General features: G+C 48.5%; 2 protein-coding genes, 1 non-coding gene and 2 pseudogenes across 3 annotated transcripts; 1 reads left to right on the forward strand and 4 right to left on the reverse strand.

The window, feature by feature from the left end:
• The first annotated feature begins 3,306 nt into the window (after positions 1–3,306).
• TRNAE-UUC (transfer RNA glutamic acid (anticodon UUC)) lies at positions 3,307–3,378 on the forward strand. Its single transcript has one exon. It is a non-coding gene; the product is annotated as a tRNA-Glu (tRNA).
• Positions 3,379–7,532: 4,154 nt separating this feature from the next.
• LOC141986526 (protein mono-ADP-ribosyltransferase TIPARP-like) lies at positions 7,533–10,968 on the reverse strand. Its single transcript, XM_074951134.1, has 6 exons — positions 10,936–10,968; positions 10,438–10,838; positions 9,750–9,924; positions 9,080–9,267; positions 8,729–8,998; positions 7,533–7,977 (listed from the first exon to the last, which is right to left on the reverse strand). Exons 1-6 carry the CDS (start codon positions 10,966–10,968, stop codon positions 7,533–7,535), a joined length of 1,512 nt encoding a protein of 503 aa, XP_074807235.1.
• A 2,947-nt stretch (positions 10,969–13,915) lies between these two features.
• On the reverse strand, positions 13,916–21,293 carry LOC141986581 (TRPM8 channel-associated factor homolog; annotated as a pseudogene).
• A 677-nt stretch (positions 21,294–21,970) lies between these two features.
• Positions 21,971–23,646, reverse strand: LOC141986634 (TRPM8 channel-associated factor 2-like; annotated as a pseudogene).
• A 9,735-nt stretch (positions 23,647–33,381) lies between these two features.
• On the reverse strand, positions 33,382–52,966 carry LOC141975207 (TRPM8 channel-associated factor 2-like). The gene is made up of 8 exons (XM_074935475.1): positions 52,852–52,966; positions 48,060–48,693; positions 43,616–44,607; positions 42,564–42,658; positions 41,391–41,604; positions 40,125–40,364; positions 36,413–36,750; positions 33,382–34,721 (listed from the first exon to the last, which is right to left on the reverse strand). Exons 2-8 carry the CDS (start codon positions 48,674–48,676, stop codon positions 34,467–34,469), a joined length of 2,751 nt encoding a protein of 916 aa, XP_074791576.1. The 5' UTR covers positions 48,677–48,693; positions 52,852–52,966; the 3' UTR covers positions 33,382–34,466.
• Between the last annotated feature and the right edge of the window lie 1,280 nt (positions 52,967–54,246).

Below are 54,246 nucleotides of genomic sequence, written 5' to 3' on the forward strand. Positions count from 1 at the left end.
GAATTCCAGCCGCGCCCCCTCCCCAGCGCAGTCCTGTCAAGAAGGGGGTAGTTCAAAGGTGGCTGTGATGAATCCCAGGTATTCACAGACCAGATTTTCTGGCATTTTTAATCTTTCCAGCGCTTGATCTGGCAACCTGAATCTCTGACTGGTAAGGCGGGTTTTTTGATGTACTAACAGCTTCCCTTGGAATGGTCTCAGGTGTGATGCGATTAGCTCCGCGCTCATCTGATGGCCCGGCTGAGATCAGCAAAGCCTGGAACAGAAGTTGAACGGGTGATTCATTTCGCGGCTGATGTGATTGTCCTTCCCTCCAGGACTAAGGGCCGGCGGAAGGGAAGGCCGGCTGCGGGGAGAAGGGGAAAACAAAGGAGGAGGTCAGTGCATCGATTGCACGTGTGACGCACGAACGTGGTGGGATGTGCGGAGGTGAACGCCGCCGGCACAAGAATGGGGAGCAGCCTTAGTGCCGTGTAGCCTGGGGGGTCTCAGGCGGGAGCTGCCCTCCCTGGGCCTCGCCCTTCACGGCACATGCAGCCTTTGCGACCGGGCCCATTTTCCAGGAGCTATGTCATTACTCTTCGCATGTCCCGCCGTGTTTCCGAGCCTTCGCAGCCAGCCTCCTCAGGGGCCGAGCGCGGGAGAGGGCGACGCCGCCCCGCTAGCGAGCCGGGGTGACAGCGCGGGGAGGGCTCAGACCGCAGCCTGGCCCGCAGGGACACCGGGGCGGGGGCCCTGCCGGGCCGGGGGGCCCGGTGCGCAGCGCGGGGGGGCAGAGGCTCCGCCGCCTGGCGAGACCCACCAGGTCCTGGCCCGGAGCCGCGGTGCCCGGGCGACGCGGGCCAAGCTGCGCTCTGGGGACCTCCCCGTGGCCTGGCCCAGGGACCCTCCCGCGCGCAGCCCCGGCCGCGGTGCTGAGGGGCGCCGGCAGGCTCGGGCGCATCCCAGGAGCGGGCGACGTAGCCCAACGCCCGCCCGCCGGCTCCGTGCGCGCCCGGGGGAGGCCGGACCCGCCGCGTGTGCTCGGGTCACCAGCGCGGGCTCCCGTAACCTGGGGGACCCGGGTCTCTGCCCGGTGCCCTGGGGAGGGGGTTCCCGGCCTCATCCTCCCGGGGGGCTGCTATCCCCACTCCAGCACGTGGGGCTTTCTCAGCGCAGGGTCGGTGCAGCAGCCGCGGCAGGCTCCATTCTTGCTCCAGGCCATGTTGTGTCTGGCGTTGCTGGGAAGATGGCGCCAGGACCGCGAGTTGCAGCTGAGCATTTTGACCTTCCCTTTTGGGAGGCTGGCTGTTGGAGACCCCAGGGCATGGCCACGAGTTAAGTCCAGGGGATGGAAGGCCATAAGGGTCGAGGAAGTCTCCCTGCTGTAGACCTAAGGGCTTCTTTTCAACCCCCCTTAACAGAAGTCAGGCCTGGCTGGTTTGAGTAAGCTCTTTTGCTCTTAAAATAATGTTGCAGCCGCAGAGAATGCCTCATAGTGTAAGGTTTGCTGACGCCAAGTTAAAGATAACAGGAGGGACAGCTACAAGGCCAGGCAGGATGTGCTGGTTGTTTAAGTTGCTAGGAATGCTTGTTAGAGGTTGTGGGAAATAAACATTGTTGTAACCCATATAAGGAAGGCAGAGCATTTGTGCAAAGCTTTGATTGGCTGATGTGTAGTGCAGTAGCATTAAGGAATATAAAAGTGTGTGTAATGACCTGCTCTGATGTGCAGGATTTGAGATTTTATTCTCCCTGTACCTTGTTTGCAGCTGCAAATAAACTTTTTTGCTTCTCCACCCCATTGTGTTTATTGGGTGACGCACACCGGGCAACAAACCCCAGCTGTTGTTTGCCTCTAGCACTGGGTGCCAGCAACAAGGTGGACCCCGACTACAGTACGATCGCTGTGCTGGCCCAGGCCCTGGCCCTCACTGAGAAGCGGGTGAAATCAGCCTCTCCTGCTGGGGCGTCTCCCTCCTCTGTCTCCGCCTTCCAAAGTCAGGACAAACTGATGCCGTAGCGGTTCCTTTGAGGAAGATCAGGGGGAGGGAAATGGGGACCAGAGGGGTCATTACCCAGGCTTGCAAATGTGGTAGGTGTCGGGTCACCATTCTCTCAACCCAGAAAGGGACTTGCCTTAGGGAGATTTCTGGCCAGCGGGGGTGTGGGGAACCTCTCCATCATTCTCTTCGTCTTGTACTTTACTCTTTTGCGTACTTGCCTCCTAGTCTAAAACACACCATACAATATGACACTGTCCCTGTGGAGAAGAGGAGGGAGTGCAGTGGGCAGAGGGGATTGGCTCCCACTTCCATCAGCATCTCCTTCATCCCTTTCCTTCTGCCCTTCCAGGTGACCATGTGGTTCCACAATCAGCCAGAGCAGCACAGGAAGTGCTGATGGAGACGGAGCCTCTGGGGGGTGCTTCTATATGGGGCAGCTGAGTCTGAGGGCTCTAGACCTACAAACTCCCCAGCACAGGCTTGCATGCCCACACCTGAAAGCACAGGGGCCTGATCACTTCACAGTACCGGGCTGTGAGAGTGAAACATTTCTTCTTGTCACTAGGGCCTGAATGCCAATGTCCACAAGTGTCTGATGGACAGTCTAGCCTCTGCCCATAACCCCTATGGAGGGAGATCTCTGGAGCAAGGGAGCTGGGCAGTGAGACAGCAAATAGGGGGATCTGACTTTGTGTTAGCCTATTAGTGGATATTGGCAGAGGGATAAATGGTGAAAGGGTACAAGGGGTGAGAGGGAACATTTAATACAGCTGTCCCCAGGCAGTTGTTGGTGCTCTTAGAAAGCTGTGGCCAATCTATTCCATGTTAATGCTGGGTTTTGAAATGAGCTGAATGAACCTGGGACAATGCCTGGCATTCACTAAATATCTATTAGTTAGATATGGGCATGTGTGTCTGAGATTGTTAGAGATCAGGCATTGCTTCAGCATCCGGCAAGGTGGTGCTGGGCTGCTGGACACTGCACTGATCACCAGTAGGTCAGTTCCAGGGTACTTTGTACAAGAATAAACCCAATGCTTTGCCCAAATGCCTCCTCACAGGTATTTCCGTTTTGTCCCCCTGCAGTTCCATTCCTCCCTTCCTATGGCCCTTCACCAGAGTGACACTGGGGCAGAGTGACTGCCATGTCCTGCCCCAGAAGTGGCTGCATTTCAGCAGGTGCCACATTCATCACTGGGGCCTCTTCCTTGTGGGATGAGGCTCAGATCTGCCCAGCTTCTGATTCAGTCTCTTCTTGTCTCACCAGGTGTGATGAAGTTCTAAATGCAAAGCATGATCTGGGTTTATTTTTTTAAATGCCTCCCATATGGTCTAGCGGTTAGGATTCCTGGTTTTCACCCAGGCGGCCTGGGTTCAACTCCCAGTATGGGAAGTTTCACTTTTGATTTAGTTGGGGATTGGTCCTGCTTTGAGCAGGGGGTTGGACTAGATGACCGCCTGAGGTCCCTTCCAACCCTGAGATTCTATGATCTCATCCCCTGCCCCACCAGCACTGCACTTCCAGGAATGATCAAGGGATGCAACAGCCTTCCCAGAGAGCAGCAAGCACCAGGAATACCTGGGTGGTGGGCAATGACCATCCTCATCCAGAGGTTCAGCAACCAGCTTCCTACACTGACCATCCCCACGGGCAGCCCCTGCGATAACACTCAGAGGGCTCTCAGCAACCTATGAGCTATTGCCAGAATGAGATGCAGGGGAGCCGTCACTGCCACTGGATCCTGGTCTGATCACAACTGAGCTCTAAAACTGCTACTGTGACTATTCGATCTCATGACTTTTACCCTCCTGTTACTCTCTTTTTCTTCACAGCCCTGCCTAAGGGCCATAGGTTCTCTCGAGGTTTGGGGTCACAGCCCCTGTCAGTGAGGTAGACACAGAAAAGACACAGACATTTTAAAAAAATCCTGCCTCGGCCAGAGAAAAAATAACACAGACCCAGGGCAGCTTCCACTGGGTTACCATATTTGAGAGGGGGTCTTATGCTGTATCCCTATGGCATAAGACTGTAAACTCTCTGAGGCTGGGACTGTCTCCTTTTCAGAGCTTGTTCAGAGCTCAGCACCATACGGCCTTAGGCATCCACCATAATATGACTGTTTAATAATCAGCAAACAGTTTGAACTGCAACACACAGCAGCTGGCAGCCTGGTTCTATCAGAGTTACTGCTTTAGTGAAGTCACTACTACGCCAACAGGAGAGCATGAATTGTGCTGTGGGCTGAACTTTGTGGGGCCTATGTAGTGGAAGAACCATATTAGAGTCCCAGAGGGAAGGAATTCCCTGTCTATGTCAGTGAGACCAGTTGCACTGGGTGTCAAGCTGCCTGCAGTGGCTCAAAAGCATGAGTACCAATGTCAGGGCAGACTGTTAGGAAGCAGGGCACAAACCCCAAACTGACTGTGAGTTTATACTTAGATTTCCCCAACCAATTATTAAGTGTAAACTCCTCAGGCACTATAACAGCCTAATCATGGAGTCACAGACAGTCCCCTTCAGTACTCCAATGTATTTCGGCACCCTTGTGAGCGTACTTTTGTAGTAGATCATTCCTTACACCAAGAACCACAGCAATATTCAGGCCACTCCCAGTCCCAAAGGACTAGTCATTTACCCCAGGTCAATTAGATCTCACACCGAAGACAGCACTTGTAACCAATCTGATAATAAACTGTCTCAAGATTCATTAAATAGGAACAGGAAATAAGAGAGTTATTTACAAGGTTAAAGCAGGTAAACAAAGAAACACAAATTCATTCTAATCTTGAGTTTCAAAAGGTAATAGGGCCCTAGAGCCCAGGCTTCCGCCCAAGCCTGGAAGTGTACACATCATGAAACAGCCCCACAGCCCAAGCCCCATGAGCCCGAGTCAGGTAGCATGGGCCAGCCACGAGTATCTAGGTGCTGTGTAGACAGACCCTTAGAATCAAAGACAGTTTCCCTGTCTATTAAGTTAACATGAACTACAATCACTGTAGGAAATCTCTACACACCCAGCACATTCAGTGTCTGAGCTGCACCCCTAACGTGGCAGTGCTCAGTGAGTGTCACTCCACAGGACTGGGCTGAGAGCCAATCCCGAGGAGATCCTGCATCTACAACAACAGGGATGGCTGCAGCACTCAGCATGGAGTTAAAACTCCATGAGGGAACACATGGCTCATTGGCCAATCCAACTTTTAGATCCACTGGGATTTGTAGGAAACAATATTCAAAAAAGATCGAGATCTAGATAGAAAATCCCCATTGTGACGGTAAGGAAATAACCCAACAGGAAAAGTCTCCCACTCCAATATTAGTCTCAGTTGTACCTGGTCAGGCCCCAAGAAAGGTGGGGTGTCAGGTGGTGTCATTGTCTTGTAGAAGCAGCATGTCTTTGGTGACACATCAGACTGACAATTGGCCTGCCTTGCCTTCAGGTACGCCTGCCTCAGCTCCTTGATCTTAGCACGGCACCACTCTGTGTTCCTTTCTTGCCCCTTCTCCTCCAGGCCATGAGAAATCTGTCTAGAGGAATCAAAGTTCCTACAGCTGGAGCGGAGCTGCGACTGCACAACCTTCTCTCCCCACAGAGCCAGCAGATCCAACACCTCCGGTGTACACCAAGCACGAGAGCGTTTGCTGCAGGGAGCCGGCATGGTCAGCTGGGAAGAGAGCTGCGATGTGAGCTGTTCACGAGGAGCAAACAGGAAGTGGAATTTCAAAAATTCCCAAGTCTTTAAAGGGGGGAGAGGCATATGCCTGTGTAACTGGCTGCAGGGCAGCGGAGTTCAAAATGGTGACCAAAGTGGTCAAGATGGGCATTGTGAGACACCTCCTAGCACCCTCTTGTGGCAACATAAGAAACACAGGGTCCGTTGCTCTAACTACATCACAAAAAGCTCTATGCCACTCGTCGAGGTGGTTTTATGATATCGGCGGAGCAGGAGAGCTAGATCAGCGGGAGAAGCATTTCAGCATGTACCTCCACTGTTTTGTTGATGAAAGCTGACTTTTCTCGACAAAACTATATAGTATCCTAAGTGTGTTAGCTTTGAGGTACCTGACTTGACAGTTTAAGAGGATGCTGACTTTCCAAAAGTGCTGAACCACTGCTCTGTGAAAATCAGGCCTTTTTGAAAAAACGTGTCACCTGCAGAGCACCTCAGGTCAGTCCCTTTTTGAAAATGTAGGCCCCAAATCCATGTTTTGGCACTTAATCATGATAGGAGAATTTTTAGAGGTACCGAGTACCCACAACTTACCTTGAACTCCCAGTCACTTGGTCCTGCTCAGCGTGTGTTGAGGTGGAGGTGGGGGACACTGGGCTGGACTAGATGACTTCTGGAGGTTCCTTCCAGCCATATATTTCTATAATTCTACATAGCGTAACTTCCTAGACTACATGAATTGTGATTGCTGGGGTATTAAATCAAATTAAGTAACAGGTCTAATGAACCAAGTGTTAGATAATGTAGCTCACACTGATATCATGCAGTAAACAACATTCTTAGCTCTTTAATTTTAAAGACAAGAAAATAATGTAAAGTATAAGGCAAGTGATCGCAAATTATGAAGGCAAGGAAACTTGGCAAAGAAAGTAATTATGTTAATAGTACAGTGTGAATTAAACAGTTATTGCTTACATGAATAAATGAGCAATCCACAGGTTCGCAGGCATTAGGACATATTAACTCACTAACAACTGGCCATTTCCTAGGTCCCAAAAACTGAGGATCACAGGAGGTTTCCTGCAGGGGCAGGTGACATGTTATCATTGGGAGCAAGGCCTGAGCAGCCAGAAACTTTCCCTGATCCTTGACATTGGGGGGTTTCATGCAACAGACTAAACACAGCAGATGCTTACAGCCACTCTGCCTCTGTATAACGAACCTATATGTTAAATAATTACAAACACATGAGAGCACTCTGACCCATGGTGAATATTCTAACAATACTTCTAAATTAGTCTTACACCAGAAAACTTAGCAAACACTACAGCAAGCCACTGTGCAAACAACTTTTGACAAACCGATTACCCGCAGGCTGAAGGCCCCTTTAGAAGGTGGAAGAGAAGGTGAGTCATGAACAAAGTGGTGACTTTTTGTGAATCACATACTGCAGTCTACAAAAGCAGTGAGAGGTCACGGAGGGTGATGGCTCGTATGGTGTAATAGAGCAGCTTCCAGGCCAGAGCTTGGAGCAGTGTCTGATGGCACAGCCTCCAGGGATGTTTGCATATGGACAGATAGTGAAGGTGACAGGGGTGAAGTTGAACACAGGGTGGGTAAATCTGCTGGAGATTGAATAGGATGGGATGGGACAGAGCTCTTTTGAAACTAGATGGCCTTGTTTTCCACATACACTGGGAGGGTCATAGCTGCTGCTCAGAGTGGATGTAGAGTGGGTTTTACAGAGCAGGTTGCATAGGAAGGCTGTAGGTGACAACAAAAAGTGACCCCTGTCCCCATAGGGGGAAGTGGAGCCTGATCAGAAAAGCTGCGTCAGCAATCTTTCCTAATGAGCAGTTCCTCCCCCTTGCACTATCAACCATCCACTGCTACAGGGTCAGAGAGCATCTTGTAGCTGATCAGGAAGTAGGGGTAGCACTGGCAGTTGTCAGAGATCACATACACTTGGGTATTGCTTCTGCTGTTGACCCAGGAGTTGAAGAGCTGCCCACCAGGCACGACGGGCAGGGGGTGGCGGAAAAGTTTATGCCCAACAGCAGTCTTGCCCACCAGCACCTTGGCCAGGAACATGTAGCGTAGCCCGGCCTTGGTCGCCTGGCCGTGGCGGTGTGAATAGATGGCACTTTTGGAGAAATAGCAGCCCCTGCCGTAGATTGGGGCATGCAGCCTTGAGAAGCTGGGGTCAAAGTTGTTCTGGCAGATGGGCTCCAGGAAGTCAGCAGCACTCCCATAGAAGAGGTGCTTCTCCAGCTGGTGTTTCTCCTGCAGTGAACATGCATGGGACATGATGGCCTTCTTCCTGAAGGAGACACAAAGGGAAAAAAAGCAGGCTTAGATCCTGCCCAGAGGGGATGTTTGGGGAAACTTAGAGGCCTAACTCCCCCCAACTCCCTCCATCTCCACTTACTCAATAGATAAAGGCCAAAGGCTTGAATGGGAAAGACTTAGAGGGTCAGTCTTCCCCAGCCCTCAAGGATCCATCCAACAATGACACTAGCGCATCCAATGTCACTTGAGCACATTAGGATCTGCCCACCACTGCACAAATATTCACATTCAAGTGCACTATCTGTGCACCAGTGCACATGCATGGACCCTGCAAACAACCCAGTGCACTAGGATCCATGCACCCATTCCCGAGGATGCATCCAAATATGCAAACTCCAGTGCAGCTGAATCTACCTACACTCCTGCACAAGGAATTGCCAAATGAGAAGCAATCATGCTCACCTGGGGTGTGCTAAAATCCCCACCTGAGGAAACAAGCACTAATATTCACACCCTTGCACACTATCTCCTTCAGTCATACTCCTATGAGTGCACACCTTAGCGCACTAGCTCCAGGGCTCATGCTCCTAGGCTTCCAGCGCTATGGGTTCTGCACCCTAAAGCACTGACATTAGGTTTTACACTTCCTGCCGTGAGCATGGTGAGCCCCACAAGAATAGGCACTAGCTCCAGCATTCCCCCTCTGGCATGCGGGCTAGGATTCTCACGCACACATATGTACACATACAGGCACAATCTCCCCACAACATTTCTCTTTATACCTGGTATATTTTTCCCAGAGATCATCGTTCCGGATTCGGTAAATCCCCAGCACCAGTGTCTTTTCCTCTGAGACAGACTGATGGAAGAGAGCACAAACTCTGTGGTATGCAACCTCTGTTGGTAGCACCTCCATCTTCAGGAAAGCCTGGCCATCTGGTGGCTTCGGGACCCAGGCAACAGGATAGGATCCACAGTAGCCGTCCTTTGGATTCTCCCCGAGGATGTCAGAAGTGGAAGGAACTGTTCCCCAGGGTCTTCTAGGGAGTGTCCTAGGGAGATAGACAAGAATTAATCTCCTCTGAATGCTGTTATATTCCTTTAGGACCATGGTTGCCAGGGGAGTCACTTACATCAGATGTGGCACCATACTGAGGAGGGGGCGGTAGGCAGGTCGGCGCTGGACCAGGCGGACGTATCCCTTATCCCGGTTCCTTTGCACACGGCGCTTCAGATCCACAATGAAGAAGTGGCCCTGGCGTTCGAAGGTGTAGCTGTCCTTGTCTTGCTCATAGGCAGCAAGGAGACCCTGGGAGATGGGCTGAGGGGGAAAGGAAGAGAAGGTGTACAGGGAGAGTGCTCCAAAAAGGAAAGCCAAGGACCCACACACACTGCTCCTTAGGCTGCCACCTTCATCAATAATTCTTTAGCTATCTGGGGAAGCCAGAGGCAAAGATCTGCCAGCATCCAGCCTGTCTTCATCGTGACTAACTATGACCTGGTTTTAAACCTTTCCTTTCCCTACAGCATCCTTTAGCCTTTTCAGCCTGGTTTTCCCTCAGGCCATAGCAGAGAAACTCCTTTCTCTTCCTGCCGACGAAAGCTCCTTCCCCATCCTCAGTATCTCCCCTCCACAAACCTTCTCTCCTCTGTCTGTGCCCCTCAGTGTGTCTCCCCCTTTGCTGTTGTTTCTGGTTTAACTACAGTATGTAATTCCCTTGCATACCTCAGTGAGGCATTGTTGGGGAAACGCACTGTATGATATACATGACGCAGGTTGGATTGCCGTTCCCTTTTCCTCACCTCCTCATACTTCTTCCAATTGTCATTGCTCTTCCAATAGGCCGCCCACTCTGTGGGGAAGTGGGGATTCTCCTTTGGATCAGAGGTGTTGGAAAGTCGCCGCACTTTGTCATAGGGTCCGACGAAGCAAACCAGCTTCATGGAGTGCAGAAAAATGCTCCCAACAGCACCGCCTCTGTGAGCGGGAAAAGGATACAGTAAACAATAATTCCTCCATTACCTCCTGCTAGGAGAGGCCAGGACTGGAGGAGCTAGCAGCTTCCCCTGCACCCCGTGCTCCTGCCCAGTTCCCTACAGCACCTCCTGCTGGGTGAGGCCAGGACAGCAGTAGGGTGGGAGCTCCTGGCAGCCAGCACTGTGGCCTACACCATAGCTCTCAATTTGGGATCCACACCTCTAGTGCAAATTACCCCTTCTGTAACCTTAGTTCCTTGAGTCTATTTCTGATGTAAAATAATTTTCAACAAGAAAAGTGAGGGGAGTCCCACACATGTGGGACATAAGGGACGTGGGGAGTGGAATGAATGAAAGTGGGGAAACGTGCAAGGTATTCCCTATGCTGCATCCCAGATTGGGGCAGGGACTTGAGACACCATGAGCTCCCTTTACTCAATACCACTCCCACTGTTTCCTTCAGCTCTTCCTGCTGGTCGATTCCAGGACTGGAGTTTGGCTTCCCATCACTTACTTGTCCACAAACTTAATCTGCTCTTTTCCAGTGTCGCAGTAAAGTTTCTCTAGGTGCCGCTGAGCTGACTCGCTAACACTCTGCCAGGCTTTGCTGTCCCTCCGCCTAATCTGCCAATGGTAGGGATAGTGGGTGTGGTGGAGGGGGCAGCTGTCCCCCTGGGTGCAGCCCCCCAGCAGGAAGCGGTCACAAATCTTAATTTCATCTCTTGGATGATTGTGAAATCTGACCCCATTGTCACCACCCAGATACTCGGAGGCCTCCTCGGGGCTCTGGGAGCTCTCTCCCTTGGCCGTGCGCATGCGTTTTTGGGGTGGGCTGTTGGGAATGGTACTTTCACTGGCTGAAGAAGCAGATGTCTGAGGGGAGCCAGAGCGCTCTTCATGGAAGGAATCCAACTCCTGGGAGAAAGAGTAATTTTGAAATGTAACACTGAGGCACAGAGTAGCTCAATGCAGGGCCTCTAGCTTGAACCCCCCACTCCTACTCTGCATGCACCGATGCCACAATGGGGCCTCTCCTCTGATACATCGCAATAAACCACACACAGTGCTCCCCAGGGAACCCAACTCCTGTTCACACCTCTAACTCACACACAGTGCTCTACAGTGGAACCTTATCCCGATATACATAAAGGTAACTTGGCCCTAAATCCACAGGATGGGTCACCCCTATCTGGGACTTTAACCTCCCTCTCAGCACAAATGTAGCTCCCTCCCGTGGGACCCCAACCCTGCCCCCCGGAGATCTTTTCCTCTCCTGGGGGAACTGATTCCCAGCATGGCACAGCCTCTGCCAGCCCCTGTTCCCCACAGAGATTCCCATTGGCAAACACCTGCTGGGGCTGACTGGGGGAGGCACTTCTTGTCCTCAGTTGGCCTGGTAGCCCTGTGGAATTATTCTGCCCCATCCCTCTCCCTGTGGCTCAGGCTGTAGCCACCCCTCCCAAACGCCTGGCCTGCGTCTTGCTGCGTCTCTTTGAATATGGGGATTCCGCACTGTGCAGGAACAAGGGGTTTAGAACATTGGAACATGCTCTGCTCTGATTGGTGGGAATGGGGAGGGGTCCTCTGCTCTGATTGGTGGTTTACGATTAGTGTTTAATAGGTGTAAAAAAGGATAGGAGCAAAACTTGATCCCACTTTTCTTGTGACTGGGCAGGAGGGTAAAGTCCAGCTCTACCTTAGGTATATTAAAATGAAGAGTAGAGTCTAAAGAGGCATTACATGCCTCTCTCTGTTACATATCAAAAGGTTTAATGCAGTCCCATGTGTATATTAATGAAGGGAGGAGCATGAGCAAGCATCTCTCTTCCCCTCTGCTGAGTATTCAGTGGGCTAGTATAATCTACATGTCCCAACTACTGCCATAGCCACCAAATATTAAGGAGTCTGGTAAAATACTTTTTCCCATTGGGACATATTGTCTGGGGATTGTATAGTACTCCAGACCCCTGAAGAATAACTAGGATGGGTAAAGCTAGAACGCAAAAGGGAAGAGACCCGGGGTGGAAATGGGATTTGAGGATGAAACAGTAAGTAGTTTCAGCCCTAAAAGGTAGGTTTTTGTAGAGCTAGATTGTATTTCGATATAAAAATGGATGTAGGGAATTGTAAAAGGGAGGAAGGAGAAGAGCTTTACAAAAACCAATATGAACAAAATTAAAACACAAGTAATGAGAAGAGAGAATACTTTCTTTTACTTTAAATGTGTGGTTAACGCCAGATGACCAGACAGTGAAACTGACCCAGAGCAGAAATGAAATTGACCTCATGTAGGGTCATTCTCCAAGATGAGTGAGGGGCAAAGGGTAAATAAACAGCATAAAGAGGGACGAGAGAAATACATTAATTTTTCTTACATTTCTTTCAGCGTTAATAGCCTAAGGGGGTAGTTATAATATAAGGAACACATTATTTTTATCCTGATACCATCCCTTTAAACAATGCATTGACTGTTAGAGCCTTATTTAACTGCTTCCTGTTTGCTTTTTTAGGCCTCAGCTCTGTTGTATAAAGTTCTAATAAAATATTCTGTAACCCTCTGCTAATTTGTGTCTCTCTGTCACCTTGATGGACCAGCAAAATGGGGAGAAGTTGTTTAACTGGTTCTTTTCTTCAAACCAGAGGATTCTGATAACAGTGATGTTACAATTCAGGGTAGTGACCTCATGTGAAATTTGTGATGGCATTGGTGCTATAAGGCAACTCAAATTCTTACTCACAGTTTCCCCAGTGCTTGGCGTTTCCAGAAAATTTTGCTGCAATTATCATTTTTATCATGGAAATGTGAAGAAACAAATCAAAGTTGCTCTGAGTTTATTGAGCGTTTTGTACTTTCAAATCAGTGCATTTAAAAGAGGGGTTCATCCAAGGAGGCATGGAGAGCGCTCTGTGAAAACTGAGTCTGTAGATGCCAATTACCGGTTAGGCAGGCACCAGTTTGAGGTCGGGATATCTGCAGTGGGTACCATGGTGTTTGGCAACACATAATATGCTGCAGGGCTCTGTGATCAAGGTGGCAAGTGTACTCAAGCTCACTGAGGGATTTGAAAAGCAATGATTCCCAAACCGTGCTGGACACTTAGATGGTATGAACAGGCTCATTCTGTACGCATGCCACCAGCACAATGAGTTAGTTAAGAGAAATTCTGCTGCTCCATTGTGGTGCAAGCTGTGGTGGACCATTGCAGACAGTTCTTGGATGTCTGTAAGGATTGAGCCGGTAAAGGGTATGATGTCAGAACTTTTTAAGTCTGATGTTTTTTTAGGCATGGACATAATGGCACATTCTTCTCTCCTCACAACATTGACATCCACAGTGTACCCACCCCTACCGGTATTTTGGGGACCCTGTATGCTCTCTGCTTTCTTGGCAACAAAGCCATACATAGACTCAACAAAGCCAGATGAACAGAGGTTTCACCACAGCGTTAACACATGCTGGATAGTGATGGAGCGTAGCTTTGACCAGCTTAAAATGAACTGGAGAGTCAGAGATTTAAAGGCCAGAAGGGACCATTCCATCCCCTAGTGGGACCTCCTTATGCCCACCTACACATGTTGATATTGGTGTTACAATAACTGCATGCTGCAGTCTCTACAATATCTGTGAAGGTGAGGCAATACAATTGACCACATATGGGTTGAGGTGGCTGCATTCCTTGCTGCAAATGTTCAGCAGCTAGACAGACAGACTAGGGCACCTGACACTGCAAGTTCTGCATTCCAAGCACTCATGGGAGAGTCTTTATGAACAACCCTTTCTGATGGGCTCTCTTCCCCACAACCCTGACTCCTGGAGAAGAACAGCCAGTCAAAGCTGCTGAAGAAGGCAAGCAGAGCTCTCCCCCTCACCACTCAGGAGCCAGAGGAGTTTTCAGGATGGGAGGGAGCAGCTGTCACCATCCTCACAGGAGGGGGGAGGGGCAGAACTAGCTGACCAGAGCGATTCACCGCTGGGCTGGGGGAGCACAGAATTAATTGATTAGAATGTTGGCTTTTTTGGGAAGCTGGAAGCTCTGAACCATCAGGCAGCCAGAGAGCTCCTGCAGCAAGGCCAGAATCACCTTCCTGTATGAATCTGGGGGAGTTGGCAGCACCACACCTGTCACACACACAGAGGAGGGGAATGCAAAAATCAAAAGACCAACATTATAATATCCTTTTTTTTTTTCAAAAATCCCATCGTTTTGGGGGCCAGGCATGATTTTTTGCCTTGTGGGGTTGGCAATGCTGGCATCTGGTCACCCTCTTTCCTCTCACTGCCTGTGACATGTGCCCAGCACCGTTTTTTAAATCAAACAGATTTTTTTAGTTTAACAAACTGTCATTTCTATAAGAGGAGAGAAACCTGTTTCAAAATAACAAAAAGCAAGCATGTTTGGCCTACCCATTTTACCAGGAAAGTCTCGATTTCATCTTTGAATTTCCATCCTGTTGATAAATTGTATAGTCAATTGCTTGATCACACTTTGATTCATTATGAAATATATTCAAGTCCCCTACTGACCAATATCAGTCAGGTTTATTGCTCTAAGCCAAAAATAATATAGTGCAGGGAAAAGGTTCAGTAAGAAAGCAGGCTCCAGGAAGCTGTCTTGTGCGGCATTGTTACGCTCACAGTCTGCTCCCCAAGTTGCACATTTCAGCTAGGGGTACTTATATGATGATTTTACAAGTTACAGAACTTTTTGCCTGTCACTAAAATCCAACCCATCAGTTTGTCCCACTTCCTTCGCTTGTTCTGTTCCTTTTCTCATCTTTCTTTTGGGTACTAGCGCTGCAGGTACCAGTCCGTGAAGATACCGTCCCCAGCAGCTTGTACCAAGACAGAGAACAAATGTATCTTGATGTTGACAAGTTTCCTAGCAGCGTATGCCAAATGCTGAGTTGTGCTATTGCAGGGAATTGTGGGATGTAGCTCAGCATGAGTGAACAGAACTCTGGGAAAAACAAAGGCAATTCAGCTCTTAGAACTTGCAGGCATTTGTTGAATGTGGTATTTTCTAACATAACATAAATGTGTTGGCCACCAATCCTTATTCTTAGGACTATTTTAGCCATAATTTCACCCTTACAGTTATATTGATGCCTATTTGTATTATTCCTGACATCCTCCTGGTTTTGTATTTATCATCATTTTCCTCCGTGTCTCCATTCTTCATCCGATCATTTTCAGTAACAAACTCTATTTTTTCCAACCACAAATTAAATGCAGACCCCATAGTCCTTTAGAGTAAAGGCCAGAGAGGAAGAGAAGAGGGGAAATTGTTGTGGTGTTTGGTTCCCTAAGCTTTAAAAGGGGGAATGTCTTTCCCTCTTCCATGGCTAAAGAGAAGGAATTGATGCAGGGCTACAGTTCAAGGGGGTGGGGGGGAGGACAAGCTAAGCAGAGGGTGCCTATATCCCCTGTGTGGTGCAGAGCCATCACTCAGATTCATTTTAACTCTCTACCATTCAGATGCCAATTAAAACAATTTCAGAATCTTGGATCAGTCATAAAGTGGAATTATAGAATCATAGACTTGTAGCAATGTTGGGCTGGAAGGAACCTTGAGAGGTCAACTATTACATCCCCCTGCACTGTGCTTATCTTCTTTTCCTTTACGTTTGTAACTGATCACTTACTGGGAAAGATACTGCTCCATTGGATTCTCTGGCCATTTTGGAAATGATATGGCCAGCTGCTGGGAAAGCTCTTCCTTAATAGGCCACCCCCAGGCCTTAAAAAAAGGAGCCAACTTTTTCTGCACCTGCTGAGAAAACTTTGCTGCCCACAGATTCACTTTGAGTCATTGTCTGCTGGGACGTGGCACAATGTTTGGTACTCAGAAAAGATTTGAATGAAGGATTCCCATCCAAAGGCCTTTTCCAGCTGAAGGTCAGAAGAGAAACAAAACAAAAACATAATTTAAAATACAATTCCCTTCCCTAGTATTTTAGAAAAAATTTCCTGAACAATGAGTAGGTCTTTCGCTGCTGGGTGGAGCAGGCCCTGATCTTCACTTGGAATATTTTTCTTTTCTTTTCTACAAATGTGGCTGTCTGAAAAAGTCTAAGTACATGTACAAAAATAAAAATAACTCTTTAGCACTATTAAACTAGTTCGCAAACACTTCTCTAAAGAGCTCTTTCTATTTGCTGTTTTAATTCTATATATTCATATGAAAACACACACAAAGACAGCTTGTTTATATAACATCTTTCATCTGGAAGGATCTCACAGCACTTTACAAAATACCTACCCATCCCTCTTTGCACACACATCCATCCCTCTATGCACACACACACAGAGTCATGGAGGAATCCCTTCTCCTGTCACTGAAATGCAGGCATCTGGAACACATCTGTTTGTACAGCATCACTCCAGTTCATACTTTAGGCCAGAAAAAGATGCAGAAGACTGTTTACACTGCAGGGTGAATGACAGCAGAACAAAAAGTTGGCAAGGATAATCAGAGCTAACATACTCTTGCAAAGACAGCCATGGTAGGCTTAGGGCATGATTTTAAAACCTTCTGACTTTGTGGGTTACTGTTAATGTTTACACATCTGTTGGGTAGTCACAACGCTGATTGGTTTTGCATGTAAATTTGATACTTCGCACTCACAAGAAAGAATGGGCACAAATGTATGTAATATTGCAGCAGTAAAATTGGAGGTCAGGTTTAATTAATTACCCAGGGTCCCAGCTTTGTATTGCCTGCACCGAAGACTATGGTGCTATGGCTTCACTGCTACCGGTACCCACGCTAAATAAATTAAAGCTAGCTCAGGTATGTCTTTGTGTGCTGCAATCACACAACCTGATGCGATGTAGACATGCACACTGTATTAGCTGACAAGCTGTGCTAACTCAGGCTGTATGGGTATGTCTACCCAGCAACTAGACTATCGTGGCTGACCCATGCCAGCCGACCTGGGCTCACGGGATTAGGGCTGCAGGGCTGTTTCACTGCTGTGTAGATGTCTGGGCTTGGGTTGGCGCTTGGACTCTAGGACCCTGCAGGGTGGGAAGGTGCCAAAGCTCCGGGCTGGAGCCACAGGCATCTACTGTTCTGTAAACATGCCCTATACCTCCTGACAGGCCAGCCAAATCAAGCGAAAAGCACCACCACACTCGAGGAAAGGGGTTGTGTGTGTGGCTGCATGGAAGGGATGCAAGTTAGGGGCAACACTTGGGTTATCACTCGAGATAATTCTGCAGTGAAGACAAGCCCTCAGTATATCTGACCCCTGTCTACCTTTGAGTTAAAGCTGTTTGCTTTCCAAACAAGAACATCTTTTCAGGTTTTGTTCATACGGGAGAACAGGGATCAAGTAGCTTGTTTGAGCGCAGCGCTGCAAATAATAAGAGACAGTGGTCATCTTTCCTCGGGCAACATCTCTTCCGCCTGCAGAGATTGTAGAGATATGGAGATCAGCCTAGTTGAGAGTAGCTTAGCTTCAAACCCACTGAAACCAGTTAGCGATGACTGCCATCTTTCATAAAGAAACAAACTGTGAGATTGTAGCAGCTGCTCTTGTGATCTGATTAAAACAGATCCCCTAAAACAGGTACAACTATGAGAATTGGCAAGTTTTGCTCTCAGAGGGCTTCTACTACCTATTACCAACACTTCAGTTAGAGCACAGAGCCATTAGGACCTACTTTCTAACAGGTGTTTCATTAGTGAACTGTCATAAAGCTGCATTTGCTTTCTAAACAACTGAAAGCAGCATTTTGCTGATACACAACACACCACTTTCCATCCTGCTTTAAGAGCTTTTGTGCATGCATATCTCCAGAGCCACATTATCTACCAAACTACCTAAAGCTTGATTGAATGCCCTAATTTAACATAAGGTCCCAGTGGACCAGCTCTATTCTTTCCGTCCCCATTCACCATGGTTCACTCCCACAGCAGTAGGTGCAATGATGCATAGGTTACCTGTTATCCTACATCTGCCTGCCAGTCTCTCTCTCTAAAAAAACTACTGTATTCTTCCCCTGAGCTGGCTGCATTTCAGTATCAGGTGATGTGACATGTATAGAGGAAAATCTGAGTCACACAAGTAATCCTTACTCACATGGCTAGTCCTCTGAAGTCAATGGAATGATGCATATAAATAAGGATTTGCAAGATCTGGTTGTAACTTTAATGCACTAGGGTCCCTTTAGAAATATTGATCCTAGAGAAAGGTAAAATGTTATGATTATTATTCTTGCCAGTAGCTATTTGAACATCTGCCACGATCCTCTCTGGCCTGGGAAAAGTTGCTGGTTTGACTGCCAGTTTGGCCACAGCTGTCAAGATCTGCTCCCAGAGGAAAAGCAGAGTCTCTTGGTTCTCTATATTGCGGGTGTCATCAGCAGGCACTGTCAGGATGATGTTCCAACTAGCCAGTTCAGCCCAGGGAGCAGGGTAGTGACGGGCGGTGTCCTGCCAGGCAGATATGCTGGTTTCCCCTAATTCAGCATTTAAAGCCAAATGTCATTGGTTGAAAAGATTTTTTATACATAAATAAAAGAAGGATGGCTCCACCAAAACCCACCCAATAGAATCATCCTAACTTCATAGTCCCTCTGGATAGGGTTGTTTCTATCACACCAACTGGTAGACTTCATGGAGATGTATTACAAAACGTGCTGGGGACTGATTAGCTCCAGTGACACCCTCGTGTATGACACCCACTGTTTGGCTGAAGAGTGGAAATATTTTTAATACCAAGCCACTTCAAATGAGGCTAGGAAGCTCAGATACGCAGATGGTGATGAATGTCACAGAGGTGGGGGGTAGACAGATTGATAAAATAGAACTCCAGGCTAGGAACAGAACACTTTCTGCAATGAGTTTATGGGTAATTCCCCTGGTGCAACATTTATCCCTAGGACTATGCTGTCTCCAGCTGCAGACAATATAACATGTGACCATGGAAAATGCAGGAAAATGTGGCCAAGTCAGCAGCATGGAAATATGTCTTTATTCTTTGGTCTTCAGTTAGGGATAGTGTCCACTTATCAAGCCTGAAAAAAGGAGCCCGCATAGCCCCTTCTGTGGTGACAGATATTTGGCCCAGTGTTCATTTCTCTGTCACTAGGACGTAGATGAGGCCACCCCAGAGACTAGGGACTTCCATCTTTGCAGTTTCAATGTTAAACTTCTGTATGACCACAGGAGGGCGCTTCAGCTCCTCTGCATCCCTGAGGTCATCAGAGTGACAGCCAATCTGCACCTGGAGGAATTAGGGTTCAGCTAAAGGCACCAGAGAGGCAACAGATTGGAATGGTTCATCCCTGAACCAGGGGTGTAGACAGGGGTGGGTCTGGGTGGGTCACAGCCCATGCCACTTAGCATCCAGGCCCACACAAATCACGCCCTGACCCCGCTCCCCAGCAGGTGCACCGGTGGGGCAGAGCAGGGCAAGACCCCGCTCACGGATCCTGCTCTCCAGCAGGAGTGGGGGCGGGAGGGAGCGGGGCATCTCCACACCCCGACCGCATTTCTCCAGCAGGAGGGGGTCCTGCAGGCAGAAGGAGTGGGGAGGAACCCCCACTTGTCCTGGCCCAGGACCCCACAAAACTGTAATCTCCTCTGTGAGTGGAGGCGGCCCCCCTGTCATTGCCTGCCCACCCAAAAGCCGGGGCCCACCCAGTTTTCCTATCCTAGATATGCCACTGCCCTGAACTTAATATATTTACCCAGCTCCCATAAGCAACACACTCTTCTTTCCATTGGCTAGTGCCAGTATTACACAGCACAGGACCCGGTCACGCCTTGGGGTAGGCGAGGACCCTTCACGTTGACTCAGATGAGAGCAGCATGGAGGCGTTTGAAGGCAGAATTGAGCCCCAAGTGTCTAAACCGAACATTCCAGCTAGGTTGCCACAGAGGAAGCAGAATCCTCCTACCCTGTGCTGATTAACAGGAGGCTTTTCCCTTTGGGGGTGCTTCCAATGTGACTAGGCTTTTGTCTACAGTGGTCATTTGCCCCACCTGTGCCCCCTCACCGGCATCACTGCACTGATGCAAACACTTCATGTGGATAGGCAAAGCCACTATTTGGACCAGTGGAGCTTACCCCTGCTGGAAACAGGGGTAAACTGCACCAGGGCAAATGACTGCAAAATCTGCGCAGATTACCCTATCTACACTAGGAGTATGCAACCTCGAGGACTGGCCATTGATGGCTGAAATTGGGGCAAACCCCCAAGGCCTAAGAGAACACGGGATCAAATATTATGCGATCCATGATCTTTTTTTCTTCAGAACCACAGTATTCCCACCTTGTGACTATGCTGTCACCTGTGTGCAAGGAATGTGATTGTGATTGTCAGAGTGGAGTGGGAAGGCTCCTTGTACATCCACTCAGGGACAGGCACAATCTGTTCCATAGTTCCTCCTATTGTTGTCCCCTTAAAGGAATGGAATTGCCTGCCACAGTATAGGATTATGTGGGTTTTATACCTTTCCCTTTACCATGGGCCACCTTCGGTATGGGCCACTATCGGAGAGCGTTAGACTAGGTGGAACATGGATTGAGTCTGGTGCAGTTACTCTTATGTCCTAATAACAAAGTCCAATAAATCCTGAAGGAAAACAAGTTATTAGAATTAGGAGGCCTGGAGATAAGGGAGGATGGAAGCAAAAGACAGAGATAGACATTTTCAAATGTGAAGGGGAGGCTATAGATTTATGACTGGCAGTGGTGGCTACATCTCTTCCATTCATAGAGGCACAGGAGTTTCTGCAGAGAAAGCAGCCTCAAGAGGAGGAAAGACTTGGTCAGAAGTGAAGTGCCAGATCTATGTGGCCTGGTGGGAGTACTCTAGAGCAGATGAAGGAGCTCATAGATGATGTGCTGGGTTTGCATATTTTGGTGGAGTAACTTTTGAGAGGAAGAAGCACGGCAGCGTGGCCTCAGGCAATGGAAAGAGGCACCTTCCAGGATTTTGATGGCATAAACATGAGAAGCAATTGCTCATGTATCTGGTGTCAGTACAGCAAAAGACAAAGTGCAAGTGTAACGCCAACAGACCCCAGTCGTCGGTGAGCAGGATCAAACCTGGGATCTCTGGAGTTTAGTGCATGGGCCTTTACCGCATGAGCTAAAAGCCAGCTGCCTGGTAGCTAAGGCTGTGGAGCAGACTCATTTTCTCTCTCTAAGTGGTCTCAGTGCCACTAGATGGGACAGAACACCACACCCAGGAGGTCTGTGGGTTACACAAGGAAATGAGAATGGTTTGTCTGATTGTAATTCAGAGCAATGGAAAGTACTCACCATCAGATTAGCCCTGATGGCAGTGGAGGGGAATAGCAGAGTGGCTGTTTTTCCTGGAGGAATATAGAGTCCAGTGCTTCTCCACGCTGCCATGCCTGTAAGAAATCACAGCAGCTGACATGACAGAAACACAGGTAGATCATATGATAGGGGTCATGACCTTCAGAGTTAAGGATGAATAACAGTTTCCATCCAGATTTACGGATTTTGCATGCGCTTATTTTTCTGAAGCTTTTACTTTGGGTGGGTGAAACTTTCCAAGCGTGGTCTATGGCTGAAGTTGAATTTTTCTGATATGTTTGAGCAAAATCCCTTTTGCCTCTTTTGAGTTATGAGAGAATGAAAACTGTACACGGGCTCTTCAAATTACACCCTCAACACCCGTGCGACCCTGTTGCTTTCAGGGTTTGCACAGGTGTAACTAATGGCATAATTTGCAGACCAGGTGGCTCTGCAGTTAGAACTGAAATAACAAATCTGTCTGTGATGCAGAAGGCAGAAAAGAGTCCAGGCCTAAATCTTCAAAAGTGACCAGTGATTTGGGATGCCTCAGTGCCCAACCTGAGACACCTCAACCGGGCCTTATGTCCCTAGATCAGGTGCTGAGCATGCCAGCCAAAGCACCCAACTCCATCCAGAGGCACTGCAGAGGCAATCTGATGAAATACAAAGAAAGAAAGATGTGTCCTACCTTCATTTCTTCCATCTATCTGAACAGTCACAGGATAGGCCAGGGGAGTTTCTAAAGGATTTTGACTCAGGGGAGGTGCTTATTTTTGGAATTCAGGGAAGATATTGTACAGCTCTGCAGCTAAGTGGATTAAAACTGCTTCCTCAGACTTGCCTTTGATGGGGTTTTCTGCACTGACATGGGGGACTCCACCAGCCAGGACCAGCTCAGCTGGCTCCTTCTGAATGGAGAATAAAGGTGGAGAGTCCTGAGCTGGGATCTTTATGAATGCTGTCGAATCCTCCCCCAGCTTCTTGATCCATGAGGAAGATGGGGTTTTAGAGCCTCTGTTTTTCTTAAGGTATTGCTGAAATTGAAAGAGTGCCCAGCGAAAGTGGTAATGGGAGGAAGCATCTTCAAAGCATATAGCCGGGTATTTCAATACCGCAAGGATTTTCTCCAGGATTGCAATTCCAAACTTGTTCAATATTTGGTTGCTGGGATACTCAGCAATGGCATGATGGCCAGTATTGCCTGTAGCCCATGACCAGGCCTGTCCCCGATCAGCAGTCTACCTCCTTCTGCAACAAACTCCTGCATCTTTTCTGCCCCTCTGTCACTATTGGCTGTGCAGCAATACACACACAGGTTGTCCTCCAGGTCTGCTAGCTCACACAAGATCTTCTCCTGACTTAGCAGAGGGCAAAGGTTTTGCATGTTGTTTCCAAGGCCAACTTTCCCTCCCTTTCCTGCTTCCAGCCAGTGAATAGCGTTGAGGATAAAAGTTTTCATTGCTGGTGCATAGAGCTGTTTTTCGTGACTGGCTACCACAGCACGACCCCTTCCATAGTGAGCAGCTGCAAGAAATGACTGGTGGGAGTCATCTAATCTGACAGGAAATGCTAAAGATCCATGGCTCAGCAGGTGAGAGGGGACATTGCTTTCTTCCACCTTTAATTCAGTCATTCCTTTCAGAAGACCCTCTAAATAATTTTTACTATTTAATCCATGCCTGGAAAAACCAGAGACATCCTTGTCATCGAGAGTGATTTATAATCAAATAATAATACCTAGCTAGTATCTTGCCCTTTCCATCAGTAGATCTCAAAGCACTTCACAAAGAAACTCAATGTCATTATCCTCATTTTACAGATGGGGAAACTGAGGTGCAGAGAGGGGAAGTGACTTCCCGAAGGTCACCCAGCAGCAGAGCTGGGAATAGAATCAAGGTCTTCTGAGCCTTAGTCCAGGGATCTATCCACTAGGCAACACTGCCTCTCCTCTGCCTCTTCCTAAAGGATGGAAGTAATACTCAGTCATGTATTTCTTTGTCCGATGTATAATTAACTTCTATGATTCACTGTTTCAGGGTATAACTGAGACAAATACCTTGCTCTCTTTTTAAAACATTTGAATATTACCCTAGCTAGCATTAATATTAGGAACAGCATCTGCAGTGATATTAGCAATGTTAAAATGATGAGGGCTATCAACTCCCATGGTGCATAGCATAAACTGACCACTAGCTGGTATCAGGAAGGAAATTCTCACATACACAGGCAAGGATATCACTGCACAACTGCGTGACTTATTTCCTATTCCATCATACTCTGAAGCATGTGCTTTAATCCACAGTCTGTCTGGCTATCCAGCTTATTTATACATCTAGATTTTTATAAAGTCTCCCATCACCATGGTATCTGAGTAGCTTCCATAAAAAGGCAGCCTCATTAGAGGCCAAGCACCGAATGAGCATGGATACCCTGTTAACCCCATAGATGATCCCTTCAGCTGTGATGTGGAGCACACTGGTGAAAGGTGCTGTTTGAGAGACCCTTGTACTGCTGCTGTGTGGGCTCCCCAACAAGCACCACTCCTCGGCTGTACAGTCACTTGAAGCGTGGTTTTGCCCTGAAAAGTGACTGCAAAAATAGCACCTTTTTACTCAGCAAATCTGCTCCTGGAGCATAACCAGAGGCCAATCTGCTTATTGTAATGACACCGCTCTTAACTCCTGTTCACCCTGCTGAGCCAACACAGCTCCACGAGAGGGAGCAGGAGTCTCTTCTTCCTTGTGACTCATGCGCAGAGTCACTAGCTGCTGTAAGCTCCAACAGCAGGGTCAAATTCCACCCTCATGTACACGTGTGTCCTCCGTACTGACTACAGCTGGGCTCCACAGGGTCACTGAAGGTAGAATTTACCTGTGGACTCTTGATTACTGCTGATGATGGGTGAGAAGGAAAAAGCCCAGCTTGACTCTCAGATCCCAGGCTGAGTGTGTGAGGCAGTTGTTTTACCTGTAAAGTGATCAAGCACCTTTGCTCTGGATTCATGAAAGGTCAATAAAGATGGGGCTCAGTGGTTTGCACATTAGCCTCCTAAACCCAGGGTTGTGAGTTCAATCCTTGAGGGGGCCATTTAGGGAGCTAGGCCAAAAATGGGGGATTGGTCCTGCATTGAGCAGGGGGTTGGACTAGATGACCTCCTGAGGTCCCTTCCAACCAGTGGTGAGCTGGAACTGGTTGTTAAATTTAGAAGCCTTTTTAGATCTGGTTGTCCCTCGTGGGACAACCGGTTCTAAAAGGGCTTCTAAATTTAACAACCCGCCAAAAGTGGCGCATTAGGCGCCGACTCCGTGGTTGCTCCGGGGCTGGAGCACCCACAGGGAAAATTTCGTGGGTGCAGAGCATCCACTGGCAGCTCCCCTCGTCCCCGTCCCAAGCTCACCTCCGCTCCGCCTCTGCCCTTGAGTTACCCTCCGCCCCGCTCTGCTTCTCCGCCCCCGGTTTCCCGCGAATCAGCTGTTCGCGCAGGAAGCCTGGGAGGGCTGAGAAGCAAGCAGCAGCTTCGCGCTCAGGCCCAAGGAGGTGGAGAGGAGGTGAGCTGGGACAGGGGGGCACGAAAAGGGCCGCCCGTGCCGCAGCAGGTAACCCGGCGGGGGGGGAGGGGCCACAGGGGAACTGCTCCCCGCCCCAGCTCACCTCCACCTCCCTGGGCCTGAGCAGGAAGCCGCCGCTTGCTTCTCAGCCCGCCCTGGCTTCCCGCACGAACAGCTGATTCGGGGGGAGCCGGGGGGGCGGAGAAGCAGAGCAGGGCGGGGCGTTCAGGGGAGGAGGCGGAGGCAGAGCGGAGGTGAGCTGAGGCCGGGCGCGGGGCGGGGAGCTGATGGTGGGTGCTCTGCACCCACCAAATTTTCCCCGCGGGTGCTCCAGCCCTGGAGCACCCACGGAGTCAGTGCCTAAGGCACCACTTTTGATGTGATCAGTGGGGGGAATGGCCGCTGCCCCTGATCCCCCCCTAGCTACGCTACCGCCCCCCAGGAGCCAGGGGGACCTGCCAGATGCTTCCTGGGAGCCGCCCCAGGTAAGCACCTCGGGGACTCCCCACCTCGCCCCCCGACAGGTCCCTCTGGCTCTTAGGGGCGGGGTGGAGTGGGCACCCACTACGGTGGCCCACGAGACCCTCCTGCCTGGTTCCGGGAGCAGTCAGGGGACAGGGGACGGGGGTGGATGGGGCAGGGGTCCTGGGGGGGGCCACAACCCCCTCGTAGGGTGAGGAAAGAACCAGTTGTTAAGATTTTGGCAGCTCATCACTGCTTCCAACCCTGATATTCTATGTGGTGGAGTTTCTACCTATTATCTTATGTGATGGGGCACGGCATGAGGAAGAGAAGGGGGACAAGGAAGTGCATGTAGCTGAAAGGAATCCATGTCCCAAGCAGGCCCATAGCCAGCCATGCAAACGTGTGTGTGTGTGTGTGGTTCAATCCTGCCTGCCGACGAGCGGGATATGTTGGCGTTACAACTGGAAAGTCTCTGAAGCTCAGGACACGCTTCCTCAGCTAGGGGAAGTAGGTAACCCACACACCTCCTGGGTATGGTGTTCTGTCCCATCTAGTAGCACCGAGACCACTGAGAGAGATTAATGAGTTTGCTTTACAGCCTTAGCTAACAACCAGTTGGCTTGAGGCTCATGCACTAAACTTCAGAGGTCCCAGGGTGAATCCCACCTGCTGACAAGTGGGGTCTGTCAGAGTTACATGTGTGTGCACATGTGCAATCATGTATGTGCCTAGAGAGTGGATCTGTGATGTCAGGGAGCACAAGGGTTGTCCCCAACTTCCATGTTACAAAGTATCGGGAAGGGGAGGGAATAGATAGGGCCATTCTGTTCCCCTTGGCTTGGGGAGGGAACTCTGTTGGCAGGATCTCCCTTTTCTCCTGGGGGGGCTGGATGCAGGAGGCTCTACTGCTGAATGCCCAAAGGGCAGGATCTGAAAACAAAAGATACATTTGCATAGTCAGCAGAATGATTTAGGGTCAGAGTCTGCCTCCCTTATGTTGAGTAGTACCTTAGTATGTAGGCAGGCAGATACCACCTGAAAAAAACCCACTATTACTTTTAATCAAAGCATCTGAAAGGCAGGGCTAGAGGACTCAGGAGACTGGCACTCCATATTGGGCATTAGGTCACCTCTCACTTTAGTATCTGAGAAATTAATGTGTTTTAAAGAAACACACGGGTGCTCAGTGATGGTTATTTCTCTTTTTAAATAGCGAGAAGGTGCAAGATGCTGCAGTGAGGGAGACAAATAAATACCTACAGAGCTAGATTTTGATAGGAAGTTTTTCCTCTCTAGGCCATGAGTTCAAATCCAGCTCACCTTGGCAGCAAGGGAAAGGTATTTCCATCTGATGTTTGTTCATTGTGACCTTTGTGAAATGAAGAGTTGATCTAAATCCATTTCATAGTGGGACAAGGGTGCATATCACCAAAACAGACATCACAGGTGGCCTCTTGTGGGCAGTCTCAGCAGAGACTGAATGTGCCATGGAGTCTGACCTCCCAGCTCACTCATAGAGTTGGTCCCTTGAGAACATGGGCTTGAAGCTCAGTACTAAAAGCAGGTGGTAGATTGTAGCTGCGCTAATGGACAGGGCTCTGGCCTTGGGAGATGTGGGCTCTGTTGGTGAGCACTGAATTATTTGTTACTATTAATAAAATGATCAAGATGACCTCAATTGCATTGCATAATGCACGCCCTGCGCAGAAGGGCAAACCAAAGAAAAGACGAACCATAACAAAGAAGACCAGTAAATCCCTCATTAATGCTGCATACAAATCTGCATGTGTTTGCTTGCTTGGGTCAGACTGCAGGAGCTGCTGCTCTTTGCTTCCCTAAACGTAGAACAGTCAGAAAATGAAACCATGAAGGACAGAGCAGATAAACATCCCACGCTGCACTGTTAAGCACTATCACAAGTTCTGATTCTGTAATGTAACCAGATGTGGGGTAGACAGTGTGTTTGTTATGGCAGCTGAGCAATCTCTCAATATAACAAGCAATAAGAAAACCAAAGGTGCTTAAAGTTAATGGGTGCAGAAAAGGCCATGTACGCAAAAAGATAATTGTATGTGCACAGGGACACCAGTATGTGCATGCCTCTGTTGGAATTTGGCCTGAAATACAGAAAGACCATTAAACGCTGCAAGCTCTCATATTCATCAGAAAGGTGGTGTCTCCCAGCAATCAGAATAATAAATTTCTTCAATAGTCGGAATGTTTCTGAATGTTCATTGGGAAAATATGGATGACAAGTGGAGCAATAGTCAAAGAAACTCAAAACCTCCAAATCTAAGATTTCACATGGCATTTTAATTTAATGAAACTGGTTCAGCTGAATAAGAAACCTTCTGAGTTTTTTGGGGAAGCAATGGTTTGGTCAAAACAGGACAGATTGGAGTGAAAATGGTTCCATCTTCCCTTAAAAGTGGTCTTTGTTTTGATCAGAAATGTCCAGATTTACAAATTTAAAATTCATAGCTTGATTTAGACAAAGGCCTATCTTTTCACATCAAATCACAAAATTAAAAAATTTCATATGCTTTCAAGTAAAAAAACCTACAAGTTCACAACATTTTTGTGAAAAAGTGTGGGGGATAAAAAATTATTTTCAGAGTCCTGAGTATTTAGAGAGCACATTGCATTTACCATCACAGTATTAAAGGCTAGAATTCTCCCACTGCCAGATTATCTCTTAAGGCAACTATACCTGAACCTAGGACCCCAACATGTCCTGAAGCCCAGACCATCACTGAACCCAATCACTGGCAACGGCCACATTGTCTCTGCCCCAGTCTCAGTGGCCTCCCCCTCCCAACCTCCCCATCCAACAGCAGCAGATGTACTAGGACATCGGTTACTTTTCATACTACAAGGGCATATGAGTTTTGTGCAGACTATATCATGCTTACAGAGCATTAATGTCATGCCCAGGTGCCAGGAGTCCAGCTCAATGGTTAGAACCAGGCTGAGGTAGCCAGAAACAAGAACCAACACTGAGGCCCAGAGTCAGAAACCAGGAGTAAGGCAGGAGCAGGACAGGAACAAAGCCAGAACTGAAGCAGGGCAGGGACAAGCACAGTCACAGCTGCAGGCTAAAGCACTGAGCAGCCAATAACCTGCTGTTGCTGAACTTGAAAGCTGGCCTCCTGGCTACCACAACCCAGCTGAGCTCATGAATCTGCCCAGAGGCTGGGTTGGCTAGTCCTCAGGCTCAGCTAAAGATGTTCAATCCTGACAGAAAGAGAAGAGAGGGACTGATGGGGAAAGGAAGTGGACTTGACTTTAGCAGACTCTATACCCTCACCAGGTGTCCATGTAATACACCACTCTGACTGACAGAGAGATCTGAAGCCCAGAACTATAGTTCTAAACGTACAAGCATTTACTGCTTGAGTTAAAAAAAACAAGCCCCCCTCATGGGCAGCTGCTGCAGGTAGCACTATGTGGGAACCAGAATTCCCATCCCATGGAAAATTTCACAGCTGCAAACACTCTCCAGTAGTTAGGCACCTAAGCCAGATGAGCCCTTTCTCAAGAAAATCCAAAAAGGGAGCATCCCCTGTAAACCAATAGTCCACTGGTTAGAGAGCTCACGTGGGCAATGGGGCACCTGGGCTTAAGTCCCTATATTGAATCAGGAAGAGTGAGGATTTGAACATGGATCTCTAAAATCCTAAATGAGTGTGCTAACCCATCAGGCTATGGGAGTACAGGGGGGCAGCTCTTCCGCTGGCAGTCTTTGGGGGTGGGGATTAGGCATGCTCTGAGCCAGAAGTGAAAGTAAGCCGATACGGCAGGGCCGCTGAGGGGGGAAAAAAGGGGCAGCTTCCCCAAGGCCCTAAGGCAACACCTTCTGTTTGACACCATCTAATCATTCAGCAATTCTCCATGGGCCAGTTCTCAGCATTAGCCTTTGAATGACTGCACTTTAACAGTTGTTGTAGCCGTGTTGATCTCAGGAGATGAGAGAGACAAGGTGGGTGAGGTAATATCTTTTACTGGACCAACTTTTGTTGGTGACAGAGACAAGCTTTTGAGCTTACACAGAGCTCTTCTTCAGGTGGGGATGTAGGCACAGTGCTGGGGTCAGAGTGCCATACCAGAGCTGCAAAAGTAAACAGACACTCAGTGCCTACTTGTCTGCTGGCTGTCAGTATCCAGGTGGTGAGCCACAGCAGCAGAGCATTTAAGGTACTCAGGGTTACAAAGCAGGAGGTGCCACAACCCCTCGCTGGTCTGGATTGCACCTCAAAATGTGACATTGGCGTAGTCTAACCAGGACTGACACACAGCCTGCTATTTTAACTGAGGTTTATACCTCAAGCTCTGGTAAAACACCTGTCAGGGATTTACAAGTGTGGAGGCTGGGAACAGTCCAAAGAAAGGTTACGGTTTTATTTTCTGTTTGTTTATTTTGGGAAGGAGATAGAGTAAAGGAAAGTGTACGGATGAGTAAACAGCAGAAGGAGCGAATGAAGGAGAGGGCTGGACACTTCAGGGCAGGTGGCTTTGGGGAAATTTGGGAGTGTGCTGGGAGTCACCTTTGCATGTAGTAACCAAGGCTGGCGGAAACCAGAGTGGGGGCTGCTGTGTTGTAGGAACAGCACACTGAACCAGGGCTGCACAGCATAAAGACACAAAGGATTCTGCATGCTTGTCTTCTGGTTGTTGCCCTCCAGGCTGTGAGCCACAGGTCATAGCCATCCCAGTCCAGCTGTACTAATCAAGGGCAGAAAAAGGAAGCAATTAACTTGCTGCTGAGGCTGGTATTAAAAAACTGTGTAAATCAATGGGTTCTTATATGACTACTCACACTGTGGACTTTTAAATGTCCTCTCAGATTGGGACAAAGTAGGCTCTGGTCAAAAAGTGTGGGTGGGGATTCCTGGTGCTCACTGAGGCACATCACGTTAAAACACTGGAGGGGAGAGAACAGTAACTACAGATTATGGCCCCAGTCCAGCAAAGCACAAACCTAACTTCAAGCACATGACCTCAAATCCCACTGAGGTCTCTTTGTGTTATTTTCCTGTCCTCACTGGGGTTTGCAATTAGCCCACTGTTTACTCCACACTCCAGATAACTAATGAAGGCTAGACCTAATAATATACCCTATGGTTCTCTGCTACACACTATTCCAAACTCAGGGCCTGATCCAAAGCCCAGTGAAGTCAACGGGAGTCCTTCTATTGACTTCAGGAGGAATTCAGTCAGGCCCACAATAGTTTGTCATTTATCATTACCCTTTCCTTGTTTAGGGTTCAATCCTTGAGCTGGGCTTAAATCCACACACACCAATATTTATATCCAAGACAATTTGGATTCCTTTAGAGAATGAGATTTCATGAGACACCATCAAAAGCTTTCCTAAAATCCATACTCAGGACATCTAGCACATTCCCTTCCTCCACTCACTTTGTAATCCTGTCACAAAATGCAAAAACTAGTTTTTCGGGCAAGATCTGTTCATTGTAAATCCATGCTCCCTCCTGAGGCTTAATAACAAGGCATTGAGGGTTATATTCACAAAGGGAACTTAGGTGTTGCAACACCTAATTCCTAGGCAACATGTCACCCAGTGGAATTCACAGCCCAAATGTGGAGTTAGGCACCTAAGAAACTTTGTGAATCTGCTCTTGAGGCTCCCCATGCATTGTATGGAGAGAGAGAGGCACCTAAGAAAGGGATTCACAGAGGCAGCAAGCTACATTAGCCAATAGGAAATGCTGAGGCCTAAGCTCCACCCCTCAAAGGTAGTTAGATTCACAGCCATGAACCCTCTCCTGGAGTTAAGTGCCTAAACCAGGTCAACCCAGTCTTGCCAAAAAGAGAGAGAGAGAGAAACAGCCCAGGTCAAATCTTTTTGGAGGCTGGAGAGCTGGGTATGAGCCCATGCACCAAACTAGGCAGCATGGGGATTTGAACATGGGGATCGCATATCCCAGGCAAATGCCCACCACCGGGGACACACTCTCTCCTGCTTTGTGAAGCCCACCCAGGCTTAAGCTTGAACAAGGGCACTGAGCAACTTGGTAGCATCAGGAGGAATCAATTTTGTATGTACTGTCAGAAACATAGGTACCAACAGAGTTAGGTAGCTGCTAAGCAGGGGCTTTGAGGATCTCACCTAACGGGGAACTTAGGTGCCCAAGTCTCTTTGTGGATCTAGCCCTGAGTGCCCTTGCAAATTTCCTTTAATTGTTTTGTTTTTAATTGCTTGTCATTCATATTTTTAAAAATACAGTAGTTTAGAAAATGTACTCTTGCCATCAATATTATGTTGTCATATGTGCGCGTGGTGCAGGGGAGATGTGTACATAAAAACATACAAAAATGCTAAAAAAACGTTACTGAGGTGGCAAAGTCAAGCACTCCAAAGATAGGAAAAGCCAGATTTATTGGTGCATCTGTCCTGTCCTGAATGAGGTCAGAGTCCTGTGGAAAAAATTGTATGTGATCATGTAATTAAAGACAGTGTCACAATGCATGTGAACAAGAGGGCTGAAATTAAGGTTGACATTCCCTGTAATAAATGATATACCTTTGATTAAGAAATCCTAGATTTAGAAGCTAAATAATGCCTGACAATGCCCCTTTATCACTGTGGATAAATCAGTAAAAAAAAAAAAAAAAAAAAAAACCAGACCCATAATACAGATTTTATTTTACTTGTGTTCTCTAACATTTAATACTCTCCAGTTCCCATAAAACTATCTTCTTTCTGTTTACCTTGAATGCAATAAAAACAATATAAAGAAGTAACATACACAGAGAGCAGTGACTCTGACTATCTGATTGAATGGGGAGAGACTGAGTTTAATAAAACAACAAAGAGGAAATAAAAGGGGAAAACTCCTGAAAAGTTAAATACAAATTGCTGATGTTAACTACAGTAAGCAGAAGGAAAGGGGATGAGAATTAATTCTATGAAACTGTGACAAGAAGAGAGAAGAGTGCAAGGGAATAAGAAAGAGGTGCCATGCTTCATGACTGGCTGCCTCTGAATTGTTTCAGCTCTGCGGATCCCATTCAAGTCTATTTCACAGGCTCTATTGGAGTCTTTCCATTGACTTTGGTAGGCCCTGAGTTACTGCTGTTCTAAACACCAATGTCTTGGTTCAAACACGCAGCAGTGAACGGCTCAGAGGGCAACCTTGAAAAGAATCTCTTTGGGTCTAATTAAAAGGCTGGTCATTGAAAGTGATGCTGTAACTTGTAAACAGTAAATGCCGGAGGGCCTTATTTAAAGTTGCTGGTGATAAGATTTTACAAGAGGCGCACCTATGAGGAAATCACACCGCTTCCCCCTCACCCACGCCTGTTTCCATCCAGAGAGACTACAAAGAGGAGGAGAATCTCTCCTGACTTCTGCCCTGGAGAAAAACTGACTGTGACCCTAAATTAATATCCAGTAGCATTCTTTGTTTCTCAAAATACCATGCAAAGAAATTGCATTTCCTCAAGGAAATAATTTATTCACTCTCTAGCAGAGGAGAGTTTCATTTAAGTAATAATATATTCAATCATTATTCCATCCACACTGGTGTGCCAGCTCTTGCTCTGCTTGATTCTAGCATACCAGAACAGCATTGTTCCCTTTCATTGTCCAGTGCCTGACCTCCTCCTTATCCAAATCAGGCCTCTGTCCTCTCTAGTCCAGCCGTCTGCTACACAGGATTAAATCACTGATTCATCTAGCTTGTTATCCCATTTCCTGCACTCCAGAAAGGACCACAGGACCATCTAGTATCCCATTTCATTAAATATCCTAACTACGGCCACAGCCACTTCCACAACGCACCTGTTCAGTCATCTAATTACAACACTTTCATTCCTTTACGCTTTGCTGCCACTGGGTGGCCATTTCATCCCTATTGTGTATTATTTATTGCTCATTATTTATATTACCAGAGCATGTAGGCCCCCTAGTCCATAGCTCTAGTTAAGGACCAAAACCTCATTGTGCTAGGAGCTATACAAACACAGAAGAAAAAAAGATAGCCTTAGAGTGTAAGCTCTTTGGGCCAGGGACTATGTCTACACTACCGTGGTAAGTCAACCTACGCTACGCAACTCCAGCTATGTGAATGACGTAGCTGGAGTCGACGTACCTTAGGTCGAGTTACCGCAGGGTCTACACCGTGGGCGGCGGGGGAGGGGGTGGGGGGGGTGGTTGATGGGAGAAAATCTCCTGTCGACTTACCTAACTCTTCTTGTCAGGGGTAAAGTACAGGGGTCAACTGGAGAGAGGTCTACAGTCAATTTGGCGGGTCTTTACTAGACCCGCTAAATCGACTGCCTGTGGATCGATCTCAGAGCGTCGATTCCCACTGTAGTATAGACCTGCCCCAAGTATGAGACAAGAGACAACAGATGGGCACAGACAAGCCGATGGGAGAGTACAAGGCAATAGTGAAACAGCATTGGTCAGTATGATAGTGTGTGATCTCAGCACACCACAACAGCCTACTACATTGGCAAGTTTTGTTAGGTATCATGGCAAAAGAGAGGTTTAAGGAGGGTTTTGAAGGAGGAGGAGGAGGTAGCTCTGTGGATGTTTATGGAGAGTTCCTCCCAAGCATGAGGGGCAGCATGGGAAAAAGCACAAAGGTGCTTGTTTGAAAATTTAACAAGGGGATGAGGGAGGCTGGAAACATGGGCCAATCAAAGATGGGAGTCAACATTTCGATAGCGAATGAGAGATGATAGGTAGGGTGGGGCTAGGCCAGGAAGGGCCTTGAAAATAAAGACCAGAGGCTTCTGTTTGATGTGATAGGAGCCAAGAGAGGGATGCAAAGAGAAGATGACATGGTCAAACTGACAGGCTAGGGATGAAATTCCCCCCTAGGCAGAGGGTCAGCACAAGCCCTATGCACTAAGTAAGTTCTCAAGGTTTACATGAAATTTGGATCTCACATAGACCTTTGCTGACCCTCTGCACGGGGGAAGGGAGGGGATTTCACGCAGAGAGCAACAAGCTATGGAATTCAGGGCAAAGATAGGGAAATAGTAAGTCCATATCCCACTGTTCAGTGAAGAATAGAGGTGGTGGATATAAAATCAGAATCAGTGTGTTGGCATGATCATAGAAATGTCAGGCTGGAAGGGACCTCGAGATATCATCTAGAACAGCCCCCTGCACTGAGGCACCATTAAGTATACCTGCTAGACCAATGGAAACTCTGGTACAGCTTAAAGGAAAGGTAAGTGGCTGTTGGATTAGTTTTGAAGACGAAGTGCCCAGACTTTATTTCTTCCCAGGTCCATGTAGCTTCATTGGGTTCTCCTCCCAGTTTGGTAGAGAAGCCAGTTTCAAGGAGACTTCATCCTTGATGGGCCAGCCCCAGGCCAGAAAGAAAGGAGCCAGATTCTTGTTCACCTGCCGAGAGAACTTCTCTGCCCACAGGTTCATCTTGGAGGGGTTGTCCTTGGGGACATTGGGCATTTTCTGGTAGTCAGAGAAGAGGAGGATGAAGGGTTCCCAGCCAAAGCCCTCCTGCAACTGAGGGGCAAGGAGGAGAAGTGTTAAAAACACGATATTGGTCCCCGAGTATAACATGAGAACCTGTGCTTGATCCCACCTCAGGCAAAGCCTCATGATGCAATCAGGAATAGTAATGACCACCTCATGAATATGGAGACGGAACCCTTCACTGATCTAAATTTAACCTTTGTGCCTCTCACTTCACAGACATTCATTGTTCCCTCGTGGAAGACACTCTCATTTTAAAATGTTACCTGCAGACACATTAGACAGGGGAAAAACCTATGAAGGTGACAAACCCTCATGGTTCTGGGCATAAGACAACTTGCCTAAGGACAGGAAGAAACATCTCCCATAGGCACACAATTACATAATAGCTCAGAGACCCAAGCTGCAGTTGCTAGCAGCAGCAGCCTGGCATCACAGCCCCAGGAACCTCCCTGCAGTCTGGCAGCGGCTAATAGGTGCGGCGGAGGGTAATTTGCACCGAGGGAAGGAGAGGACTGTCAAGAGAGGAAGGTGGTATAAAGGCTGGGGGGACGGGGAATGGAGGATGGGGGAGGGGAGATTGTAGGTGGGGCATACTTTGGCCTGGAACAGGATTTCGGGGGGTTATTTTCAAAAATAAAAATAATTAAGGAATTAGTTCAAAGCAAAAGGGAGCTGGGCATGGGCTGGGGATTAGGGTTAATGATCAAGGTTAGGTTAAATTAGAGGTGACACTGGGGGATCATACAGAAAGTGTGTCATATCCTCTTCTCTTCTCCTTGGCCCGTGTGAGGTCTATTTGGGACCTAATGACCTTACAATCTAGACGCGTCTTATATGTATGTAAGGCACCTCCAGGGTACTATACAAACACTACTAAATGATGGAGGGAGAGAGGGGGGATTTACACCGTCCTCTGCAGCATCTGGTGAGGCCACTGTCAGAGACAGGACACTCAACTGGTTGGCCCTCAGCTCTGATCAGTACGGCAATTCCTGTTTCCAGACTGGGAGCGCTATGCATAGGCCCTGGCTTCTTCTCCTCTGCTGAGGAGCAAGAAGAGCCTCAGGGGCTCTGCGGACTGATGGCAGGAACAACGCTGGCTTGTTTTCACTGCCCAGCTCGGGAGGGCTTGCCAGCACTGCTGCCTCTCAGTCCAACCAATGGCCACTTGAGGGATGGTGGGGGAGAAGGGGAAGGCAGCTGTACCACAGCTCCCCCATTCTTATCTGCAGTACTTACCTGGCCCCCACTACCCTAGTAACTGAGCACCTCACAATTGTTATCTCTGTATTTCTCCTCACTGCACCCTGTGAGGGAGGGCAGCGGTGTTATCCCCGTTTCACGGATGCCACAGAGAAACTAGGGCCCAGATTCTCCAAGGTATTTAGGCACTAACCACCTATTGAGTTTAACGTGCAAAGAACCAGAGCAACAGCTCCTGTTTTCCTGCCCAGGAGGGAGATGGGCTTCGCCACCAAGGCAAAGGAGCCAATGCCATCTGCCAAAGTCCTGCAGCAGAGAGAGGGCCTGGAGAAACACTATGGCAGACTGAGCCATCCATATGCCTGCTGGGTGCTTTATAGACCTAGGACAAGTCCAGCTCCTGAGCAGATGTTTGTGTGGGCTGAAGACTCCAGCCTGAGGATGTTTATCTCTCAAAGAGATCACTGAGTACAATGAAAACACTCCATCTCCAATCCCGTCTCTCCCATAGTTACCTGCAAGTACGTCTCCAGCGCAGTCCACACGCTCCAGTCCTTCAGCTGAGCCCCTTTCTCCAGATAACCTGTGACCCTCTGCTTCCGACACTGCGGCTGGAGGGCCTGGTGGGCTTTGTCCCTGGGGATCCCCAGCACCTTCTCATGCACATAGACAGACCACAGGTTGCAGGTGGCCTCAGTAGTGTGAGGGGGGAATTCCCAGCCTGCTCGCTGCTGGTTGTGTCCCAGCTCGTGGATTGGGCCCCACAGGCCGGTGGCTCGCATGTGTTCCACATTCACCATCTCCTTCACCGAATCCAGGTGGCCCATGATGGGGTAGCCAGCGTGCATCCAGCCTGGAGGGAAGACATGGGGAGTGCTCACCCAAACACCAAACTCTCAGACACGCTAATGGCGCATTTGATCACTATGGATGCTGTTTTACTAAATTATGACTAAGTAATTCCTACCCATTTCCATAGGGCCTTTCCTCTAGCTGAGGAATAAGGCCCTCAGTGCCTTAGTTATCTGAGCACCTCACCATCGCTAATGTTTTTATCTGCACCATACCCCTGTGAGGCAGGGCTGGGCTGTTAACCCCATTGTACAGATGGGAACCAAGGCTCAGAAGGCTAAGAGTATGTCTGCACTGCAATACCGCTGCAGCTCGTGCAAGTGCCCCCGAGCTAGCTATGATCTACCTAGCGCAGGTACCGGCACTGTGAGGCTGCACCACCCTGGGCTTCAGTGCGGGCTGCACAAGCCAGCCCTTCGCCCTGGATTATTACTCACACAGGTAACCCACGCTAATGTCTGTGCTGCCGCAGCTACACTGCTCCAGTACCTGAGCTAGGTAGATGAACGACAGCTTGGGTAGGTCTGCATAAGCTGCAATCACACCCGGTGGATGCAGTCTAAGTGACTTGCCTAAAGTCACACAGGAAGGCTGTGGCAGAGTAGGGAGACCCACGTTCAGTTCCTGAGTGCCCTGGAAAATGCATCTTCCTGAAGGGTCCCGAAGCACTTCACAAACCACATACACTATCTACATCTGCATTTCAAGAATCACTTCGCCTGTCACACAGTGTCCCCTCTCGGGAGGAGCACAGGAGCTGTTCAACAGCCCCCAACAACATTTTGCAAGAGCTCAAGAAAAAGAGGCAAAACATTAGTCCATTAGAAATCCCTGAGGAATTTTAAGTCGTCAGAATGTGATCACCCTAACTGGCAGCCGCCCAAGATAACAGAAGTTAACACTAAGGTTTACAACAAAATATTTCCATGTCACTTAACCAGGGGTCAGGAGTTTAGCGTTTGAGCACAGACCTTGTGCTGACTCTCTGCATGGTGAAGAATTTCACCCAAAGTGCTGCTCTGAAAAGTGACAGTAAAAACAGCCTCCTGAGGCTCCATATTTCAAATCTAAGTGACTCTAGATCAGATGTGCTCTGTTTACAAGTAAAAATGTGCTCTGTTTTTTTCCAGATGCCAATATTGCAACTCGTCCTGGACTCAGAGTCAAGCTGGGTTTGTTCCTTCTTTTCCATCGTCACCAGCAATAAAGGTTCTACAGTTTAAATTCTTCCCTCAGTGACCCCGCTGAATCTTATTTTCAGTAGCTTTGCATAGGTGTAACTACAGAGCCCTATCGCTGAAATTTAATCAACAATTCTGTAGCTGAGACAGATGGAGGATGTAATCAGGAAGGCCAAAGCACAACTGGAGTTGCAGATAGCAAGGGATGTGACGGGTAACAAGAAGGGTTTCTACGGGTATGTTAGCAACAAGAAGAAGGTCAGAGAAAGTGTGGGACCCTTACTGAATGGGGGAGGCAACCTAGTGACAGATGATGTGGAAAAAGCTGACGTACTCAATGCTTTTTTTGCCTCAGTCTTCACAGACAAGGTCAGCTCCGAGACTGCTGCACTGGGCAGCACAGTATTGGGAGGAGGTGAGCAGCCCTCAGTGGTGAAAGAACAGGTTAAGGACTATTTAGAAAAGCCAGACATGCATAAGTCCATGGGGCCAAGGGTGCTGAGAGAGTTGGCTGATGTGATTGCAGAGCCATTGGCCATTATCTATGAAAACTCCTGACGATTGGGAGAGGTCCCAGACGATTAGAAAAAGGCTAATGTAGGGCCCATCTTTAAAAAAGAGAAGAAGGAGAATCTGGGGAACTACAGACCGGTCAGCCTCACCTCAGTCCCCAGAAAAATCATGGAGCATGTCCTCAAGGAATCCATTTTGAAGCACTTAGAGGAGAGGAAGGTGATCAGGAATAGTCAACATGGATTCAGCAAGGGCAAGTCATGCCTGACCAACCTAATTGCCTTCTATAATGAGACAGCTGGCTCTGTGGATATGGGGAAAGTGGTGGATGTGATATAGCTTGACTTTAGCAAAGCTTTTGATACAGTCTCCCACAGTATTCTTGCCAGCAAGTTGAAGAAGTATGAATTGGATGAACGGACTATAAGGTGGATAGAAAGCTGGCTAGATCGTCAGGCTGAACAGGTAGTGATCAATGGCTCTATGTCTAGTTGGCAGCCAGTATCAAGCGGAGAGCCACAGGGATCAGTCCTAGGGCCAGTTTTGTTCAACATCTTAATTAATTATCTGTATGATGGGATGGATTGCACCCTCAGCAAGTTCGTGGATGACACTAAACTGGGGGGAGTGGTAGATACGCTGGAGGGTAGGGATAGGATTCAGAGTGACCTAAACAAATTGGATGATTGGGCTAAAAGAAATCTGATGAGATTCAACAAGGACAACTGCAGAGTCCTGCACTGAAGACGGAAGAATCCCATGCACCACTACAGGCTGGGGACTGACTGGCTAAGCAGCAGTTCTGCAGAAAAGGACCTGGGGATTACAGTGGATGAGAAGCTGGATATGAGTCAACAGTGTGCCCTTGTTGCCAAGAAGACTAATGGCATATTGGGCTGCATTAGTAGGAGTATTGCCAGGAGATTGAGGGAAGTGATTATTCCCCTCTATTCGGCAGTGGTGAGGCCACATCTGGAGTACTGTATCCAGTTTTGGGGCCCCCACTACAGAAAGGATGTGGACAAATTGGAAAGAGTCCAGCAGAGGGCAATGAAAATGATTAGGGGGCTGGAGTACATGATTTATGAGGAGAGGCTGAGGGAACTGAGCTTATTTAGTCTGCATAAGAGAAGAGTGAGGGGGGATTTGATAGCTGCTTTCAACTACCTGAAGGGGGGTTCCAAAGAGGATGGAGCTCGGCTGTTCTCAGTGGCGGCAGATGACAGAACAAGGAGCAGTGGTCTCAAGTTGCAGTGCAGGAGGTTTAGGTTGGATATTAGGAAAAATTATTTCACTAGGAGGGTGGTGAAGCACTGGAATGGGTTACCTAGGGAGGTGGTGGAATCTCCATCCTTAGAAGTTTTTAAGGCCTGTCTTGACAAAGCCCTGGCTGGGATGATTTAGTTGGGGTTGGTCCTGCTTTGAGCAGGGGGTGGGACTAGATGACCTCCTGAGGTCTCTTCCAACCCTAATCTTCTGTGATTCTATGGACACCCTTAAGGACACAGAGAAGCACCATGAGGGACTAGAAACATTCAGCTCTATGCGGGTTGCATGTTTATTTGACCCATTGCATTTGTCTGAAGTTTCAGTTTAACAAAAAAGCCTTGAATGAATTAAAGTTGCTGCCTAAAGCCCTTCTTTTGGAAACCCTGCTAGGACCATGCGGCCATACACCCACCAGCTGAGATCTGGACGTCTGTTACAATCCTCTCTGGCCTTGGGAACTTCGCTGGTGCTGCTGCCAACTCAGCTATAGCCAGCATGATCTGGTCCCAGAGGGTCAGAAGAGGCTCTGGGTTCTCTATATGGCGGATGTTGTCAGCAGGCACAGTCAGGATAATGTTCTCAGTAGCTAGTTCGGCCCAGGGAGCAGGGTAGTGCCGGATGCTGGCCAGCCACTGGCATTTACAGGTCTCTCCTGTAGCAACATGGAAAACACATTAAATGTACCCCAGTCTCTCAGTTACACACTCTGAGTGTTGGCTGAAAATATGTGACTTCATCATGAATTCCTCTCAGGAATAATAGTACTTGGCATTTATAGAGCACTTCATATTTTTTAAGTGCTGGATGGGCATTAATAAGTTAATCCTCACAGCATTCCTAGGAACTCTCACTGTCCCCCCAGTAGTGTCCACCTGGGGAACTGAGGCACAGAGATTAAGTGACTTGCCCATGGCCACACAGTAAGGCTATGGCAGAGCCAAGGACAGTACTCAATTCGCCAATTTCTCAGCCCATTGCCTTAAGCACTAGATCCTTCCTCATTTCACTGCTGAGCCTCCTGTCTAGTTATTATGTAAAGATAGGAGATGAGGTCCCCCCCATACATCCAAACTTAGTCATGCTATTTAAGTACGTTATGGGAAAATCAAGTCCATGGCTTGTGAAAAGTGGGTCCCAAATTCACTTCATTCCTCCCCCCCAAAAAACAAACAAAACCAAATCAATACAGGATGATTCACAGGGGACACCTGAGTTGCTGTCCACATTTCTCTAAGTGACTTCTCCTCCACCGAGTGAGATCAGCAGGCATCAAATAGCAACACACTGGTTTTGTTTGGACTGATGGAGGAAAAAGAAATTTCATAAACCAATAAAGAGAAGACTGATGGGAAATGCAGCAAGCACATCAAAGGGGCGGTTGTCGATTTCTATTGTAGTGACAGGAAATGGCCACACAGGGGCAGCAGAGGAAAAGGGGGAAGATTGAGAAAAGGGCTGGTGGAAATCTTTCAAAAGGGCAATAAAAAGTTGACAGTTTTCAGCAAAAAAGATGGTTTAAAAAACAAAAAAGAAAGAAAACAGTCCCAGTTTGTCATTTTTGTGCCAATTCTGATTTTAACCATTTGGACTCTGGTTATATTTAATGCTGCACATTTTGGCTTGGGTGCCCACACGCACCACATTGAGAGGGGAAAGGCCCCAAGGGATGAACACCTACCCAGTCTGAAGTAGGGAACCTTGACTGCCCCTTCCACAGTGATGGGCACTTTGCCCAGCTGGCTTCCCCCTGGCACGAGGATGTAAATGATGCCGCCCCAGAGGCAGGAGACTGACTGCTTCTGGCAGCTGACCTGGCACTTGCGTATCACCATGGGGGCCCGTTTCAGCTCCTTCGCAGTGGTGAGGTCATCAGAGTGACACCCGATCTGCACCTGGGGCACATAAGGGCGGGAAGAGCAGGGTCAAGCGCTCCAGGCTCCAGATTGCAGCCCCACCCCCTCTGCCTTAGGGCCTGTCTGCACTGGAGCACACACAGCTGCGGGGCACTGATTGCAATCCAGCCCTGTCGCAATTGCTGTCTGACTGCTGCATGTGAAACAAGAGTTCATAAAGCTCAGTGCAGCTCATAACAGGGAAGCTGTACCCCTCACAAAGCCATCTACAGCCCTAGCATTAAGGTCCTCAAAGGTATTTAGGTGGCTTGACTGATTTCACTGGGAGTTTGGCACCTTTGAGGACCTGGGCTGGAATGCCTCCCTCATTAGCAGTCTCAGCACAGGGGCCATGGATTGACAGGGCCACAGTGGCTGAACTCCCCCGTACCCTTAGAGGTGTCCCTTGAGAGCAAAGAGGAAGCAAACTGGAGAAAATACAATGTGTGGGTGAGATGCTGACTCAGCTGTTGCCTCTGGCATCCCTAGTTAGGGAGAAATTCAGTCTCCAGGGCTCATTGCACCAGCATGTGAGTCCTGTAAGGTAACACAGGGATGTCTGCAGCTTATTATTGCACAAGGTCCTGCTGCAGTGTCAGCGGCTGCCTGGTCCCCTCCCCACCTTCCCTTGCTTCCCTGCACTGCTACAATGAAGCAGAGATAGCGTGGAGAGCACATCACCTTGGGGAGCAGTGAGAGCTGTGAAATAATCCAACCAACAAAGCAAAATGGGGAGGCATAGAACAGTCAAGAGAGGGCAGAGGAAATTGTGAGGAATTTTTAAAAATTTAATGGCATGAAACAGCCACAAGGTGGCAGCAGAGGATAAGGAATGAGAAAGGAGCAGGCCTAGGCATAATACAGACTGATCCTTGAGAACAGTTTCAACTCATCTCGCCGATATGGGTACCTCACAAATGTATCCATGTATAAAGGCCAGCCGGGTTAACAGAAATTACCTGCAGACCAGCACTGGTCGCCATGCAAGGAAACGTTAACACTGCTGTGTTCCCATCAGGTAGGTAAAGTCCTGTACTCATCCATGCTGTCCCACCTGTAGGGAATCACAGAAGATAGGTCTGAATACACAGCACTTAGGCTCAGGTCTTCAAAGGCATGCAGGCACCTAATTCCCAGTGAAAATAATGGGAGTTAGGCACCTAAATACCTTGAGGACTGAGGCCTTACTCAGCACTCCTGGCCCCTGCCCATTTCCATGCTTAAAGTAATGCAGTTTTGAGTTGCCAGAGTGCGAAGAAATAATCTGATGTTTTTCTTGCTCAGAACTCTCAGAATTGGCCTGTGTGTTACTAGACTTGCTGACAATGTGCTGCTTGACTGAAAGCATGAGAAATTTTAGCATAAGGGGCTTTTTCCCCCTAGCCCTAACTAAAGCATGAGTACCCTGACATTTCACTATAGTGAGACTTGTTTCTAGACAGCCACCCTAGGGAGTTGCAAACATCAGCTGCCCAGCAGAGACTGTAAAGCTGTGATAAGCAGCTGAGTTCAGAGCTCTTTATACTGCCCAAGCAGAAACCCTCCCTTAACTTGGAGTTAAGGTTGATCAAGTGTATTTCAGCACAATTACTAAGTGCCAGGTTGTCGAGCCCCTCCTCGACTGAAGGTCATTGGACTACCTGTGTGAGTAAGTGTGCAACAGTGTGAATAAAGACTCCACATCCAGCCCAAAAAAAAGTCTATCACCAACTAAGCCACCACTCACACCCCTTACATCATACACTCACAGACTGCAACTCCACAACACTGTCACTTCTAACATGGAACCACTCCCAGCGCACACATGCAGTGCCCCACAATCACAAGCAAATGTACAAGCTTGACACCAACCCATCCGATTGGCGGAAATAGCCTGTGTTATATGTGTTATTGGCACATGGGGAAGTATGAGTTTTGGTGTGATAGTGCAATCTCAACAGGGGTGTGTGTGTGTGTGACACGTTTTCCATGTAATTCTACATGGGGAAGGTGGAAAGACTGCTCCTCTCACCTGTATTTGTGCCATCGATTTCCAGGGTGATAGGGCAGCTGGATGGGAGCGTGCAGACCCCATCAGTGGGTTTCTGAACCAGGACAGCACAGTCCGTCATGGTCTGGGACAGCTGTGTTGCCAGGCACAGCAGGGCTGCCTCCTTGGAGTTGCTCTTGATTGGGTTCTTCCTGCTGACCTGCGGGATCCCGCCTCTGCGCAGCACTTTGAGCAGGATGCGGTGGAGTGAGGAGTACGCCGGACAGTCTTCAGCTGGGATCCTCAGGAAGGCAGAACAGTCCTGCCCTAGCCTATGCAGCCAGTCTGCCAGGGGGGCTCCGAGTGCCTCCTTCTTTTCCACATGCCTCTGGAAGAGGGAGAGTGCCTGACGGAAGTGGTAGTGATGGAGAAGCTCCCCCGGGAGCAGCGCTGGGTATTTATCTGCCTTGAGGTTCATGCCCAGGATGCTGATCCCAAAGCGGTTGAGGATTTTGTTGCCAGGGTATCCGGCAACGGCAGCTTGGCCTTGATTCTGGGAGGCCCAGTACCAGGCCTGCCCCCCAATCAGCAGCCCTCCCCCCTCCGCCACAAAGGCCTGGATCTTCTCCGCCTCTTGGTCGCTGTGAGAAGGGCAGCAGTAGACGCTCATGTCGCTCGCCAGCGACGATACCCGATACTTCCGGCCCTCCTGGGACAGCAAGGAACACAGCCCCTTCAGGTGGGCAGCAACCCCAACCAGCCCCTGCCTCCCAGCGTCCAGCCAGCGTACAGCATTGAGCAGGAACCCTACCAGCTTCGGGGCACACAGCTGGCCCTCATGAGATGCCACCACCACCCGGCCCCGGCCATAGCGCGCTGCAGCAAGGAAGCAGCAGTGGGAGCTGTCCAGGCCGAGCGGGAAGGCCAGCACCCCATGCACCAGCAGGGGGGAGGGCACCCCACCCGTCACTATATCCAGTTCCGACACACCATTGAGGAGAAGCTCTACATCCTGGCTGAGATTAGCCCCGTGCCTGCAAAATCAAGAGGCATCCCTGTTTAGGCCCAATCCCAACATCCTTTATACAATCACAGAATCATGAGGGATGCTAGGGGCACCCAACAGGCCACCCCTAGCCCATCTCCTCCCCTGCCCACGCTCTATGGTGCTGCCCTCACAATGTTATAGGGAGTCTGGTGCCAGGTGGAGTTTTTCTGAACTCCCCAGTTGCTGCAGTCTCAGCCTTCGTTTTTAAAGAGTCCATTTATAGCCTGCAGAGTTGAGCTTGAAAACGTGTCCCAGCTGTGATCTAGAGGCTCCGAACCCAGGAGACCAAAGAAAAAGAACCCAACCTTTAGTCTGTGTTTTGGGTTGTTTTAACTCTGATTTCTAAGCCAATCTCCACTGGCCTGACTCATGATTTTTGAACCCCTGGCGCTGGCAAAACCATGAGGCCTAGCATGCCTAAGCCACCTCAGAAACGCATCCTCTAGTCAAGCCTGAAAGATTTGCCAGTGCCTTTTCCTTAACTATCCCACTGCTACTGCTCAGAAGAGAGGACTGCCTCTGTCTGTGTGTGTATATATAGAATCTCAGTGACTCAATCTGAAACAAGTCTCTGATCTCTGTAAAGCGTAGCCACCCTTTTCCTATCCATTAACCTCTGCTTCCCAATGCTCCTATTTCGCTTCACTCATACTTCTCATTTTACCCTCTGCTGCCCCTGCATGGCTCTTGCTGTTAAAGCCGTGTCGAGTGCTTTCGTTTTATTTCCCCCTTTGCTGTATCATTTTACCAAACTTCATTTTCCCTTTGTCACTTGTGATGAATCTGCTGCTATTTGGAACGTCTGAATTTTCCACCCAAACGAAAAAACCAACCGCTTGACAGAGCGTGAGAATAAATAACACCCATGTGTCCATAGGGCAGGAATTAAAAACCCTGGGCTCCTCATTTGATTTCTTCTCCCAGCTTCTTTGCCACACAGGACCCCAATCCCTGTGGCATGTTGGTGGCCTTAAAGCTCAGTTTTATTTGCTATGGGTGAAATTTATTCATATGCCGGGGGCCAGAACAAGGTTAATGCACCTTTTAAGCCCCTCTTAAACTCTCAAAATAGGGTGAATTCCCCCCTAAGTAAAAATTCCCAAAGCACAATCATCTCCATATAACTTTCCTGAAAGGAAAATCTCACCTCCAGTGCCCTGCAGGTGAGAACATGACAATCAATCAGCAACTTGTAATAAGTAACTTAATTACATTAATTTGTAGTTGTGTCCTGAGTACTTTTCTGCATCCTACGGCAAAGATTCTCTTTACCTTTGTAGGAAAACAAACCCAGCATCTAAAGAGCAACAAAACCAGTCATGCAGCTGGAAGAGAGAAATGGAGTTTCATTAACAGTGCTAGGGAAGGGGAAGGGACTGGGGCAACAAAAATCTGTGGGGAAAATTTTCTTACAACAGCTGTGGATTTAACTACATGAAATGAAGTGGCCACATAGTGAAAGCAAAGCAACAGTTGTGGTCATTAAAGACCCCATTGCACTTTGTGTAAGTCAGAAGCCCAGATTCTGAACTGGGCCAGGCACAACTTGGGAGTGGGGGCAGGAAGAAGATGGCTGGGCATGGCCTGGATTCTGGGGCCAGCTGCGAGCTTGTCTGGTTTCTGGTGTGAGCCCAAAGCTTTACACCGATTGTTCTTGGCCTGATGCAGTCTGCCGGGCTCCACCCACAAAACAGCTGCATTTCATGTATCATCACAACACATAAAGGCTCCATCCAACTCCTGCCAGAGCCAATAGGAGACTTCCCACTGACTTCAGTGAGAGGCGATTGGGACTCCGAAAGTATGGTGCGTTATCCAAGTAACATAAGGAATACTCGGTGTGTTTTCTAAAGCACATTCATTAATTAGACTTTTTTAAATATAGAAGCATAGAAATGAAGGGCTGGAAGGGACCTCCAGGGGTCATCTAAAGGCAGGACCATCTAGACCAGTGATACTTAGACCTCAGGGGTTCAGGAGCCAAATTAGTGATCAACTTTACCCCAAACAGCCACAGTAGCGTGAATTCATTGTATCACTTACTGTAGGACTATTCATATGTAAACAGTATGATGGGGAAATATTTGTATATGAATATTATTCTCACAGCAAAGAAGTTAATAACTTCATACAAGTTTATAACTTAATTGGTTGAAAACATTGTAAAAGCATCCTGACTGGTTAATAACTTAGACTAGTTAATAATTAAATCACAAGGTTGTAATATCATGTGCTGCAAAGAACCTCAGGAGACACATTAAAGAGCCACTTGAGGCTCGCCAGCTGCAGTCTGAGTGTCACTGACCTAGACCATCCCTGACAGGCGTTTGTCCAGCCTGTTCTTAAAAACTTCCAGTGATGGGGATTCCACAACCTCCCTTGGAAGCCTATTCCAGAGCTTAACTATCCTTAGAGTTGGAAAGTTGTTTCCTACTATCTAACTGAAATCCCCTTGCTGCAGATTAAATCCATTAATTCTTGCAACTCTTTTTTAAATAATACAGTATTTCAATGAACCTGCTGGCTTGCTACTCAGTACCCTCCCCTCACCTTGGCTGAGCAGCAGGGAAAGAGGCTAACCAGCGAAGGACGCTGGGTTACTCAGTTCAGTACTCAGCCAGTAGAGAGCTCCATAATCCCTAGGGGACTGAAGAAAGGAAGAAATGTCCTGAGAGCTGAGAGGGCCTGGCTCAGGTGGGATCCAGGGGGACAAGCTGCCCCTGAGAGCTGGGCAGGGGAACAGCTAGTTGCCTGTTGTCGGCAAGGGAGCTGTGGCAGCAGCAGGGGCATCCCGAAGCTGAGGGATGCATTGTGTTCCTCCTTAAACAGCTTAGGGCATGATGAATGCCTCAGCCCTAGGGTAATCAGATGTCCCCATTTTATAGGGACAATCCTGACATTTGGGGCTTTGTCTTATATAGGTGCCTATTACCCCCAACCCACGTCCCGTTTTTCAAACTTGCTATCTGGACACCCTACGGGCCCCACTCTCTGTTCTGCCTGAGGTGCCTGCAACGTCACACAACCCTGGAGTACACAGCTGAGAAAAGAGCAAGGTCCAAGAATGGCTATTACTGCTCTCCACATCCTGTGTGCAATAGGCTCCCTGGAGCCTACCAGGCAGTCAGTGCTCAGTGCCCACAGACATGACCCACTCACCCTCATGGCCCTGCTGATATTCTCTCTTGGGTGGGAAGCAGTCATTTCGGATTCCATAGCTTAACCCAGTGCCAAATGACTAGCCAGGACACCTCTTTTTAATTTAGGGTTTGATTAACTAAAGGACCCCCCCCCATTCCCTGCTGGGATAATGATCTGAACCCCACCCCCCGTCGGATATCTGAAAATGGGGTGTTTCTCCCCTTTCCCGGGAATTTATGTAAATCTCTCTCGGCTGTACTTTACTGGGGCAAAGCCAATAATGGGAAAGTTACTCACGGGACGATCAAGGGGATCTTTGGGATCTTTCCCGAGACTTTGAAGATCCCTGGCTGCACTGTATTGCCGGTGAAGTACACACCGGCCACGCTAGTCACTCGGTTCCCAGGGAATTCGAACAGCACCTTCTCCACACCATGTTGACTAGCCCAGTACCAGGCCTGACCTCCGATGAGCAGGCCCCCACCTCCCTTTACAAACTGGATCAGCTCCTCTGCCCGAGCATCGTCATAGGCATCTGTACAGTACACCCCGAGAGAGGCACTGAGCCCCACGCCAGGCTGCACTTTAGTGCTGGACCTTAGGAGCAGCTGAGAGAGGGGATCCAGGCTCCTTTGGACTCCGACCTGCACCTCTGGGAAGGGTCGGAGCCAGTCCACAGCGTTCCTAAGGAACCGGGAAAAGTTGGGATTCTTCAGGATTTCCTCGTGAGAAACGACCACCATCCGGCCCTTCCCATAGTGAGAAACAGCGATCAGAACCTGCTTCTCAGGGCTTACCAACACCGGGAATGCAGCATCTCCTGTGAGCAACAGCTCACAAGGAACAAAATCTCCAGTAAAATCCCACTGCCCAACTCCATCCACCAGCAGCTCATAGGTGGCAGCGGGCTTCATCTTCAGTTTCCTTTTATCTGACAGGAAAGAAAAGGATTATTAGGGTATGGCTCGGCTGAAAATTGACTGTCAATGACCACGTTAATTGTCCCACGAGGAGCCCCCAGCAAATGGGCTTTGTTTACAAAAGAGGGTGTCAGCCCTGCAAACACTGGGGGCTGGCTTACAGCGGAAAATTAGATCAACCCTGCTATGTTGCTCAGGGGTATGAAAAATCCACATCCCTGACTGGCATAGTGAAGCTGACTTAAGGCCCCATGTAGACAGCACTAGATTGGGAAGAATTCTTCTGTGAACCTAGCTACCATCTCTCAGGGAGGTGGATTAGCTACAGCGACAGGAGAACCTCTCCCATCGGCATAGGTGATATCTATGCTGAAGTGCTACAGCAGAGCAGCTGTGCCGCTGTAGTGTTTCAAGTGTAGACAAGCCCAGGGTATGTGTACACAGCATTTTGGAGCCTGCAGCAAATAAAAATAGCTGTGTAGACCAGGGGTGGCCAAACATTTTGGCCCGAGGGCCACATCAGGGTTGCGAAATTGTATGGAGGGCCAGGTAGGGATGGCTGTGCCTCCCCAAACAGCCTGGCCCCTGCCCCCTATCCACCCCCTCCCACTTCCCGCCCCCTGACTGCCCCCCTCAGAACCCCCAACACATCCAACCCCACCCCTGTTCCTTGTCCCCTGACCGCCCCCTCACGGGACTCCCCATCCCTAACTGCCCCTCCAGGACCCCACCCCCTATCCACACACCCCCGTTCCCTGTCCCCTGACTGCCCCGACCCCTATCCACCCCCCTGCCCCCTGGGACTCCCACGCCTATCCAACCCTCCCTGTTCCCCGTCCCCTGACCACCACCACCCCCGAACCTCTGACCCATCCAACCCCCGCTGCTCCTTGTCCCCTGACCGCCCCCTCCCAGGACCCCACCCCCTATCCAACCCCCCCCCCCCGCTCCCTGTCCCGACCCCTATCCACCCCCCTGCCCCCTGACAGGCTCCCGGGGACCCCCTGATCCTTATCCAACCCCCCCGCTCCCCACCCCCTTACCATGCTGCTCAGAGCAGGAGCAGCAGGCCAGAGCGTGGGCAGCGCAGCGAGCTGAGGCTGCAGGGGAGGGGGAACAGCGGGGGAGGGGCCAGAGGCTAGCCTCCCCGGCCGGGAGCTCAAGGGCAAGGCAGGACAGTCCCGCAGGCTGGACATGGCCCACGGGCCATAGTCTGCCCACCTCTGGTGTAGATAGTGCTTTGAAGTTGCGGCTCAGGCTCTGAAGCCTAGGGATGGGGATGGACTTCAGTGCCTAAGTCATGATTTCAAAGTGCTGTCTACACAGCTAATTCTAGAGCACTTGCATGAGCCCTGCTAGCCTGAATCTCTCAGCCCAGGCTGGGAAGCTTGCTTCCGCAGGCTCCAAAATACGGTGTAGACAACCCTCAGGCTCTCCATTGTCTCTTTGCCTTCTCCCTTTCCGCTTTTCCAGCACTTTGTGGACATATCACCTTTCTCAGAGGGCGGGTGAGGGGATTTTTTTTGTCTGTTTGGGGTTTTTTTAAGCTTTGTGTTTGTCATTTAAACAGAAAGACATGACAAGAATAGAATGAGTTCTCTCCAGAGCAAAACATTTAGACAAGGAAAAAAAACTACAGACCTAACTAATCCCACTACACATCGGCGAAGAGGTAAAGCAAAAAATGATAAACCCAAGCAGCAATAAAAATTTCCCATTCAGACATTCATTGTGGTATAGAGAAGAGCCACTAGAGACTGCACTAGAGACTGTTATTGCTCTTGATTTTACATGAAAGATGCTCAGATATTACAGGGCCAGGTGGCAGTATAAACCCTGAAGATAGATAAAGAGATCAAGAGATAGCCTGATCTGCAGTTAAAGAATTAATCCCCAGGAGACATCCTGTGTATTACCTACATGCAATTTAACAAATTTTTCTCCTTTATCAGGCAGTAGAGAATTCAGGTAAAATGTTCAAACACAAGGCTCCAAAGTTAGGCACCTAAATAAAAGTCCCCTGATTTTCAGGAGGTGCTGGTCACCCATAAATGCTCCTGAAGTCGATAGGAGCTGTGGCTGTGGTCTGCACCTTTGCATATCGGGACCCTTATTTAAGTACCTATATTTAGGCACCCAGCTTTGAAAAGACTGGCTGAAATCTTAATCGAAACAACCTCCATCACTAAGCCAGTGCTCCTTCTTACCAGACTGTCCGAACAGCAAAGCTTAGGGGTGGGGTGTTTGAGTCGGTGCCAGTCAGCTCCTGCCACTCAGGAGCCCCCAGTGCTGACTCAGTGCGGGGTGAAGGAATGCCTGCGAGAGGAAGAAACCAGCAGGCTTTGGGGCAGGGCTGCCCTCCCCACTGTGTGCTGTCCCAAGCAAACACTGAAGCTGCAGCTAGCTGGCTTTCACAATCAGCCACTAAACAGTCAGATAATATTTGGCTGCCCTGAAAGCAAGTCACTCATCTGCTAGCACCAGTTTTGGGTGGAGGAACAGGATCTTCCATCCAGATTCATTTATCACCTGCTCCAAGGGGCTCAGAAATGGTGTCCTAGCCAACAATCATGGACCTATTAACCCATTGCTTGTCCTTGGACATGCAAGGAACGTCCTCCATCTTGCCCAACCATACCGGAGATTTTGTTGCTGTTCAAAACCTTTTTAAAGTGATTTTAGTAATTGTGAGCAGTACTGATTAATCCTAGGGAAACCGTGCCCAATCCAGAAAGTTTAACCATGCTTGCTGGTTTCATTCTGAGCTCCACCTTTGCCACTCTGGGCTTCAATCAGCCCTAAACTAAAAGGTAAACTCCAGAGTTTGAAACCACACGCTATGAGAAAAGTTTGACACAAGCTGTGAACTGAAACCAGCAAGTTTTGCACAACTCCAGTTAAGTGATAGGCCCAAGGTCACACAATGAGCCAGTATCAGAACTAGGGACTGGAAGGCAACCAAGTAGTCATTATTCTCTGGGCCTGATTGTCTACTCCATCACACCAGTTTTACACTGGTGTAACTTCACAGACAGATTTACACTGGTGTAAGTGAGAGGAGAATCAGGCTCCCTGTCATTTACTCTAAAGACTAAATGGTCGGATTATGTATCCTTATTCAAACTGAGAAGTACCCTATGCGACTATTCATGGAGTAAGGTATTCCTCATCTTGGGGTAAGAGTACCAAAATCTGGCCCTAAATCCTTAGTCTGTACTTCCTCTTGTTTTAAAGTATACAAACTGACACGAAGCCCCTGCCCCTGCCAAGGGATCTGCACACCCAGACTCTTACCCAAAACACTACATGTTACTGCAGTGTGGACAAGTTGGGAACTGTTTTAATAATAGCTCCATTAGCCCACCGATCATAACTTAGATTTCTTGACTTTCATATATGTAAAAATACAATTTTAATATCACATTTGCCTTCCCCCAACTCCTTCATTTAAAATGAATACAGGGCTGCAATCTCCATGGGCTCTCAACTAACCTGGCACCTTTTACCAGCAGTATTACAATTATTAATTATTGTATAGCTTCCAAAGATGTGCTGAGTGTCTCGCAGAAGACAAAGAAAGGCTCTGTCCCTACCCCAAAGAGTTTCCAGGTTACAACTGAGGTCTATACAGCACCTAGCACAAAGGGGTTGTGGTCCTTGACTAGAACTCCTAGGTGCTCCAATAATACAAATAATAATTAATAATCATGTGACACGAGCTGGGGAGTTCATGGAGTGAGGAAGGGCCAGGGTGACAGCAGTATCATCACCCTCCTGGGGCAACCACACTAAGAATAGGGGATTCTTTTAATGATGCACAATCTCATCCAGGTCAGTTCTGCTCTTGGGTAAGAAGAAAGTCCCTGATAGGTGAAAAACATTTGTCTGTCAGCCTGACCTTAGGAGTCACCCCAGGGATTGTGAAAACCACAATCACAGAAATGTGAAAGATCTGGTTCACTATTAAGTCACACCAAGCGCATCCCATCTTACCCCTCCTCAGCCAGTGTAAGACTGTGTCCTAGAATATTACCCAGTGCTTTGGGCAGGCCAGTTTTAAAACAACCTCTCCCCTTTAGGAGACTAATCCACTAATAAATCTTTCCACAGCCCTTTTCTCCCCTGGCCCTTCACATGTAGGTAGAAAAAAAATCTCAGTTCCTTCTCACCTACTCGGGTCCCAGCAGGGGGAATCACTCACTCACATACAGAAGTCTCTGCTTCCTGCAATCCAATAGTCAGATTAATGTTTTGGACTTCAGATCCGTCCCAATCAGAGTCCTCTTTACGAGGAAATGAGGGGAACGGAAGAGACAGAGAGTGACGGAGCCAGAGGGGAGGAGTCAGGGGAGGGAATTCCCAGCCTCTCCAGCTGGTGTCAGAATTCCTTGAGGGTAGGCTGCCAGTGCGGCAAATCCCACCCCACAAGCATGTCACTTAAAACAGAGGAGGTTTTTCTCAAACTGTTTTGCTTACTTCTCACTCCTCTAGTAAGACACTGCTACTTCAGATCTTGTCTCTATTCACTGTGCTGTTTCAGGATTGCTAATGTCTCCTCATGCAGTCAGCATCATGTTAAAACCAAGCAGTAAAAGTGCATAGTCAAAAAAGGGAGCAGAAAGAGGTTTAAAGAGCTTGTTTTTGTGCAAACAAGTTGGTTTCCTTTTCTTGCTGGTTAAAAGCAACAGCCCTGGTGGCTGTAAACTGCTGATTCATTGGACAGAGGAGTCCAAGAGTAGGTATGTGTTGTGCAGATTCATAAATGTTAAGGTCTGACTTCCTGCAGAATACAGGCCACAGAATTACCCAGTAGCTCCTGTATAGAGCCCAGTAACTTGTAGGACAGAACTTATCTGTTTGGATACTCACAGTGGCATGGTGCGGAGATAGAATTTCAATTTAGAGATGCAATCAGGAAAACAGGAATGAATGAGCCTTATGCTTTTGATCCAGTGCAGGCAGAAGAACTAGAAACAGATGAGTTCTCTGTGCAGAGACAGAACAGAGAATACATAGTGCAAAGCGGAAACACTAAATACATCTGAGGGCTTAGGAGGGAAACTTCAGCAGCCAGGAGTGTGTGTGGTGGGGAAAAAGCAGCAGAGGGATGCTGTGTATTTGTGTGGAGGGAGGATGGTGGAATAGAAGGAACCCAGGAGTCTGAGCTCCTGGCCTCCTCTGCTATAAATACTAGAACTCGCACTGGCTGCAGGAATGGAACAAAAGAGTCCTGACTACCAGACCCCTGTTCTAACCACTAGATAATTGTTCCCCACAGCACTCCCCACAGAACCCAGCAGTCCCTGCTCTATCCCAGTGGCAGCAGAATCCAATAGTCCTGATACACTTGCTCCAAACGTCATATTGCTCCAAACACTATCTAGCTCTCCATCACTGCGATTGGAACAGAATCAAGGAATCCTGACTCCTACTTCTAACTACGAGATCACACTCCCCAAGGGCTGGAAATAAAACCTAGGATTGGGCCTAGGTAGGTTTGTAAACTCTGTCAGATGAACAGCTGCACCTAAGAGTTTATAAGCTCTGCTGCCACTTATAAGAGG

Source organism: Natator depressus, chromosome 1, assembly GCF_965152275.1.
Source record: "Natator depressus isolate rNatDep1 chromosome 1, rNatDep2.hap1, whole genome shotgun sequence".
NCBI classification, from domain to species: Eukaryota; Metazoa; Chordata; order Testudines; family Cheloniidae; genus Natator; species Natator depressus.

What these genes read in the sequence shown, in the direction of transcription:
- LOC141986526 (XM_074951134.1), bottom strand. Translation starts at nt 10,968, where the DNA reads ATGTATCAGAGGAGAGGCCCCATTGTGGCATCG. An exon ending in CAGATTAAGTTTGTGGACAA is followed by an intron (nt 9,925 to 10,437) that starts GTAAGTGATGGG and finishes TCCCGCTCACAG; the next exon opens with AGGCGGTGCTGTTGGGAGCA. An exon ending in CTCTGGGAAAAATATACCAG is followed by an intron (nt 7,978 to 8,728) that starts GTATAAAGAGAA and finishes TGTCTCCTTCAG; the next exon opens with GAAGAAGGCCATCATGTCCC.
- LOC141975207 (XM_074935475.1), bottom strand. Translation starts at nt 48,676, where the DNA reads ATGAAGCCCGCTGCCACCTATGAGCTGCTGGTGGATGGAGTTGGGCAG. An exon ending in AAGATCCCCTTGATCGTCCC is followed by an intron (nt 44,608 to 48,059) that starts GTGAGTAACTTT and finishes TTGATTTTGCAG; the next exon opens with GCACGGGGCTAATCTCAGCC. An exon ending in CGCTGGAGACGTACTTGCAG is followed by an intron (nt 34,722 to 36,412) that starts GTAACTATGGGA and finishes CTTGCCCCTCAG; the next exon opens with TTGCAGGAGGGCTTTGGCTG.